The sequence below is a fragment of the Paroedura picta genome, chromosome 9, assembly GCF_049243985.1.
Source record: "Paroedura picta isolate Pp20150507F chromosome 9, Ppicta_v3.0, whole genome shotgun sequence".
NCBI classification, from domain to species: domain Eukaryota; kingdom Metazoa; phylum Chordata; class Lepidosauria; order Squamata; family Gekkonidae; genus Paroedura; species Paroedura picta.
The window spans coordinates 82,450,151-82,520,899 of record NC_135377.1 but is presented as its reverse complement, the minus strand read 5'-3'; the positions used below and the strand labels follow the sequence as shown (position 1 = coordinate 82,520,899).

Here is a 70,749-nt window from a genome sequence, read left to right as displayed (position 1 = left end):
TGTTGTCAGCATTCTGTACAATAGTCCAGATGTTTAATAGCTAAGAACTTGGTATGACTGTCCCTTTTGTTCTGGCATGAGCAAAATTATTTTAAATAGACTAGATATTTAATACATAGATCCTTTACCTGTGAAATTTATAACACTTTGTTAGACCTGCAGTATCTTAAAGCGAGAATTTAAAGGTATTATTCCCATGTAAGTCTCATTATAATAAATGGCAGTTCTTGCAAGAGGTCATTTTCTCTTGCCCTTCCTCAGAAAATGGCTCCAAATGCTATTTCTATTGTGGCAGGGATATCCCCCTAGGAGTCTGTGGATTCCCCAGGGCACCGTGGGAGCTCTAGAGGGGTCCCACAGCATCTCCCCTCCTGTCTTAATGGATTCAGCCACGTGCTAATGAACTGGCTGCTTCCATTGCTTCCCCCCCTTCCTCCCAAGTGTGAGTTCTCACTTGGTTTTTGTGCCTGGGAGGGGACAGAGCCTGCATGCCTACTCCCGCCTTAAACTGTGTCTTCTCTCTCCCCCTCCCCAGTCCTCCTCAAGACTCCCTGTTAACACAGGTGGTGATGTCACTTCCTTATGGAGGTGTGGCAGGGAGGCATGGCTAGCTGACATCACTTCCGAGGCTCCTCAAGTCCTGAAAAATCATTTCAGGGGCTCATCCATGGTCAAGAGGTTGCAAAAGGCTGTTCTAGAACGCGGGTTTGCAACATTTTTGAGCCTGCAGGCACCACTGGAATGCTGACACAGCACGGTGGGCACAGCCAGCCATCAAACAGCTGCAAGAACTGCCCTGCAGCCACACAATGCAAAGTCTTATCCTGTGGTGGCCAGAGCAGTATTCTAAAAATCAAATTTATTTATTTATTTATTTATTATATTTATATACCGCCCTCCCCAGAGGCTCAGGGCAGTTTACGTAAGAACAAGGAACAATACATAGAACGGTCTATAAAAACATGTGAAGAACCTTATAATAATAATAACTAATAGTTGTAACCATATAACAATGTAACAGTATAAACAATATAACAATACAACAGTGCAACAATACAAAGGTCCAGAGCATATTGGTGGAATTCTGAGGGGGGCGGGGGGGAGCAGGGGCCCTTCGGTCGCTGTTGATTACGTCTGGTCTTGGCCAAATGCCTGGCGGAAGAGCTCCCTTTTGCAGGCCCTGCAGAACTGTTTAAAGCTCCGTCAGGGCCCTGATCTCCTCCGGGAGCTCGTTCCGCCAGGTGGGGGCCAGAACAGAGAATTTCCGGCAGCCAATCAGGAGCCTGGCTGAGAGAAGCCCCACCCGGCCACAACACCCACTGGCACCTTGTTGGGCCCTCCTGCTCTAGATTAGTGGTAGTCAACCTGTGGTTGCTGGCAGGAGCTCATGGGAATTGTGGTCCATGAACATCTGGAGGACCACAGGTTGACTACCCCTGATCTAGATCATACCGGAAGATTTAAAAAACAGCAATGCTGTGTAGTACCCGGCCATTCCGAGTGTACCTCTTGACCCCCATGGGATCCATTCAGGAAATGCCCCCCTCACCAACCCAGCACTGAATTTACAAGCCCCTCTGCAGTACACAACAACATCCCCAGAACGGAGCGACCTTTTCCCCTTGACGAGTTCAAGTTACAACAGTGGTCTGCAGAAGGCGATTGAGTTTTGTCCTTCAGAGAGACCCCATGGCTTGTCCAGTCTGTGCCGCCTGCTTCAGCCACTTTGCGCTTTCCATCGTGCCCTCTGCATATATATTTATTATAAATGAAAGCACTGCCCCCCCCACCCCCACCCTCCAGTGCATAGTGGTATTTGCTTCTAATTTTGGTTTGCTTCTTGTGTTTTTCCTCCTCTTGGTTGTGCTCTTCCTTCTCATGACACTGTGCTCGCTCTTTCCGTGCGTCACCCGTGACTCCCCTCTGCTCTGCCCGCTCAGCTGTTGGTGAAGGGGGTCCATGAGACTCTGGTAGCTCAGAGAGTGGTTCCTGCTCTCATTACTCTCTCCAGTGACCCCGAAATGTAAGTTCCCTGACTGTCTTATACATCTGGTGTCCCTCTTACGACCTGGCAAGAAATGAACCACCAGGATAGTGGTTTATTTCTTTAGTATCCTAATAATGACAAACACGATAATATACATACCTTAAAGCAGGGGTAGTCAAACTGTGGCCCTCCAGATGTCCATGCACTACAATTCCCATGAGCCCCTGCCAGCATTCGCTGGCAGGGGCTCCTGGGAATTGTAGTCCATGGACATCTGGAGGGCCACAGTTTGACTACCCCTGCCTTAAAGGGATGGGGGGGGGGAGAAAACATGAGGAATAGCTAAATAAAATTTCAGTAACCACTGGGGAACGTAATTTTAAAAAGGGGGACTTTGCTGCTCTGTCCGAAGCGGATTGCCGCTACCTGTCGTGATTCCTGTGCCCGAGCGTGTGCTGGAAGCCGTCTTCCTGCTGTTTCATTTCTTCCACGTCAAAGAGGGATGCCGATCTTACTAACGTGTGATTGCCAGTAAATGCTGACGCATGTCAGGAGTCCTTAACGGTGTGTTTGCCCCGTGCGGGTGACCAAAGTCGGGCCAGTGAGCCTGCCTGCCCATCCTCAGTCACAGCTAACTGTAGTTCTCCTTCCCGTTTAAAACCATATTTATTGCATGTTGACTGGTTTACAGCTGACTCTTCGAGGCATGCGTGAAGCCTTAATTGACAAGCGGGTTGCTCCGGCCCTTGTTACCTTGTCCAGTGATCCTGAATTGTGAGTTTCTAACTGTGACTTTGAGTTCAGCCTGTCTGTCTGTCTCTTGCCCCTTTCCACCCCATTATTTTTTGGTTGGTTTGTTTGTTTGTTTTTTTAACCATTTACCCGGTCTTATCTTTTGTCATTGCTAGAAACTGTCTTAAAACACAAACTGTGAAATTGCATCCTTTTTCTGCTTGGAAGTTGTTCGACGTTAAAGGCTGAAGAGTTTTTATTTATTTCTGTTTTCCCCCCTAGCTCTGTAAGAATAGCAACGATCCCTGCTTTCGGAACCATCATGGAAACGGTCACCCAAAGAGAGGTAGGAGGGGTTGCCTGTCGTAGCAGGATCAAATCTGCTGTTCAGCTCCGTGCAATGGAATAAATCCCCGCCCCACTCCCAGTTATCAAGCTGTTAACATGATCTGTTTCATTATTTCTTCAGCACTCGCTGTTGGGAGCAAACTGTACTTTGAATTCAGTTGACTAATGAACCTGGGGTTGGGAAAAGACGCACACTTATACACCCCCTGTGCGCATGGCATGGCCTGATGGAACTATCTGCCTTGCCGGGGGGTGTGTGCAGGGGTAGCCTGCCCAGCACACTTTTGTGGCCTTGGCAGATGGGCTGTTGGAGGGTTGATGTTCTCCACTGGCCCAGTGATGTACTCCACTGGCCACTGGCCTGCTCACCAAGGTGGAGGCAGATCCCAAGCCACAACAGGCCTCTCAGCAACTACTCTAGGATTTCAGTTCAAAGTCAGTGTCCTGGGTTCAGTTGCACGGACCAGAATCCTAGTATAGAAATAGGCCAAGGTTGAGTGGTGAGGTTCCAGGCACTTCGTTGGGAATCCAAAGGTTGTGCTGCAAAAATAATTTTTTAAAATGTGCACATATTTATTACATAAAGTGCACTAAATCACATAGCTATCAAAACATCACAATTCTAACTACACATGGAATGGACCAACATGGAATGGACCCAACATGTTTTGACCCCGAGGAGGTTTTCCTAGGTGGTCAAATTGTTATGAGAGAAATGCACTCAAGCATAAAATCAAAGGGCTTGCTGGGTGGCAAAGAAAAATCTGTTAAGTGCTGCTCCAGCTAATCTTTCTGTTACAAAAATATCTGATTTGGAGCCCACCCTCTAAAATATGTACTACCAGAGGCCACCACTCTGCTTTTGCCCCGCTCCCAATCCCCAGTGCATTCCCACGTGGGTCAGAAAAAGCTTTGTCCAAGCTTATTGAACCAGGCACGCCACTGAGGAGCTGATGCCCTGCTAGCTGCAGCCTTATGGAGGGAGCTTCCTTGCAGGCTTTGCTGGCTTCCACATTAGGCTTCTCCTCTCCTGCAGAGTCAGCTCACTGACTCCTGAGGAGACCTGCAACCCAGGTCCTTTGACTTTTCTGTATCTCCTAGCATTTCTTTAGCAGAGTGGAAGCCGCGGACCACCAGGCACGTGATCCATGGTTCAGCTCTAGCCATTCTCCTCCTCTGCTTCTGAAATGCTTTGGAGGCCGTGATGGGCCTGGTCACAGGAGGGTTCCTGCTGGGACTCCCAGGCCTGAGGGCCCCTCTGGCTCCACTTTCCGGAGGCAGGGGAGGCACTGGAACGTCTGTCTCCCTGTGAAGGTGTGCCAGGGCATGACTTGGGGCAGGTTAGGCTCCTCTACCCATGTTCATCCAGGAATATATATACACATTCCCAAAGGAAATGGCACCTGAGCGCTTGCAGGGATAAATGCTTTGTCCCCAAGCAGTGTCCTGTTGAAATCGGGAGGCTGTGATATAATGTCCGGAGTGTTGGGATAGGGCAGGGGTAGTCAAACTGCAGCCCTCCAGATGTCGATGGACTACAATTCCCAGGAGCCCCTGCCAGCGGATGCTGGCAGGGGCTCCTGGGAATTGTAGTCCATGGACATCTGGAGGGCCGCAGTTTGACTTCCCCTGGGATAGGGTCTGGGAGAGCCAGGTTCAGAATCCCAGTTCCTGGGTGATCTGTGGCCAGTCTTACTCTCTGTTAGGCTTGTGTGCTTCGGCATGTGGCATGAGGGGCAGGAGTGGCGCTGGTGGCGGCACGCAACCCGGCCCCCACACAGAGCTCTGCGTCTGCGCGCATGCATTGACTGGCACGCCGTTGACACCCCTCCCCCCCCCCCCGTGCCACATTGCTGGGGCCCTCAGGCTTGAATGGTTGCCGAAGCACGCTGAAGCGCACAAGCCTACTCTCTGTTGTTGCGAAGGGGAAACGGAGAACAGCATCAGCCGTTTGGGATTCTCATTAGGGAGACAGGCAGGGTGTAGAAGTGAAGCAAAGAAATAACGGCTGGGGCGTTAACATTCGAACCAGGGAGGGCCCGGGTCTGGATCCCCACACAGACATTGGTAGAGCTTTGGGCCTGCTTACTCCTGTGCACCGGGGTTGGGGGGGGGGCTGTTCCACTCTCTCCCCCTCTTGCATAAATGGGCTTGTTGTGGGATACGCAAAGACTGCAAAAACTGGGCTGCAGTCTCCAGGGCTTTCAGTAGCAGTTGGCGTGGGAGATGTGAACTGACGGACTGCCGAGCAGCCTTTCACTCAACCTCCTTCAGAGGTCCCGTTGTAAATAAGGGTTCGCTATCTCTTAGGAATCTGGGCGTTCTAGAGAAGGGATTCTCCAAGCCCGTTATAGAAAGCATCTAGAAGGAGAGAAGAAGTAGAGTTGGCTCTTTTTTATGCCGCTTTTCTGTACCAGAGGGAGTCTCAAACCCTCCAAAGCATCTGAGAACACTGCTTGGGTCTCAGTGGGGGCTCAGGCAATGTAGCATCACTGCCCTAAAGCACCACGCAGAGAGGGGGGTAGGTAGAGAAGAGCGATGATCACCCAGTGAGCTTGCCTAGCAGAGCGTGGATTCAAACCATGGGCTTGCTGACCCTATTCTGACACTTTGGCCTTACAGTTTCGGGTGGGTAGCTATGTTGGTCTAAAGCAGGGGTGGGCAAACTGCGGCCCTCCAGATGTCCATGGACCACAATTCCCATGAGCCCCTGCCAGCATTCGCTGGCAGGGGCTCATGGGAATTGTAGTCCATGGACATCTGGAGGGCCACAGTTTGCCCACCCCTGGTCTAAAGCAGTAGAATAAAGTGTGAGCCTAGGGGCACCTTGAATACCAACAACATTTAATTCTGGGCATAAGTTTTTCTGTGGGCACACACTTCTTTGGATAATCGGCATGCACACGAAAGCTTTTTCCCAGGCTCACACGTTATTCTATTGCTTTAGACCAGGGGTGGGCAAACTGCGGCCCTCCAGATGTCCATGGACTGCAATTCCCATGAGCTTTTTCCCAGAATTAGAACTTGTAGGTCTTAACAGTGCCCCTTGACTCTAACCCCTAGCCCATGCTGACTGCAGCCGACCGAGTTTCTAATAGTGGTAGTCCTGCTGAGCTTGCAGTTTTGTAATTTCAGCCTGTTCCCGATTTCTAAAATAACATATTTGAGGAAACGGAACTAAGAACTTTGTTCTGACTCATGCCGAATCTGAATAAGTAATAGTAGGGTGGTTTAGAATTGCTGGTTATACAGTTGTATACATTTCAAGTTCCTCGTTTTCTTTAATGCGTAGATTTTATGCCGGAGAACAAGAAGCACCTTTTGACTGCAGAGGGTAGAAACGATCAGGAATTTTATTTAAATGCCCCAAACTTAAATGCCGAGGGGAGGAGGGGGTATCTGTTGAAAGGTGGTTTGCTTGTGAAAGTGTTTGCTTAATAATTGCTTAGTATTGCTAATTTCCTGGCAGTTTAAAAAGTTGCTACTCTCTAGGTTTTCCTGTCTGATAGAAGATGACATCTGTAAGGTTATTCTCCTGACATTTGCATCTGTTTCTCCTGCGTTTCTCCTTAAGCTATTAGAGAGAGTTAAAATGCAGCTGGCTTCTTTTCTGGAAGATCCCCAGTACCAAGACCAACATTCCTTACACACAGAAATCATTAAAACCTTTGGAAGAGTTGGGCCAAATGCCGAGCCAAGATTCCGAGACGAATGTAAGTTTTGGATGCAAAGCCAAGCCACCCATTTCTTTGCTGCTGCATGTCCTTGCATCCCCCCACCCCCCTCCGAATTATTGCTAGGTTTGCCAGCTCTGGGTTGGTAAATACCCGGAGATTTTGGGGGTGGAGAGGGCAGGATTTGAGGAGGGGAGGGGCTTCAGAGGGGCATAATGCCAGAGAGTCTCCCCTCCCAATCAGCCATCTCTCCAGAGGGAACTGATCTTGGTTTCTGGAGATCAATGGTAACCCTCATTCTTCCAGACTTCCATGAATTGCTGTGTGTTTAGTTTCAAATATTTTTTTATTTGCTATGCATTTTATTTCAACTATTTTATTTTTCCAGTTGTCATTCCACATTTGCATAAACTTGCATTGGTTAATAACCAACAGTCTACAGATTCAAAAAGACTGGACATCGCAATTCATCTCTTCGAAGCGTACAGCGCTCTCTCCTGTTGTTGTATCCTTCCTTCATTTCGAATTCTTTTTAAAAAATATCCCGAGGTCACGTGACAATAGCCATGCATCAGTGCTATGTCGTCGGGTGTGCAGCTCTGTAGGTTCCACGGCTAGAGAATCCCAGTTATACTGAAGCCTGTCTATATTACATTATTCATGATTCGTTCCAGAAGAAATTTCAGGGTGGTTTTTTTTCCGTTTGGATGACTTTGAGTTGGGTTCTAAGTGCCACCGCTTGAAATGCACCTCTTTGTTGTGTCCCCACCCTCCATCCCGCTGTCACACTCACCCAGTAGTCCTGACCCCCCTCCCCCATGCAGACTCTTGGGGCTACAAGTCCTTCATGGAAATTAATAGCAGTGCAGGTGAGGGAGGGGGCGGCAGAGGACAAGGTAAAGGGGACAAAACATTTTCTGGTTGCCTTTTGTTAGGATTCAGCCCTCCCCCCTCCCCCCCACACACACCTTTTGTTGCTGGTTGGGTGTATGGCTGAAATTATCATTGTTCAGTGGAAGTTAGAGGCTGTGGGGTATGGCACTTAAGGTATAAGACTAGCATCTGGGAGACCCAGGTTCGAATCCCAGTTCTGCCCTGGGTGGACCTTGGCCCAGTCAAATGCTGCCAAGTCTGATTTACCTCACAGGATTGTTGTTAAGTTAAAAGGGAAAAAGAAGAAAAACATGTAGGCAGCTTTGGGTCCCTGCTGGGGAGAGGTGGGGTATAAATCAGGGATGCAAGAAAACCAAAAGGGGAACAGTGTTACAAAAAACAGCAAACCTAACCAACCAGTAGTTAGGAACCAAATGGTTAGGTGTCCACAAAATATAAATATAGAAATTAAATTAATTGTGCACAATTTATAACGTTAAAAGGTTAAAAACTTGGACAGAACCCATAGGGTGCAACTTTCTCAACTTTTTTACTGTTGAGAAACCCCCTGAAACATTCTTCAGGCTTTGAGAAACCCCATAAGTGACACGATCATGCAGAATATAGTTGGGAAGCAGAGCTGTGTCTACATCCCCCCCCGGGCCTCCCCTTTATACCCCCTCCGGGCCCATCACTGACTATTGGGGAGGCAGGTCAATATGACCATATATGAATAAGAGTTGGTACTTATATGCTGCTTTTCTCTACCCGAAGGAGTCTCAAAGCAGCTGACAATCACCTTCCCTTTCCTCTCTCCACAACAGACACCCTGTGAGGTGGGTGAGGCTGAGAGAGCCCTGATATCACTGCTCAGTCAGAACAGCTTTATCAGTGCTGTGGTGAGCCCAAGGTCACTGAGCTGGTTGCATGTGGAGGAGGAGCAGTGAATCAAACCCGGCTTGCCAGATTGCTCCTGACCACTACACCAAGTTCTCTGTATGCTCATATCACCGATTAAATGTTTAACAAATATTTAAAACATAAAAAAACTAACTCTCACCCACTCAGGAAACACTTCCAGGGCCACCAAGAAACTCCAGGGTTTCACAAAAGCCTGATGTGAGAAAGCCTGCCATCAGCTAATCACTGAAATCACAATATATGCACCATACAATGCTAGACCTACAATGGTAGACCTAACACGTTTTGACCTCAAAATGGGTCTTCCCCAGAGGTCTAATCCTGAGATCAATACAAATTGAACTGATAGAAGATGTCCATTTATCAGATATAAATCTCCTTTGATCTCTTTGAAAGCCTTCAAGAATTCATTATTCTTGGTTCACAAATAAATGAGTGGCAATTGCAGTATGGGAATAAAACTTCGAATTGCTCTGGGTCACTCAGCAATGACGAGCTTGACTCAAACATGGAAAAGCAAAGACCATAAGCCTGACTACCAGGTGTAGATCAGTTAAATCTATCATATTTCCAGTAGCCAATTATGGGTGTGAAAGCTGGACAATGAAAAAATCAGACAAGGAAGAATTGATTCATTTGAATTAAGGTGTTGGACAGCAAAAGTCACAAACAAGGAAATACTACAGCGCATAAAGTCTGATCTATCACTAGTCGGCAAAATCACGAAACTCCAGCTCACTTACATTGGCCATATCATGTGATCCAACTCAATGGGGAAAGCAGTTATGCTAGGACTGGTCAGTGGAAAAAGGAAACCAGGCTGACAAAGAGCACGGTGGTTGGACACGAATGAGATGGACACCGGCCAGTACATTGCAGGGCTGAGGGAGGCAGTGCAGGATTGGGGACTGTAGCAACAGCTGCGCCACAGGATTGGACATGACTGACGACAACAAAAAAAATCACATTCTCTTCAGCTGCTCCAGTGTGGGCCTGTAGCTTCTGTGCTGCCCGCACTACAATGTTTTAGCAGCCATGGTGAAGAAACATTTGATAAATGGACATCTCCTATCCGTTCCATTTTTATTGTGCTCAGGATAGGCCTCTGAGGAAGACCCATTTTGGGGTAAAAACCCATTAGGTCTCGCATTGTAGGTCTAGTGTTGTATGGTGTGTATATTGTGATTTCAGTGATTAGCCTATGGGCTCTTGTCCAAGTTTTTAACCTTTTAACTTTATAAGCTGTGCACACTAAATATGTGTACAGCAGTGGCCAAACTATGGCTCTCCAGATGCCCATAGACTATGATTACCATGAGCCCCAGCCAGCATGGCCTGGCTGAGGCTTATGGTAGTTGTAGTCCACGGGCATCTGGAGAGCCACAGCTAGGCCACCCCTGGATAAATGAAGTAAGACATACCATGAAGAGGAGAAGGAGCTATACTTGGTCCAGAGGTTCTGTGTCCTTACCCACCCCCTTTTCCAGGCCACCACAACAAATTACCCACTGTTCCTCTATATCTGAGTAGATACCTAACATCTTTTATGCATGCGCACACAGGATTTCCCTTTCAGTAACTGTTGTAAAACCTAGTGCTTGAGCATCTTGATAAGCACTGGGTGGGGGGAGACCTGGACTAGGGATGTGTGCTTCAGCTCGGTTCGGCAATCACCGAAGCCCAAGGTGTCCAGCGGCACGGAGAGGAGGGGCAGCAGTGACACACCAGCCAGCGGCCGCACAAGGGCACGGAGCTCTGTGCCTGTGTGTTTGGCGCTGGCTGGTGTGCTACCACTGACCTCCTGCACGCCGCTTCAGGCTTCGGTGATTGCCGAGGCGTCCAAGCCAAAGCACACACCCCTAATCTGGACTGTTGCTCTTTGTTCTTTATGCCCACATTACAAATGCACCATGTTTATCCATTGCTTTCTTGTTTTGCACCAGGAAACAATGCTATTTCATTGAGGGCATTAGCTTTATTGACTTAAGGCCACGATTTGTATGTAGTGTCTTCTCTGGTGATGTAGAACCAGTGTGTTAACCCCAGACTATTGCTCTTTGTAAGACCTTAACTGCCCGCCCACCAGTCATTTCAGAGGATTTAATGGTCAGTCATTTTTTACCTGGACTCAGGTGTTTACGAAATGACATGGAAACTCTCTCACCAGAACATGAAGTAAGTAACTGAACCTGCTGTTTTCTCCTTGGATTTTAAATGTTCAATCAAGTTAGCTGTCTCCCTTGGAACTGTCGGCATTAGAACTAATATATTAATCTGTAAGAACACCAGTCCTGAACTGGAGCTGGAGGGCGTTCAACACCCTGTTTGCGGAACGAAAACAATCGCCGCTCCTCAGTTAACACGCATGCTGCATTTTAAGAAAGCCCAGGCCAGCCTCATCGCGTCTGATTGTGGAAGCTAAGCAGAGTCAGCCCTGGCCAGTATTTGGATGGGAGACCACTAAGACAGTGGTCCCCAACCTTTTTATCACCAGGGACTGGTCAACGCTTGACAATTTTACTGAGGGGGGGGGATAGTCTTTTGCCAAGGGACGTCACCGCCGCCTGAGCCCCTGCTCCACTTGCTTTTCCGCTGGCGCCCCTGACTTCCGGCCGCCCACTGGGGGGCGCTGCCAGCAGCAGCTGCACAGTGCCATGCCGAGGGGGAGCCCCAGCCATGGCGGTCGCTGGAGAGCACCAAAGGTGAGCCGGCAGCAGAGTGGCAGGGCAGCCCCCAAGGCAGCAGCTGGGGAGGAGGACGAGGAAAAGCCGCGGCCTGGTACCGACTGATCCACAGACCAGTCCCAGGACCGGGGGTTGGGGACCACTGCACTAAGGAATACTAATGTCGCTGTTCAGAGGCAGGCAATGGCAAACCACTTCTAAAGGTCTCCTGCCTTGAAAACCCTACGAGGGTGCAATTTGATAGCAAAAAAAAAAGAAAAATCAAGAAAAGTTGGTTTTTATACCCCACTTTCCACTGCCCAATGGAATCTCAAAGCGGCTTCCAGTCGCCTTCCCTTCCTCTCCCCACAAAAGGCACCCTGTGAGGGAGGTGGGGCTGAGAGAACTCTGAGAGAACTCCCCTATGAGAACAGCTCTAACAGGACTGTGGGAATTGTAGTCCACGGACATCTGGAGGGCTGCAGTTTAACTACCCCTGCTTTATGCCATTGAAATTGTAAGTTAGCATCTAGCCTGTCCGAGGAACTCACAAGGATAGATTCAAGTGGGTCACTGTGTTGGTCTGAAGTAACACAACAAAATCAGAGTCCAATGGCACCTTTAAGACCAAGAAAGATTTATTCAAGGCGTGAGCTTTCGAATGCATCGTTGTTGGGCTTAAAGGTGCCATTGGACTCTATTTTTGTTGAGGGACTCACATTTTGAATGGATGCGATGAAGTGGACCCATGACTCATTGATTCTACTCCTCCGTACTGAGTCACATGAGCCCCAGTCTCCAGCAGATCAATGGGTTCCACCTAACAGCAGAAAAAAAATCAGTAACACTTCCCATTTTCATGCGCTTTTGCTAGGAAGCAACTATGAATGAAGCATCTAGATTTTGTAACAGACGCTCTCAACTTCCGCATCTATTTCTAGCATTCGAATGGAGTACACAGAGCTGTGGTTGACTTTGCCTGTTCGAGGCATCGCGGAGAAGGGTCTCCTGGTCTGACAACCAGCAGGAGACTGGGGGTGGGGTATGGAAAATGGCTTTCAGCAACAGCGTGACATTACAACTTTTTAGGACTCAACAGAAACTCTGTGGTAAAACCATAGAGTCTCCAGCAGTTTCTAGATTGGGAATGGTTTTGTCAGTTCTGAATTTTTCCTGGAAGTGGTGCACTGTAGGCCTGGCAGACTTATTTTATTTTTCTCCTGCTTCTGCTCTGAGCTCTTCCAGGAAATGGTTTGCTCTAGGGGGCAGGGGATCTATTTCCCCTGTGAGGAGATTGGCAACCCTAATCATAGATCAGAAATCAAACACTCACTGTGGTAGCCACTTCCCCATAGGTAGAGGTAGCCAAACTGTGGCTCTCCAGATGTCCATGGACTACAATTCCCATGAGCCCTTGCTACCCTGATGCTTGAGCGGGACTCATGGGAATTGTAGACCATGGACCTCTGAAGAACCACATTTTGGCCACGCCTGCCATAGAGAATATTTCCTTCCTGTCCTCGTTTCAGTTTGCCACCTATTCCACTGGACCAAAATTCATGGCAGGAAATTAAAAAGAATATAAACTAAGTTTGAGGGGATACAATGTTGCCCTGAGGATAAACCCACCCAAGCCTGGACTGATCAGTTAGGTAAAAGCTTGACAGGCTTTTTAAATAGAACCAGGTTTATTTGGGAAGACGCATGACTTGAGGTAAATATTAACATTAACATGTTTGTTGAACTTACCCCCTGAACCTAACTTGGTTTTCCCCACTGCAGTGCTCACTGTGAGCTCCTGACTCCCCCCAATACATTTCCTGCTGGCGGATTCAGAGCACTGCTCAACTTGGTTGCTGCCTGGGCACATTATTGCGTTCTTTCCTGTTTCCAGGAAGTGGAGGGGGGAAGCCCTGTAGTTCTGAAGCGAAAGAACAACGTCTGAGTCCAGTGGTGCCTTGAAAACCAACCAAGTTTAATTCTGGGTAGAAATTTTTGGGTACATACGCACCTCTTCCATTTGTTTCGCTTTCAGCAGGGGTAGTCAACCTGTGGTCCTCCAGATGTCCATGGACTACCATTCCCATGAGCCCCTGCCAGCAAACGCTGGCAGGGGCTCATGGGAATGGTATTCCATGGACATCTGGAGGACCACAGGTTGACTACCCCTGGCTTACACTGTGTATTATATTTCCTCTATGTAGGCCACTAACAAAGCTCTGATCTCCTTAACTTCCACACAGCTGCTTTGAGATGCTGCCCTGGGCCTTTGGGTTGAGCTTTCACATTGCCTCCAGTATGGAGTGTTTCAATGGAATCAGTTCGGATTTTCACTTGGGAGTCCAGAGACCAAGTGTTGTGTCTGCAGGGGAACCAGTCTAGTTGGTTAATGTTCTGAAATCCTGCTTTCAGATTCCAGGGCAGCGCCGCCCCTCCTCTCCACGCTGTGGCGCTGGCCTCCTACACTCTGCCTCCGGCTTTGGTGATTGCTGAGCCGAAGCGCATATCCCTAAGTAACTCCCCCAGGGACTGACCCTTATTTATTTTATTTCTTAGATTTTAAGTCTGCCACTCTCCGGAAACTCATGGCGGGGTACAATATAACCCCCATTATAAAAAAAAATGATAAAACCCCACCCCATAACAGAACATAGCTTAAAAAAAAGAAGATAAAACAAGATCTCCCCCCCCCCATCCCTGCAGCCAGCTGTCCACCCCCCAGGGTGGGGTATGCTGGATGTTGCCACATAGCCTGAGGAGGGTCCCCCGTTGTTCCTTGCTCTGACCTCAACCAAAGACCTGGTGGAAGAGCTCTGTCTTGTAGGCCCTGCAGGACCCTGACAGAACTGTCAGGGCCCTCAGCTCTCCCAGGAGCTCATTCCACCAGGTCGAGGCCAGGATTGAAAAACCCTGGCCCAGGTCGATACCCAGTGTGCACTTTTAGGGACAGGGACCTCCAGTAGATTGGACCCACAGAGTGAAGTGCCCTGCGGGGGACACAAAAAGAAAAGCAGTCCCTCATAGGCAGGGCCCAAGCCACGGATGGCCTTAAAGGTCAACACCAAAACCTTGAAACTGATCCCGGCCAGAACTGGCAGCCAATGCAGCTGCCTCAGCACAGGCTGGATATCGGCCCTCCAGGATTTACCAGTGAGGACCCTAGCAACTGCATTCTGCACCACCTGGGTCAAGGACAAGGATTCATAGAGCGAGTTACAGAAATCCTGCCTAGAGATTACCATTGCATGGTCACTGTGGCTAGACAGTCTGGGGGAAGATAGGGTATTTGTAGCCTCACCTGGTGAAGGTGGTAAAACACCATGCAGGCTTCCCTTGTGACCTGGGCCTCCATAGAAAGGGAGGTATCCAGAATCACCCCCAGATTCCTGGCTGAGAGGCGAGATGTTAAGTGACACCCTGGCCAGGGTGGGTAGGTGCGCTTCCTGGTCTGCCTCTTTTCTGCCCAGCCACAGGCCCTTGGTCTGGGAGGGGTTGAGTTTCAGGCAGCTCTGCCCTAACCATCCAGCAATGGCTTCCAAACAACTGGCAAATATATCGAGGGGGACCTCTGAAGAGCCACATTTTGGCCACGCCTGCCATAGAGAATATTTCCTATGGGATGAGGGGGGGGCTTTGTCCATGAGGAAATAGAGTTGGGTGTCATCCGCATACTGGTGACATTCCAGCCCATAACTCCAGACCAGCTGTGCCAGAGGGCGCATAACGATGTCAAATAATATAGGGGAGAGTACTGTCCCCTGTGGGACCCCACAGGGGACTCGATAAGGGTGCCATAATTCCTCCCCCACTGCCACCCTCTGTGTCTGGTTCCAGAGAGAGCCCAGCTATTGAATGGCCTTCCTCCGAATCCCGACCCTGGCCAACAACTCATGGTCGACCACGTCAAACGTGGCCGACAGATCAAGCATCACAAGGATGGCCAAACCACCCTAATGCTGCTGTTGCCAGAGATCAACACCGTCTCCACCCCGTGGCCAGGACGGAAGCCCGACTGGTATGGGTCGGGCACCAAAGTTTCCTCCAAGTAGGCCAGGAGCTGGTCCACAGCAGCCTTTTCAACCACCTTGCCCAGAAAAGCAAGATGTGAAACTGGGCGGTAGTTGGCCAGGTCCTGCAGGACCAGCAATGGATTTTTCAGGAAGGGACAAACCACCGCCTCCTTCAGCACCTCTGGGAACTCCCCTGTAGACAGGGAGAGGTTGATAATCTCTCCCAGCGCAGAGCTAACCCTCGCTCAGATTGGCTGAGAACTGTTGGAAGGAATATTGCAAGAGTACGGTTTCTCCCCTTTAGCCCAGTTAGCAGCTTTCAGAAAGCCAAAGAAATACTTAAAGCAGTGGATTTGGAACCTAGCTCTTCAGTCCAGTAGGGCCTGGCTGCAGCAGCATTCCACTGTAACACACCGCTCTAAAAACCCTTTCTTGCCGGCAAGTTATTTAACAACACTTGAAGTCTTTAAATACTGGAAAATATTTACTTTGGCATGCCCTGCCCTCAGCCCTCCGGAAGGCAGACACCTTGGTATTACTTGTTTGCAGTGGGTGTGTCCCTGCCAAATGGGAAAGGTTAAGACCAGGGGTAGTCAAACTGTGGCCCTCCAGATGTCCATGGACTACAATTCCCAGGAGCCCCCTGCCAGCGTTCGCTGGCAGGGGGCTCCTGGGAATTGTAGTCCATGGACATCTGGAGGGCCGCAGTTTGACTACCCCTGTAGTGCATGCACTGCAATGACATCTGCCAGTGGTAGCAAACTCCCCAGCAAGATCAGAGCATTTCTACACCTTCCTGCTTCTGTCTGGTCTTTCTTCAGCAGTAACGTGCAACGTTGCAAAATTTTGTACAAGAGCATGGAATATACGTAAGCAGATGGATAAGTCCTTAAAGAAGTCTGGGTTATAATGACTCCTTCAAATCTGTTTGTTGTTCTTAGTATTCCCCCTGGCAAGGTTTTTAAGCTGATTTGATCGTGGCTCGACACAATCAAAGCCAATACAGGGATGACCATGAACTAACTAAAAGAAGCCGTCAGAGACAGGGGCGCGCGGTGAAGACTTTCCTATAGAATCACCCAGGGTCAGACACAACTGAACGGATAACATCATCATCGTTATATTTTAAAAACTGAACTTGAACTGAGCTTCTCTCTTTGCTTTTGGCATGTGAAACCTCCAAAGCTGTTGGAACTGTTTATGAAGGCTTGTCCTCCCTGTCCTCCCTGTTAATTCCACAACAAGCAGTCTTCTGCAACCAAAGCCCTGAGCCAGGAAAGGCTGTATCTAATGCAAAATAATTTAACAAATAGAGTGCTTTGGCTTGGTAGATGCTTGCTATAGAAGGGATTGCTTTTCATCTCTGTTACATCGTGCAGATAGTGACAAGAATCAGAGCCCTTAGCAGTGTTAATAATATCTTAGAAGCAGAGGGACAGAATGCCAGTCCGTTTTTGTGTGTTAATTGGATCATGATGGTTATTGGTGATTTTTGTAGCTGCTACCATTGCAAGCTTCAGTGGCCATGGAAGACGTGGTACAAATCTGATTTTGTTTCATGCATTCAAACATGTTTGATCCTTGAATTGAAACATAGTGTTGTCCTGTGTCCTAGGTTATTTTGAGCTCCATGATAAAAGAGTGTGAACAAAAAGTGGAAAATCGGGGTGTCCAAGAACCACAAGGGTAAGGCTTTTTGTTTTTCAGAAAGTTGTTGTTTGTCTCACAGTATTCACTGCCCGTGTCCACAGTCTGGAGTCAAAACATCGTCCAGGTTTTCATCCTATGAAAGTTCAGTCATATTATTTGCCTGTCAACTTCAAGTGTAAGGAAGATACTTTTAGTTGGGGAAGATCGTAGGAGCACATAGGTATTTCCAGGCTTTGGGGTAGTAGGCCCTTCAAGGAAGCGATAGTTCATATGTCAAAGTTAGTTCTGGGGCTTTGAAAATGGGAGAGTAGATGCTCTGATCATCAAAATGACATGGCAGTGTACCATAGCCACAAAGAGACCAAAAAGGGAGGCAATGTGGGATTGCATGCGATCCCCTTTCCCTAGCAATCCCCTTTTTCCTGGCCCAGCTCATCCGTGACTGGGGAAAAGGTGGAAGGGAAGTCCCTTCTGGGTTGGTCTGGGCCACTGCAAGCCACATCCAGGAGAGACGGGGGGAACCGAACTTGCTGGACCAGTTCAGTTGGGATGTGGCCTACCTGGGTTGGTTTGGAGTTCAGTACGTGGACTGCCCCAAACCAAGCTGCCCTTTTTAAGTTCGAGTCGACCCCTACAAATAAACATGCATGCGTAAGGCTATGTGGAATAAAGCCTTCAGTAACTGCAGCTCTTCTTCACTTGGCCTTCTCTGTTTTGGCTTCTCTTTGACGTGTTCCTGTTTCCACATGGATTTCTTTAGACTATTTTTTCTCCCAGTAAGGCCATACATTCAGGTATGATCATTCAGCACTGAAGTAAAATTGAAAATGTTGGGCATGCAGACCTCTCAAGGCAGGCATTCCAGTAGAGCTGGATTTTTCAACCAGGGTTCTTGAAACTCTGGGGTTTCCTGACAGCCCTGGAAGGGTTTCCTGATAGGGTGGGAGCGAATTAATTGTATATGCTCTTTTAAAATGTGTTAAATATTTATCAGGTGATACCTATGGTCATGTCAACCCCCCTGGCTGGGCATATACACAGTTATGCTTTCCCAACGATATTCTGCACGATTGCACCACCTCTGGGGCTTCTCAAAGCCTGAAGAACATTTCAGGGGTTTCTCAGTGGTCAAAAAGTTGAGAAAGGCTGCAGTAGAGCCTTTAGCTTCCTGTGCTCAAAAGAGGCCTTGGAGCACTAAGCCTCCCTGGGCTGGGATCTTGTTTTCTCTCCGTTCTTCTATCCTTCTGGCAACTTTTGGGGCATGACCTGAATCTGCCTTGAACAGCCTTGGCCCATCTGGCAGAGTCCCGTTAATTTTACCAGAAATTTTGGCGCAGTTGTCCATGTCAGATCTTTCCCAGACCCTCTTCCTGAGAATATTTCAGTAGAGATGCTGGGGCTAATTCGTTTCCTCTCCCTCCTAGCTCCATGTCAATTGCAGCAAGCCTGGTGAGCGAAGACACAAAGACCAAGTTTCTAAACAAAATGGGCCAGCTGACCACCTCGGGAGCCATGCTTGCGAACGTATTCCAGAGGAAGAAGTAAAGCAGAGCAGGAAGCCCTTGTCAAACACAGGAGAGACCTCACTCGGACTGGCTCCCTCGTACTTGAAGTACTTGCCTTTTTATTTCCCCGTCTTACGTTCTCGTAGTCTCATTTGACTTTTAACCTACAAAGATATTTGCACTGCTCTTGAATATCGCTGTGTTCCTGTCAACTTTTCGGTTCAATGTGGTTGATTATTATAAAACTAAATTAAGTCTGTATTAAGTCCCTGTCCTGTGTTCTTGTCTTTCCGGCCTAATTTTTTTTATATATATTTCCTGATGGGACCCTGGCTGATCTCTGTATTATAAATGAAGCTATTATGATGGTACTTAAAATAATGTAAATTTGAAGTTGCTGTCATGAAGTAATAAAAGTGGAGATGACTTATGTATTTAAGTTACGGGAGACTAATGCAGAATTTTTTAACATTTCTAAAATGCAAGGCAAGAATCACTTGCTCTCATCTGATTCCAAAATTTGTGTGTGGGGGGGGGGGGAAGAGCAATAAGTATATTGTATATATTTTAGTCTCCAGATTGGAGAAAGTGATGCAGAACGTTACTACTTGCAGTACACGTCTTCATGGGAGACAGATGATCCCCAAAGGGAGGGGCCTACTAGATGTTACAGGTGTGCCTCTCATGTCTACTGGAGGTAAGCAGCTGGGTCTTAAGCCTTCGTGATAGAAGGAGGAGGAGAAGAAGAAAAGAAGAAGAAGAAAGTTGGTTGGTTCTTATATGCCACTTTTCCCTACCCAAAGGAGGCTCAAAGTGGCTTCCAATCGCCTTCCCTTTCCTCTCCCCACAACAGACAGCCTGTGAGGGGGGTGAAGCTGAGAGAGCCCTGATATTACTGAAGAAGAAGAAGAAGAAGAAGAGCTGGTTCTTATATGCCGCTTTTCTCTACCTGAAGGAGTCTCAAAGCGGCTTACAGTTGCCTTCCCTTTCCTCTCCCCACAGCAGACACCCTGTGAGGTGGGTGAGGCTGAGAGAATCCTGATATTCCTGCTCAGTCAGAACAGTTTTATCAGTGCTGTGGCGAGCCCAAGGTCACCCAGCTGGCTGCATGTGGGGGAGTGTAGAATTGAACCCGGCTGGCCAGATTAGAAGTCCGCACTCCTAACCACTACACCAAACTGCATCCCTAACCAGGCTTTCTCGGGACAAAGTCACACCAGCTTCACTGGGACTTAACATCGAGGCAAGGATGCTTAATATTGCTGCCTTAGTCCCGCTTTTAAGATCCAGTGGAGCCACGCAGAAGCCACACAGATGTTGCACGATGCCACGGCCATGTTTGAAAGGTAAGGCTCTGAAGGACAATCCTGTTTGCAACACTTGGCCAGAGTTCCCAGCTGTGCAAACGTAGGTCAGTGTCTGGGCCACCCAGAGCTCCATCAGGATTGTGGCGCAGGATCTGAATGAGTGTGTTGCATTGTCCTCTCGCAACACAGCGCCACTGTGATCAAAAGCAACAATCTGTTTCCCTCTTCAGTTGCAGTGCAGCTTCAGTTGGAGTAATGAAGTTATTAATGCTACATCCGCTGCTCCTAAAAAAAAAAAAAATGTCTCCCCAGTGTGCTCATGTTGGTTTGGAAAACAAATGGCTCAGATGCTGCTATTGACTCAGAGCTGATTTCTGTCACATTTTCCCCCTCTACAAAACCCTTTGCCTGTCCTCGCCTGACCCAGATAGCCCAGGCAAGCCCGGTCCGGTCAGATCTCAGACATTTTGCAGGGCTGTCCCAGGCTAATATTGGGATGGGAGACCTCCAAGGACTTGGATGGAGTTCCTCCAAGGAAACCGCCAGACAATCTGGTCCCCTGGCCCACACTACAGTCATGCCATAAGGCAGGGGCAGTCAACCTGTGGCCCTCCAGATGTTCATGGACTACAATTCCCATGAGCCCCTGCCAGCGTTTGCTGGCAGGGGCTCATGGGAATTGTAGTCCATGAACATCTGGAGGACCACAGGTTGACTACCACTTCCATAAGGAATGCCTTTCCTCGCAGCTATTTAGGGAAGGACGTCAGGTCTTGCCTAGGGCTGGTGCAGTCATAGTGTTACTCCAAGCCTGTGGATTTCAGTGACCTTGAGACGGGTCGCTCTGCATACAAAAGCACTCTGGTTTCATCCCTAAGGGGTGGGGTCTACCTGGGCTCTGTTGCCCACATTAAGTTTGATCCTTAGGCCAAATTACTAACAAGAAGGCCTTTACAAACTTGTGCGGAAGTGCATTCACATGCTTTGTCCACACACACAGCTTCACCTCCCTCCCCCCCCCCCCCCAAAGAAAAACTACCATGGGCAGAGAAATTAGCCTTCCATTCAGGTTTTTACACACAATACCTTTATTGGCATAAAGCAGATTAACAAAATGAAAAGAGAGAGTCAGGATACATCAAGCAGTTTAAGTTAAAGTTTAAAACTGAAGACAAAAATTCAGCCGTAATAAAGGTGACATTGGCATACTTACCGCTCAACAAAAATTGGCAGATCAGGTCTTTTGAATGATTTGTCCACTAGGGGATATAAGCGGTATAACGTGCCTTCGCTGGACAATAAACAAGGGACAATCCAGTAAGATATGTTGCATGGTGTCAGGAGTGTTTAATTCACAGGGACATAGTCTATTTTCGAAAGGAATCTTGGCAAATCTTCCTTGTAATACTTTGGATGGAAAGGCGTTAAGCCACACAAGTGAAAACGCTCTGTGATAAAGGGGATTTGCCAAGTTATAGAAATAAGCCGGCATTATCCCGTGCTTCACTTGGAGACCAATTTGCACGGGGAGAGCAAATTGCCAGGACAGTAGGATGGACTTTTTGGAATTCCTGATCGAGGAGCCTTTGTTTAATTTGGCGCATAATGGAAGATTCAGAGATAAGATGTAATTGTAGTCAGTGCCAATTTGTTGGAGTGTAGTCAGGATGGTAGAGATCCATTTAAATTTCAGGTATCACAGTAGTTGGTCAACACCAGTGCAGGGAGAGTGGAAAGGTACGTAGGCCTGTGGCATTCTGGATGGCAGGGTTCTTTATCCCAGTTAATACAAAAAAAGGTCAATATTCGTCACGTGAGCCAAGTCAGGCAGAATACTGTTTCCATTTGAAGGGATAACTACTGGCCTCTTTAGGGAGCGTGGTTTCAAATCAAATGGGCACTAACCCCGACCTTGCCACGTTTTTGGAGGCCCTACAGCAGGGATAGTCAAACTGCGGCCCTCCAGATATCCATGGACTGCAATTCCCATGAGCCCCTGCCAGCATTTGCTGGCAGGGGCTCATGGGAATTGTAGTCCATGGACATCTGGAGGGCCGCAGTTTGCCTACCCCTGATCTAGATGATGGACGGGTATGGCGATCCACCAATGCCAAATGGTTGAGACCAACACTTAATTTAGATCCCAGAACGTACCACGGGCCATGGCAACAAACGGGGCCCCCTGCTTAGGCTTCCGTGAACAGGGCTGCACCAGGCGGTGGATTGTGCATTAGGACTGTGTTTTCCATGGCCTGCTGTAGGTTGGATTCTGCCAGCTGTTCTGTTGCAATAGAAATGCCAGCCTCCTGGTGAGACCTCGGGATCCCCCGGAATTACAGCTCAACTGCAGGCTACTGAGGTCTGGTCACCTGGAGAAAAAGGATGCTTTGGAGGGAGCATTCTATGTCGTCGTACCTCATTGAGGTCCCTGTCCTCCCCAGGCTCCAGGAGTTTCTCAGTCTGGATCTGGCAACCTTATCCCTCCATTCCTTGCTGGTGGGTGGGGGTGGGGGTAGGGACTTGAAACCTTGTTGTGTATGGAGGAAGAAAGGCAGTCTCATCAAATTCCCCTTCTCGCTATATCTCCGCCTACCATGACTTTTGGGCCGCATAGATCTATGTTTCCTAAAGCAGCCTTTGGTCAGAGTTTTCAAAAAGAGTTTCTCTCTACTGTGTATCAGTTGGGAAAGCTGGTAGAATCCGGCCTCATACCTATATTGTTCTACAAAAACCCATTTTTGTTCCAGGTGACAAAAGGGTCAGTCCATTGCTGTCTTCAGCCAATGGCTCTAATAGTGTTGCAAGTGTACTTCTGAGCAGACTGCTTGGTGATGAAATACTGGAAGCATTCCTCAGGAACTGGAGCAGCCAAGCCTCTTGTCCTTTCTTAAATAAAATGTTTTTCCATACCTGATTTGTATGTTTATTTTAAAGCTTCTAAGTGAGTCCTGTTTTATTTTTATTTTCTGGCTTATCGCTTGTGGTTTGACCTGATGCTTGACTCTTTTCATGTAGCCCAGCCCTTTGAATATGTGGTTATTTCGACACTTTTCCAACAACAAAAAATGCTCAATATGCCCTTGGAGCCCTTTGTGGGCAGACATGCTGGCCTAGTCCTATCAAGGGCACTGAGCCTCCCAGGCTACTGGAGTATCACTGTTTCCGAGAGCTGGTCTGCAGCAGAACAGGTAGCTTCGAACCCAGGAGCACCTTAGCGTCGTGAATTCCCAAAGACAGAGTGGACTTTAAATCCCTTCTGTGAGGCCAAGTTGACATCTTCAGACATGAGTAGAGCATCACTGCGTTTAACTTCTTTCTGGTGGTTCTTGGCATTGTCTTTAGAACTATCCTTGACGTACCTGAGACCAAGACATACCTGAATACCTTTCCCAGAGAGCTCTTTGGGCAGCCAAGGCCAACCGGTTGAGGATCCCTGGCCTTAAAGAAGCACGCATGGCCTCAACCAGAGCCAGGGCCACCGGGTGGAACGAGCTCCCTGGGGATATGAGGGCCTTGATGGAGCTTGCTAAGTTCTGCAGGGCCTGAAAGACGGAGCTCTTCCGCCAGGCTTATGATTGAGACCAATGCTTTAGGACAGGGGTAGTCAACCTGTGATCCTCCAGATGTCCATGGACCACAATTCCCATGAGCCCCTGCCAGCATTTGCTGGCAGGGGCTCATGGGAATTGAAGTCCATGAACATCTGGTGGACCACAGGTTGACTACCCCTGCTTTAGGATGCTTTGGACTGATCCTGTGTTGAGCAGGGGGTTGGACTAGATGGCCTGTATGGCCCCTTCCAACTCTATGATTCTATGATTAATCAGAAAACATACTAAACAATCAGCCTCACTCCGCCCCCTGCCCCTCCCCACTTCCACTACCTCCCCATTTCGTAACACCAATAGGCTGCAAACCACCTATTATTGTATCCTGGTTCTTGCCAGGACTTTACACCATTTTATTGTTTTATTATCTGTGGTAATGAATTGTTAGCCTTGTACTCTGTTGATTGCTGCCCCAAGATGCGAGTCCCCAAGGGGCCGTATGCAAATTAATAAAATAAATAAATAGGAAAATGTGAGTCCAGGGCTACCTTTAGGACCAAAAAGGTTTCATTCTATAGCAGAATTAGACTTCATGGCTCTTAGAGGTGCCACTGGACTCAGACTTCGTTCTGCTCCTGGTTAGTTAGTACAAAACCTTTTTTGGACATGTGAGCCCAGGACAGACTTGAAAGGAAGGTTACCTGCAAGTTAATGTTTAACAGAGAAGCTTTTTCCCCCCCAGGGGCAGGTTGCAGGTTGGGATGCCTGAGTGGCATGCCGTCTGCTATTCACAGGGAGGCCAGTCTCTCAGAGCAAATATTCTACCCACGGTTGGTATCTGATAGCAAGAATATTTCTTAAGCCTTCAAAGAGTACTTTACACTTAACTTTACTGGCAAGCTTTCTTCAGTTTTATCAGGAACTAAATAGCATTTAGAAGTGTCAGTGGGCAATTTCCAGCCAACTGTTCCTATCTGCTACTTTTATGCTAACCTTCCCTCCCACACACACACACACACACACACACACACACACACACACTGATTTTTAAAATTTTCAAGTAGAAACAACAGGAAGTTCAGAAAACTATTTCTAAATGGCTGGTTATGTTAGTATGGGAAAGAGAGAATATGTCCCCGGGTGTCTTTTTGGAAAGCATCCTGGAATAGTTTCCCCCCCTCCAATGCAAGCTTCTGGACCCAAAACTCTGCCTGAAAAAGATGCTAAGATGTGTTTCAAGGGTAGGGTATATTTTCTTCCCTCCCACTCAAAAAAACGCCTTAAGCAAGCAAAAGAATGGTCTGAATGTATTCTGATTGAAGGATTTAGTTTTTCTTGTTGCTGAATGGCTCAAAATTTTGACGAGCCCTCGTACCTGTTTACTGCACTTGCCTGTAAGCGAACCATTGTGGTTGGAGCAGCCTTTCTCAACTTTTTTTTTTACCTTCAAGGAACCCCTAAAACATTCTTCAGGTTTCGAGAAACCCCAGCACTGACACGATTATGCAGGATATCATTGGGAAGTGTAGCTGTGTACATGCGCACATGAGGACCCTCCCCTTCCCACCTCATTGGCTATTTTGGGAGGGGGAGTTGGGTTAACATGACCCATTTGGGAAACCCTTCCAGGGCCGTTTAGGAACCCCAGGGTTTCATGAACCTCTGGTTGAGAAAGCCTAGGTTAGAATGTCAGACTTGCAGTTGGTATTAATCCCCACTCTGCAAGGGACACTTGCTGGGTGACGGTCCTAATCTCCTTCACAGATACTCCTTGGAGGATAAAGCCCAGAAAGGGAGAATGTTATATTCTACTTTGGGTCACCACTGGGTAGAAAAGGTGTATGAATTAGGCAAATAAAGAGAGAGACACCTCCTCTTCCTCGAGGAACTAAGAATACCTTGCATAATGTTCTCAACCTTTCTGCTTTCTCATCATTGCTCATGGTAAAAAGAAGTCGCTAACTCTAAACTGGGAAATTCCAGTAGATCTGGGGCTGACACTTGGGATGGTAGAATTTTGGGAAGGCAAGGATATAATGCCATAGCCTCCCCGCACCAAAGCTACCATTTTCTCCAAGGGAAGTGACCTCCATTGTCTGAAAATCAGTTGTAATTCTGAGGCCCATTCCGCACAAGGACCAATGTTGCTAATTGGTTCCTGATAGCGGAAACGCTATTTTTAAAACTGCAATCTCGGCGTTACGCATACCTGCCTTTGTAGTGGAATCCAGTAACGATTCAATTGTTTCCCACAGGTTTCCGGTCTCGCAAAAATCGCTAGAAAGGAAGCGATTTTTTCTGTCCTTTGTCCCGCCCCTGGCCATCAATCAAACGAACAGCCAATGGGTGGCTGTTATCATGCTCTCGAAAAGCCCCTTTCCCTTTAAGAAGGTTTTTTAAAAAAAGAAAAACACACGTTGCAACAAATATTCTTTGATTCCTCCTAATGTAGAGACCCATCTAGCTGGCGTGTGAGCTGGCGATTCATCGTTACGACACTCCCCCAAGTGAAACCCCCCCCCCCCGCACGGGCACGATTTTTGGCCGAAAATAAAGGGAACTTGCAAACGGGGCTGTGTTGTGCTTGGGGACTTAGGGGAGCTTTAAAGCACTTCTGTGGAGGGACTGTAGCCGGAGAAGCTTCGCTGGGTGAATGAAGGCTTGCTGGTTCGTTGCTTTCTGCTCGCTCCGAGAAAAAAAAATGGCGATTGTTTCGCCGGAAGTTCGGAGGAGAGAGCCAGGGGGAGGGACTTGGCTGGAACTGCAACAATGGGAACGCACAGGTCTTTTTCGTTAGTGTTGCAGATTGTTTGCAAGAGTGTAGCGCTTTTCGGAGGGTGAATCCACTTTTCTGGATTTCCCTTTAAGCCCTACAACGAATCGCTTTTTGCGGGACTGTTTCAGGAGTGTGGCAGATTGTGTGCGACGTCTTGCAGAACTGCAAATTAGTAGCGTTTACAATTTGCAAGCCTTTGGCAACATTGAAGTCGTGCGGAATGGACCTGAGAGATCTCCAGGCCACACGTTGAGGCGGGCAAAAGAATGGGAGGTCGCCTTTTTGTCTACTGAGACAGCCCTGAAAATCTTCCAATTGCCAGTGGGATGGCTGTGTGGATCTCTCACACCTGGACATCTGGTAGCAGTGATACTTCAGCTCTCTCTGCTTTGCAGAATTTTGGTCAGAAGTGACATCCCATTTTAAAAATTGGCATGAATCAGGGTGAGTAACTAACAGATGCTTAGAATGGCAGAATTGTCTGCACAGATAAAAAGGGGAAGAAGGGAGTTAATGTTCCAGCTTCCAGCATGTGTATTTCTGGTAACTGCCTCAGAGGAACTCATCTGAGTAAGTATCCCTGCCCAGAACACGGAGTTTGGCTCAGGTCTCGCCACTGAAGGTCTGAATTTGCACAGATATTACAGCCTTCAGCATCAACCGTGGGTTAAGGAAGCATGGAGACTCTGAGTTAATTTGAGCTCTTTATTGACCCCAGCTCATAGGTACAAGAGAAGTAAAACTGAACTGTGTAAACCCCCAGAACACCAAAACACCTAGTTTCTTTAAATGTCTTCTGGGCCAGATTAACTGCATCCAAGTGTACTAAAAGAACATGCAGATGTCATCTCTGAACCTCTGCCCATTATTTTTGACACTTCTTGGACAACAGGTGAGGTGCCAGATGATTGGAGGCGAGCAAATGTTGTCCCCATCTTGAAGAAAGGGGAAAAGGAGCATTTGAGTGACTATCAACCCATCAGCTTGACATCTGTAGCTGGCGAAATTTTGGAACAAATCATCAAAAAGTCAGTCCTTGAGCAGGTGGAACAGAGGGCTGTGATTTCTAAGACTCTGCATGGGTTTCACAAGAACTAGTCATGTCAGACCAACCTTACCTCTTTTTTTGAGAAAGTGACTACCTTGTTGGATCAGGGGAATGCTGTGGACATAGTTTATCTGGATTTCAGTAAAGCTTTTAATAAGTTTCCACATGATATTCTTGTTTACAAGTTTGTTTGGAGAGGAGGTGACTGAGAGGGGATCTAATAGCCATCTTCAAGTATTTAAAAGGCTGCCATATAGAGGATGGATCAGAGTTGTTCTCTTTTGCCCCAGAGGGACAGACCAGAACCAATGAGATGAAATTAATTCAAAAGAAATTCTGTCTAAACAACTGGAAGAATTTCCTGACAGAGCGGTTTCTCAGTGGAACAGGCTTCCTCATGAGGTGGTGGGTTCTCCCTCTTTGGAGATTTTTAAACAGAGGCTGGAGAGCCATCTGACGGACAGGCTGTTTCTGTGAAGGGTCAAGGGGGTGGCAGGTTACAATAGATGAGCAATAGGGTTGTGAGTGTCCTGCAAATTGCAAGGGGGTGGACTAGATGACCCGGGAGGTCCCTTCCAACTCTCTGATTCTATATATACAGCAGAGAACAATGGCAGATTCTCACACGCTATTAGTCAGTTTCACTTTGAACTGATTGGCTCTGGCAGTTGGGGTGCAGCCACACATTGGCCAATCGCGACTGGGCAAGTGTTCTAACTAGAAAGATTAAAAGAAGCTATATTATTTGAATTGTGTGTAGCCTCACAATAGGTTTCTCCAGTTGATGGCTGGAGATCTCCTGCTATTACAACTGATCTCCAGACCACAGAGACCAATTCCCCCTAGAGAAAAGGGCCACTTTAGAAGGTGGGCCCTGGGGCATTATACCCCACTGAAATCCCTCCCTCCAACCACACCCTTCTCAGAAGCTCCAGGTGTTTCCTGATCCAGAGCTGTCAATTGTATACGACCACCTCAGGCCACAGGGATAAGGTCAGGGCGTCTCCTTGGAGAGCTCACTAGCCACATACAAGCCTGGGAAATCTCATGCTCCGTGGGTAGCGCCTGCAAGTGTGGGACTAAAATCTGGAAGACCCAGGTTCGAATCCTCACTTGTGCTATGGAAGCTTCCTAGGTGACCTTGGGCCAGGCTTTTAGACCTCACAGGAGTTGTGAGGATAAAAAGGCATTCCTGGACTCTTGCTCTTTACTACCACAATTTAGTTGTCAGCACAGAGGGAGCTAAGGGTTATCGGATGTCCTCTTTTTAGGGAACATGTCCTCTTTTCTGCTGTCCATCCTCTTGGGGGCTGTTTTTAAAAACTGGACGAAAATGCCCTCCTTTGGGGCTGAAATGTTAGAAATATTCCCAGCCTGGTGGTAAGAGCTCCCGGGAGAGCTGGGGGCCTGATGAAGCTATCAACATTCCACAGGGCCTGTAAGAGGGAGCTCTTCCGCCAGGCTTTTGGTTGAGGCTGGGGAGGAAGAGCTGTCCCAGGTTCTACGAACTAGAGGTCCCGCCTAGTGGAAGGCCTGTGTGAGATCACTGGTTGGGCCAGAGTATGGATGCAGTCGGGGTTGGTGATCTAGGGCAGGGGTAGTCAACCTGTGGTCCTCCAGATGTCCATGGACTACAATTCCCATGAGCCCCTGCCAGCATTTGCTGGCAGGGGCTCATGGGAATTGTAGTCCATGGACATCTGGAGGACCACAGGTTGACTACCCCTGATCTAGGGGAAGGATGTCGGTTCCGCCATCTGTTGGAATTTTAGATTGTATTTTTATTTATTGGGGAATAATTAATGTTTTTTTAATGGGGATTCTTGTATTTTACCTTTTATCTTTTGTAAGCCACCTCGGGCCAACTTTGTCGGGAAGGGTGGGATATAAATTAAATAATAAATAGATAGTAGCAATGATCACAGCTTCAATTATAGGGGCATTTAAAATGAGATTGATTGTAGTGATAACTTGTATGAAGCAGCAGAACAAAAATTAAGTCCAGTAGCACCTTTAACAAAGTTTTATTAAAAGTCTAAGCCAGCCCTTCTCAATTGTTTTACCATTGAGAATCCCCTGAAATATTCTCCGGGCTTCAAGAAACCCCAGAAGTAGCCTGACGGTGTAGAATGTGGCTGGGAAGCAGAGCTGAGTTTGGGCCCACCTGGGGCCCCTCCCCTTCCAACCCCCTCCAGGCCCATCGGCCATTTTGGGAGGGGTGAGCAACATGACCATATATGTTTAACAAATTAAAAAATATATAAACATTAATTAAATGCCACCCATTTGGGAAACCCTTCCTCCGCCAGGCATTTGGTTGAGGTTGACCCAAACCATCACTTCCAATTGGCTCCCAAACCCCCCCCCCACACACACACACACAGTACAACTGCTACGAACATGCACAACCCACTGGGTCTCAGTAAGAGCTGAGCTTCCTTTGCAATTGCATTATTCTCTCATGTTATTATCATGTCAATGTTGTTGTTATAATATTATTGTTATTATCACCTGTTGTTCCCATATGTTATCTGTATCTTCTTCCCTGTTCCTTGTAAACTGCCCTGAGCCTTCGGGGAGGGCAGCATATAAATATAATCAATCAATCAATCACTACGTTTTCCATATGCACGAGCACGTCTTCAGAGACATTCACATGAAAGTGATCAGTCCACAGGTGTCAGTAGGTGAGCAGCAAATTATTATAAGCATAACAAAAGGGGCAAAACAGAATAAGACACTTAATGCATATGCTTGACATTCGTCTGGGTTTAATTCCGAGGAGAAACAGAGCTCATTTTCACACACACACACACTAAATAATACACTATTTTATGATTTATCGTGCGCTTGTGCAGCCGAGAGCCCCGAGGACTGCGCGGCGGCCAAGCAAGAGACCTTGGCAGGCGGGTTGCCCTGGCCTCCCTCTGGCGTTCCCGGAAGGCACTGCCGCCCCAATCCCCGGGGCCTCCCATCCAAATCCTGGCCACGGCGGACCCCGCTTCCCTTCCCAGATCTGGGGAGATGAGGGCGCTGCACTGGGAGTTAGGGAGCGCGCTACTTAGAGAGCCGGCTTAATTTCCTACAGTCGCCTGTTGCACTGTGCATCTGAAGACCGCCGGATGCCTTTGTCTTTGGGCTGTATTGCAAGGCCATTCCGGGAGAGAATAGCAGCGGCAGCAGCAGTTGGCCGGCCGGGGCTTCAGTCCTTTGGGCGCCCTTTGCGCCTGGGAGGGCGAGGCGAGGCGGCGGCCTCCGCAGCAGCCAGGCCGGAGGGGCGGGCTCGGGAGGGCGGGCGGGCGGGGAGGCAGAGGCGCCGCCTGCGGGCTTCCCGGCGCTGGCGAGGGCTGCGCGGCGGACTCAGCGCTGGGCGCCCGCGGGGACCGTCCGCCGCCTCCATGCCTGCCGCCGCCCGCCGCCGCCGCCGCCTCCTGGTGCCGCTGCCGCTGCTGCTGCCGCTGCTGCTCTCTCGCCTGGGCGACGCGCAGGTAAGGCGCCGCGTTCCCCGTTCCCCCGTCTCCCGTCTCCCGCCGGGAGGTTCTCAGGACCTCAGCCCGGGGCCTCTCCCGAGCGCCTTGCTCCTGCACGCGCAGAGCGCGGCGGGTTGCCAGCCTCCAGGTGGGGCCTGGGGACCCTGCAGAGTGACAGCTCCTCACCACGCTGCAGAGATCCCTTTCTCCGAGAAGAAAAGATGCTTCCGAGGGTGGGCTGCATGGACCCCAGGCACTATCCCCAAATCTCCAGGGGTTTCCCGACCTGGAGCTGGCAACCTTATCCTTCCCCTCCCAGGCCAAAGGAGTCAGCAAGTGCCTGGTGGGTTGCAGAAAAAACACGGTTTGAATCCAGGGGCACCTTGAAGGCCAACCGAGTTTGATTCTGGGCATTGGCTTTCCTGGGCATGCCCGCTTGCTCAGATGAAGGGTCTCCGAAACAGCTGCTAGCCAGGATGAAACTTGTCTGGTCTTCAAGGCGCCCCTGGACTCCAGCCTGCCCTGGAGGGTTCAGGGGCACTCCCTGGACAGTCTGCCTGGCACCTTTCCCTGCATGGCCACTCCAGAGGAGAGACGGACTGAGAATGCCCGAGATCTGACCCTCCCCAGTTTGGGTCATGAATGAGACGGCTGCCCTTTGAGACCAGGACCCCCACTCTGTCCCCTTTTTCTGAACGAAAGGTTTTGGGGCTGCAGAAGGGAAAGAGTGCTTGAGCCCTCTCCTGGTTTCAGCCGTAGGCCCCTCAAGAGCCAGCTTGGCGTAGTGCAGGGGTAGTCAAACTGCGGCCCTCCAGATGTCCATGGACTATAATTCCCAGGAGCCCCTGGGAATTGTAGTCCATGGACATCTGGAGGGCCGCAGTTTGACTACCCCTGGCATAGTGGGTGAAAGTGGCCGACTAGGATCAGGGAGACCTGGGTTCGAGTCCCCACTCATGCTCAGCCTCACCTACCTAACATGGTTGTTTTGTGGGGATAAAACAGAGAAGAGGCGAGTGGTGTCAGCTGCTTTGGGTGAAAGGTGAACGAGAAATAAAGTGAAACAAAACGAATATTAAAAACGACTCAGTATTGCAGCAGCTCTCCAGGGTCTGGGGGTGAGGGCTTTGACTGCGGTTGGAGGGGGGCCGTTTTGCAGGCCAGGCAGGTGCTCTACAGCTGAGCCACGGTTCTTCCCAAAGGGCCTTCCCAGGTCCTCCAGATCCACCACCTTGAAGCCACCAGCAGCAAAGAGGTCAGTCTCGGCTGGCTGAGTCGGTGAGCCCAGCACGGCTTTGCAGCAAGGGAGTCTGTCGGTGGGGACTGGTGGAAAAACAGCGCTGGCAGACGGCACCCCAAAGTGGCCACTGTGCGGTGTGCTCTGCAGTCATTTGGGGCTGACCCCTCGGTTCCCCCGACGGCGGTTGGCGTTGCAGCCCTTCCTAGCCAGCGCTTTTCCAAGTGGAAAGCCCTTCCAGTGATGTGGCTTTGACCACTTCCCTTGGGAAGCTTCCTGCAAAGGAAACTTTCGGCTCGGAGATGTTAATGCTGTTTCCGAAGCAGCAGGGCGGGTAGTCAGAACCTTCCCTCGTGGTTGGCTCTCTCAAAGTGCACATTCCGCCCTGGGATGCTTTCTGGAAAGGCCCCTTTTAATTTTCAACGATCGTGCTGCGGATTGACAACAAATCCCGAATCCAATCTCGCCGTAAAGATCTGGCTTCGGTTACTGCCGCACAATGTACTGCTCAAGTAGCTTCTGTCGCGTTGCGTTTGACCGAGTTAGGAACTGGGAAGTCTGTCTCGGCCGAGGGTCTTGTAGGCAGCCTGGTAGCTACTGGAGATAGCTTCTTCCAGCCTCGACCTTCCCAGTTGCTGATCATTTTGGCATACCTTGCAGGAGTGTTGTGAAGGTTAATACAAAATCGTTTACATCAGTTATTTTAACCCCTCTGAAAGTCCTCAGGGGACTGCTCTCTCACCGCTGTGTGTAGGACATGATGTTATCAGTTTGCTGCATATGTTATCCTCTCCTTGGTGCATTGTTTCTATGGATCTAATACCATTTTATTCATTCATTCATTCATTCATTCATTTATTTATTTATTTGATTTCTATAACGCCCTTCCATATGGCTCAGGGTGGTTTACATGCAACATCATAGGGGATACATGGAACGAGTCAACATACAGCATAGTCAGTATAAAATAATAACAATCCAACCGTGGTTCTAAACAAAACAACTTTTTCTTCCTTATATCTGGCCTCTGTCATGCCTCATGCACTGTGCTTGTTCAGATTTCTGTAATCCTATTTCTAGTGTACTTAGATGTAGGGTCACCAAGTCCCGTTCTCTCCCCCCCCCCCCGGCCCAGCCTCTGGCCATCAGCAGGGAATAGGGCAGTCTTGTTGCTGGCTGCAGGAGATTTGGGGATGGTGCCTGGGGAGGCCAGGGAACTCAGTGGGGTATAAGGCCCCAGAGACAGTTTCTCCAGGGGAACTGACCTCTGCCATCTGGAGATGACCTGTAATTCTGGGAGGGGTGGTCATGGGGAGCAAGTCCCCCCTTGAGGCTGGCATCCGTACTTAGAGGTCTTTTCTTATGGATTGTATCCATTTGCATGATGCAAGAATCTCAATGAAGAAGAATTGGTTCTTATATGCTGCTTTTCTCTACCCGGAGGCTCAAAGCAGCTTCCAATCGCCTTCCCTTTCCTCTCCCCACAGCAGACACCCTGTGGGGTAGGTGAGTATGAGAGAGTGCTGATATCACTGCTTGCTCAGAACAGTTTTATCAGTGCCGTGGCGAGCCCAAGGTCACCCAGCTGGTTGCATGTGGGGGAAGGCAGAATCAAACCTGGCATGCCAGATTAGAAGTCCGCACTCCTAACCACTACACCAAACTGGTGAGAAAGCTGAACTATGACGATAATAAATAAATGAAACCCCAGTCCTGCCAGTTTATTCACGCCACCTCACCCAGTTGCCTTCCTTATTACAGCCCTCCCCTTTGACTTCTTTCTCTGCAGATCCCATGATCTCCCACCTAGCCTCTCTGACAATCCCTTTTCACCAGTGGAAAAGATGCCTCTTGCCTCCTGTTGCATTGCAACATTTCTATTTAAGGCCTCCGGGGCTGGGATTAGTCACACGGCGGGCAAAAGGGTCACTGGGACCGCTTTCCCTGCCAGATCCCTTCTATATGGGAGAAGCGCTGGCCCCTAAATTCTTTCCTCCGGTGTATGTTTACCTGGCTTTTGAGGCCTCCACAGAAAAACCCACTCCTTGAAAAAGCCTACCAAAATTAAAACTGAGATTCTCTATTCAGTTTTAAAATCTTCTGTAACTCACTGAGATCGGAAGGGTGTCCGTATGCCCCTTTCCTCCTGCTGGCTTTGCGGAGGGGAGTAGGGAGTCGGTGGGACCTGGGCATCCCCTGAAACTCCAACTCATCTCCAACTACAGAGATCAGTTTTCCCCAGAGAAAATAGCTGCTTTGGAGGGAGGACTCTCTGGCATTGGGCCCAACCACGGTCCCTGGCCTCCCCAGACTCCACCCCAGATCTCCAGGGGTTTCCCAACTAGAATCTGTCAACCCTGCTCCCCCAGAGGCAGGGGGGGACCTGGCAACCCTAGATGGAAGTAGGGGGGGTCGCAGCTGCGGCAGGCTCCCACTTTGGTGGAGTTCCCTTCCTTTCTTCTGCCAATGAGGCCCTCAGGAGGGGAGCCTAGCCTTGGAACCCTGTCCCAGCCCTAATGGTAATCGGGAAGAGGGGATGGAAGGGTGATTGATGAGGATTCAGGAGGCCTGTCGACAAAGGCTTTGCAGCCCTGAATAGAAACCCACCTGTAATAACAACACAAATCCCCGTTCTACAAGTTCCTGGTCGCTCCAGCCAACAGTGTGAGGTCTGCAGCTAAGAACACGCAATTAGTCGTTCAGAGTCGCCCCAGGTAGCCCAATTCTTCCCCGTCTACTGTGATTCACTTAGTGTGGATGCATTTGCCAGTGTCCTCCGGCGCATATTCTGGGAGGGTCTCAGCACACTGATACAAAGGTTAACCTAGGTGAAGGGGTGGGTCAGGGTTTTTTAACCAGAGTTTCATGAAACCCCGGGTTGGGTGGGAGTTAATTATTTTAATATATTTTTTAAATTTGTTAAACATTTATTGAGTGATATGACCTTATATCAGGGGTAGTCAAACTGCGGCCCTCCAGATGTCCATGGACTACAATTCCCAGGAGCCCCTGCCAGCATTTGGGTAGAGAAAAGTGGCATATAAGAACCAACTCTTCTTCTTCTTCAGTAATCTCAGTGCTCTCTCAGCCTCACCTCCCTCTCAGGATGTCTGTTGTGGGGAGAGGAAAGGGAAGGTCACTATAAGCCGCTTTGAGACTCCTTCGGGTAGAGAAAAGCAGCACATAAGAACCAACTCTTCTTCTTCTTCAAGGGTAAAAAGGTTGAGATAGGCTCATCTGGATAGTTCCACCGCCTGCCACAGGATCCTGTGCCGTGCTCTCTCAACCCCACCAGTCTCACGAGGTGCCTGTTGTGAGGAGAACCAGCGTCTCATTGAGAACAGCAGACTCTAATCCGGAGAATCAGGTTCAATTCCCTTCTCCTCTTCCATGTGGAGCCTGCAGGGTGACAGTTCTCTCAGAGCTCTCTCAGCCCCACCCACCCCTTAAGATGCCTGTTGTGAGAAGAACCAACAAATTTTTATTCAAGGTATGAGCTTTCCTCAGATACAATGTCATATTGTTGCCAGGAGAGGAAGGGAAAGCAAATTATAAGCCTCTTTTAGAGTCCTTAAGACTCCTTAAGGTAATACCTAATGCCTCTTATGATGGACCCTTACACTTTCTCAATTGGAGCTAAATTTTCCCCTCTAAAATAAAATATTGTTCCCTCACAGACTGAGCAGCCCTTGTAGCATAGTTTCTTTGTTACAAAATAAAGCGACTGTCCCATCCTGTCACTGACAGATCTTGTTGGCTTTACTCAGACAGGGAACTTTTTGGGAAGTGGTGCCCTCTTTTCTTTTGTCAAAAACGGCACTGAGGCTTAGTTAACAATTGAACGAATAAAATATTTTATGTTACAAAGAGGAATAAGGTTGTTGGAATGAGGAAATCGGGCTTTTTATTATAAATCGAGTGTTATTCAGTTAGAAGTTCTTAGTTACAGGTTTTTAAATAAGTCTTAGGTTTTTCTTGCAGATTTTATGTTTTATTTTAGTCTGAGAGGTTTTGTTAAAAAAACATGTCTTTTTTATCTTTTTGTGTTCTACTCAACTATCCTGGCTTCTAGAAAGTGGGCACTCTTATCTAGTACCACCATTTTCTCTCTTCCTATAACTAGTAGTATCCCACTGTCTATTGAGGAGCCTAAAGTGCTTTCTCATGCACAAGTTTGAGGAAATCCTTACACCTAATTTCCTCTTTTTTTTGACTGGGCAGGAATCCTCTTCCCCTTAGAAGAATTCTCCATATAATGTGTCCTGAATTAGGAGTATAATCTCACTGCCCAAATCCCCACTGCCATATATCTGCCCAAATCCCCACAGGAGGCAGGAGAGTGCTCTCCCTCCCTCCCCCTCCCTTCAGGCCTGCTGCGAAGTAGCCTTTAACAGCCCCTGACTGAGGGGAGGGAGGTATTCCAAGAGCAACGCAGAGGAGCCTGAGGGCATTCCTTTTGAGGGTAGGGAACTTTCCCCTTCTGCCAAACAGTTGCCTGACAGGGAGGCCACAGTAAAGCCCCTTAAAATACTGCTCTAGATGGGGGTTAGACACAGCCAAGCCATGTGTCTTTCTTCTTTGCAACTCTCTGCAGATTTGAGGCCACTGCACAGCGTTATTCTGCAGACGAAACTGGTTCTTTTGTCTCCTGTTTCATCTGCACCACAACCCTGTGCTGTAGGCCTCAAGTCTTTCAATTCAACAACAACCCGTGTGGGAGGCCTTAAATGTTTCTTCTCTACCATAGCCCTGTCCAAAGTAGCCCTTTCTGCCTGGGGAGCTGATCTTTATACACTGCAGGTGAGCTGTAATTCCAGGAGCTCTCCAGGCCCCACCTGGAGGTTGGCTACTCCTGGGTTGGAAATATTCCTGGAGGTTTGGAGGTGGGACTTCAAAATCGTACAATGCCTCAGAGTCCAGCCTTCAAAGGAGCCATTTTTGCCTGCAGTTGTGAGGGAGTGGTGCAGGTGTGTCCCTCCTGGGCTATGGGCTTATGGCCAGCCCTTACCAGCAACTGTTTGTATTCTGGGGCGCAGACAGGCAGACCAGCACCAGTCCTGTGAGTCTGGAAAGTGCAGGAAGATGTAAATAAATATTTACAGCCTGAAATAGTGAACAAGTAAATACCTGGAGACACATGGTAACTGAAATGATTTATTGGCCTGGCAAATAACCTTGGCCTGGCAAATAAAAAACCAGTATAAAAAACTGCAGTATAAAAAATTGCTGTGCACAGAGAGTCTTCCCTTAGGGTTGCCAGATTCCCTGTGAGGCTCGCTACCCCACCTCCCTCATGGGGAGTCTGCTATGGGGAGAGAAAGGGAAGGCGATTGGAAAATGCTTTGCCTCTAGTAAGGTTATAAAGTAAGCTATAGTTTGCAAGAATATGCATGCTGTGGTATACACAAAAAGTGAGGCATAAACAAATACTTTTTGGATATAAACTTTCCAGTGTCTGGACTGTTGTACTCTACCCTGAGCCTTCAGGGAAAGGGAGAGGGCTAAAAATACAATAATAAATCAAATGCACATGCTGTATATTTGCGATCAACTTATTAGCCAGCTTATGGAAACTGCATAGGGTTTTCAAGAGATGAAGTTGGTTCTTCTGTGCCACTTTTCTCTACCCAAAAGAGTCTCCGAGCGGCTTACAGACACCTTCCCTTTCCTCTCCCCACAACAGACACCCTGTGAGGTGGGTGAGGATGAGAGAGCCCTGAGATTACTGAAGAAGAAAAGTTGGTTCTTATATGCCTCTTTTCTCTACCTGAAGGAGTCTCAAAGTGGTTTACAGTCGCCTTCCCTTTCCTCTCCCCACAACAGACACCCTGTGAGGTGGGTGAGGATGAGAGAGCCCTGAGATTACTGAAGAAGAGTTGGTTCTCATATGCCGCTTCTCTCTACTCGAAGGAGTCTCAAAGTGACTTAAAGTCGCCTTCCCTTTCCTCTCCCCACAACAGACACCCTGTGAGGGAGGTGAGGCTGAGAGAGCCCTGAGATTACTGAAGAAGAAAAAGAGTTGGCTCTTATATGCCGCTTTTCTCTACCTGAAGGAGTCTCAGAGTGGCTTACAGTCGCCTTCCCTTTCCTCCCTATAACAGGCACAGATTCTTCTTGCTAGAAAGAATGTCCATATTGCTGAAAAAGTGGCCAAGTGGCCAAGGCTGAATCCTGGACGTTGAGAGAACTGTGTGAAAACAACCAAGTTTTTGTTTTAATGCCTGTATTACTGAATGGTCTGTTGACCAGATCATGAAGCCATCTGTGACAGGGATGCACCCTGGTGCAAAACAAGGTCCCTTCTTCACAGGACAAAAGGAACCCCTCGGGTGAGGGGAAAGAACCGTGTGTTTCCTAAGCTTCCCATCCTACTTACCTAGGACCCAGAGGCAAGAGAATACACAGCTCTGTCCTCTCCTAAAATCCAGGTTCAGATGGGGGAACACGTAGAACAGCCCCTTACCTTTCTCTGGCAAAGTTAAAGAGAGGAGCAGTAAAATGAGAGGGCATTTCCCCCTTTTAATTTCTCCAAGAACCTTTTCCCATGCTTTGAGGGCATCTCAACATGGGTGATTCTCGGCTGTCCGTCAAGGAGGGTGGTCTAAATTCTTCCAGGTTTCCCGTTTCCCAGACTGAGTCACTCACTTCCCATGTAAGGCTAGGCTACTCTGCAAGGGGGTAAGAACGGAACAGTTTGGAGGCTTGTGTGATCGGCAACTAAAAGTGAGACTGCGGCCAAGGAATCAGAAGGAGATAGAGATTGAGGAGGGCAGCCGTGAGGCCATGAGGAAAGATCCTTAAGTGCAAAGAATGTGCTCCTTGCAACTGGGATGAAGATGAATTCATATAAGCTTTCCAATTTTGGCATAATGCTCTAAGAGTTAGAAAGAAATTAGGCTCGATTAGGCAAGTGTTGTAGATATTCTGGAATCTCTCCAATTCCTACCCCCCCCCCCCATGGCTTCAAAAAAAATTCCCCTTTTTTTTATACCTACCACATAGGGTTGCTTTTGTGGCAATGGCCTTCGTCTGCTAGGTTGGAATGAAAACCAGAGTCCTGTTAGGTTTGCCAAATCCCAGGTGGCCACAACAAAGGAAAGAAGAGTGAATCCAGACCTCAATTTACCTGGGCTCTGTGAGTTTTGTAATTTCAAAGAAATTGACTCAAGAAGTATTTGAGTATTTAAAAAGATTTATTGTACAGCCATTTCATTGTTCCTTTTCTTTGTAAAGGTAAAGGTAAAGGTGTCTCCTGTGCAAGCACCGAGTCATGTCTGACCCTTGGGGTGACCTCGGAAGGATGGAAGGCTGAGTCAACCTTGAGCTGGCTGCTGGGATTGAACTCCCAGCCTCATGGGCAAAGCTTTTAGACGGCTGCCTTACCACTCTGCGCCACAAGAGGCTCTCCTTTTCTTTGTAGTGCTGGCTTTATGGGATCTTCGTTTTCTTTTTCAAAGTCCCTGGTGGGGGCAGGGGATGCCCCTCCTCCAGTTCCTATCTTCTCCCCCCCCCATACATACATACAGAGAGAGAGAGAGAGAGAGAGAGAGAGAGAGAGAGAGAGAGTTCCAAATATTGGTGAGAAAAACTGATTTTAATCCAATGTTGTAGTCTTACAAGAAATGCTTACTGAAAGGAACAAGGGGATAACTCTAGGAATAGAGTTTGTAATGATTCCTAGAACTACTTCCTGTCATTTCCATTTTTAAGAAGAAGTGACGTTAGTCAGCACACGATGTGCCCCCGCAACCTTCTTGCTGCCTGATCTGAGATGGGTAGATCCTGTGGGGATACTACCCCTTGGCCAGAGAGAGGGGCGGGGGTGCTGAGCGGGTGGGACATTTTCCCCAGATTCCTGGCAACCCTGGATGCAGGGGGAATCTCTCCCCATAATCACAGAGTTAATGAGAAAAGATGAGATGGGAGCAAACGCTGGCCTCCTTCTACCTTGGGGAAGCTGATGTGAGGAGCACGGCTGAATCCAGACTACAGTTTGTCAGGCACAACGGTGTGATTTTTATGAATGCTCTCTAAAACTGCTCTTTGAAATGCATTTTGCATTCCAAATTGGATTTGAGCACTGGATGAAATCGGTGTGCATGTGTACGCACGTCCATGTGTTAATTATTCATGAAAGGCCCAGAGTCTGTGCCTTCCCAAAACATCTCAGGATTACCCAGCTCAGTTGCCTCTTCTCAAATCTGCCCTATAAAACTGGCACTTCCTCTCTGATTCTTACTAGGTTTTTGGGCTTCAGCCAAGCCTACGGTAGCAAGTTCCTCATTCTAATTTGGTACCTAAGATAAAGAGTGCTTTAGTCTTCCAACACATGCTGTAACATGATGGGGGTGTGTGTGTGCGAGAGAGAGAGAGAGAGAGAGAGAGCACAGAGGCTGTTTTGTTTTTGTTTTTTACTTACTATATCTACAGGAAATTATATCTGTCCCAATTTCCTTATAACACTGACCTACAATTAAACATCTGTTGGCTGCTGCATTAGATCTAGACTGGTGGCCTGTACAATATGGGAGGATCTGTATTTGGTTTTGTTTATTTATTTTGAAGTTCATATTCCACCTTGGCTTCAAAACTCAGGGCGGATTACAGAATTATAAAATACCCAAATACAATGAGCTTTAAATTTCTCAAACTAAATCCAAAATCTAAACATTTCAGGGCAGCTGGAAATGGACAGCAAATTGATCTGAGGTGCTTTGGAATCCAGTCTCCAATTCTGGTCACCCTATCCTGAAAGGACATTGCAGAGGTGGCAAAAGTCCAGAGGGGGGCAAGCAAGATGATGTAGGGGTTGGAGCACCTTCCCTGGGAGGAAAGGTTGAAGAATTGGGGACTTTTCCTTTTAGAAAAGAGACAACCGGGGGTGGGACGGGAATGAAAGATGATAAAATCATGCATGGGGTGGAGAGAGCTGGCAAAGAGAACTTTTTCTACCTCCCCCAAAATACTAGAACTTGAGGACAGCCAAGGAAGCTGATGGGCAGTAGGTTTAGGATGGCCACTGCTTTACACAGAGAGGAATTGAAATGTAGAATTGGCTGCCTGAGGATCTTGTGCTAGCTGCAGGAATAAAGAGCTCTAAAAGCGGATTGGACTCATGGAGGATAAATCAGTGGCTACTAGCCATGGAGGTAGCTAAGGAGAACCTCCATGTTCAGAGACAGTAATCCTCTGAATTCCAGAGCCAGGAGGCAACATCAGGGAAATTCCTCAGCCTCTCTGTCCTTCCAATTCCAACAGCACGCTGGCTCTTTGAGAGCTTTTGTTACTGATGCGTTGAGATTAGCCAGGCTGTAAATGACACCTCACTCCACGCCTCTCTGATAAGTAGGTTTATTCCATGAAGAGTGCTTTTTTAAAAACAAAGTATTCAGAAATACAAGCTCTGCACCTGCTCTGGATCTGTCTAGCCCAGGGGTAGTCAAACTGCGGCCCTCCAGATGTCCATGGACCACAATTCCCAGAAGCCCCTGCCAGCAAATGCTGGCAGGGGCTTCTGGGAATTGTGGTCCATGGACATCTGGAGGGCCGCAGTTTGACTACCGATTCCTGCCACGCCCATCTCACGTAAGGAAAGAGTAGACTATTGTAAAATCATCTAAGCACAAACCATTGTCATCTTGTCTCAACAGGTAATGCTTGTATTTTGCACCTTCATTGAAAACTGGGGAGTTATGCATTCATGTGCACTGGAACTCCAAAATATGCATTTTGCCTTTTTCAGACAGCTTGGCGATATTGAGACGATGGTGCAGAGCTTGCTGTCTCAGTTTACACACAGAAGCAGAGCACCTGGGAAGGGTTTCTTAGTCTGTGTAATGTGGAGAAATGCTCTGGTTGGGACCAGGGATTTTCTAAGTGTATTCTGTGCATTCTGTGGCAAATTTCCTCATTTTGCCTGCACACACAGCACATTAGTGAGCCAACACATTCACCTTCCCTTTCCTCTCCCCACAACAGGCACCCTGTGAGGGAGGTGAGGCTGAGAAAGCCCTGATATTACTGAAGAAGGTTGGTTCTTATATGATGCTTTTCTCTACCCGAAGGAGTCTCAAAGCGGCTTACGTTCACCTTTCCTTTCCTCTCCTCACAACAGACACCCTGTGAGGTGGGTGAGGCTGAGAGAACCCTGAGATTACTGAAGAAGAAGAGTTGGTTCTTATATACCGCTTTTCTCTACCTGAAGGAGTCTCAAAACGGCTTACAGTCGCCTTCCCTTTCCTCTCCCCACAACAGACACCCTGTGAGGTGGGAGAGGCTGAGAGAGCCCTGATATTCCTGCTTGGTCAGAACAGCTTTATTAGGGCCGTGGCGAGCCCAAGGTGACCCTGCTGGCTGCATGTGGGGGAGTGCAGAATCGAACCCGGCATTCCAGATTAGAAGTCCGCACTCCTAACCACTACACCAAGCTGGCTCTCTGGTGAAAAAAGCTGTTTTATTGACTCAGCCCTTCCTCCAAGTGAGGTCTGTTCCATAGGGTGGAAAACCAACTGGTACCAAATATAGATTCAAGTGGGTAGCCATGTTGGTCTGATTTATCACAATGAAATCAGAGTCCAGTAGCACCTTTAAGACCAACAAAGATTTATTCAAGGTGTGAGCTTCAAGTGCAGGCAATCTTCCTCAGACAGTGGAACATGGATCATAAGAGTATAGCTATAAGGAAAAAGTTAATTAGTTACAAATTAGTAAATTGTGACATTTTCATTTCTCCAATGTTTTTGTGAACTACAACTGAACCCAAAGGACTGATTAGCTTTTTAAACAAAGAATTATCATCATATTGTATAATTTAGATGTTATGACAGAGTTTCCCAAATTTTGTTGTGCTACCAACGATGTGATGGATGGCAAAGCTAACATGCTTTTTGTTGAATATTCAACTGGAGTGGAAGCAAAAGAGGCCTCATCAGGCTGAGGGACACAGCCAGGGATTCCCAACCGCCGCAAGGCTACAGCGAGCGACAATATAGAAATCTAATAATAAATAAAAATAGTGTTGCAGTACCATACAATACAGAGAAAAGCAGAACCTTTCCAAGGCAATTGGTGCAATAAATTTTATATATTGATAATTTTTTAAGGACCAACCTTGGTCCTTAAATTATCAAATTATCAAAATTATCAAATTATCAAAAAAAATTATCAAAAAAATTATCAATTGCCTTGGAAAGGTTCTGCTTTTCTCTGTTTATGTTTTGAACCTTTCTTCCCTTTTTCCGTATCGTAGTACCATACAATACTGCAAAGGGCCCTCAATGGTACCGCAATGTGAGGTTGTTTTCAAAATGGCAGCTGGGGAGAGCTCAAGCGTTGTGTGAGAGAAGATGCTGGACTAGATGGACTATTGGTCTAATCCAGCTGGGCTCTTCTGGTGTTCGTATGAAGGCCTCAGCCTCTGTGCTCTGTTGTTGGCTATTCAGGTTGGCCACTGTATGAGACAAGAGGCTGGACTAGATAGACATTGGTTTAATCCAGCAGCTGTCTTCTTAGGTTCTTATCAGGGGAGGTCCTTGGCCTCTATGCCCTCTTGTTGGCCTTCCAGAGGGATTGCTGAGACAGGATGCTGGACTAGGTGGACTATTGGTCTGATTCAGCAGGGCTCTTCTTGTTTTCTTACGCAGTGGTCCCCAACCTTTTTATCACCTGGGACCACTCAACGCCGGGGACCACTTACCAGGGACCACTCAACGCCTTTTACTGAGGCCCGGGGGGGGGGGGGTAGTTTACTCCTCTACTCTCAACCACTGCCCTGATGCTCTCTGATCGCTATGGTAATGTTTAAACATCCTTTCAAAATAAGATACAGTCACGCCACAACAATGAAGTGTGTTGTAAAGGGCCGGGGGAGATGAAGTAAAGGGCCGGGGGGGGGGGGGGAAGGCGTCCTTCGGGGCCCACCTCCAATTAGTTGAAGGACCACATGTGGTCCGCGGCCCTCAGGTTGGGTATCACTATTCTTACGAGTACCAGACTCTGATTGGTGCACTTTCCCTACCTCACATCCTTAAAGCAACACACAGTGCTAGGAGTTTGGAAATTGTGTCAACTGGGGGCCAAAACAGTCAAATTGTTTCCTCAGGCAGTTGACATACCATTGCATAGCAACTGTCAAAAACGGCCCTTCTAAAGTGTTTTTCCTTCTTGCCTCCATCTGGGCTACCGTTTGTACGGTTTGTACATTCTTAGGACTGCTTTATTGGTTGGGACGCTTATAATGCATTCGTTGTCATCAGGAGGAATTAGGATCCGGGAGCCCTGAGAAAAAGAGTCCTCTCCTCTGGGTTGGTGGTAGCTCTTTGCGTTTCCAGAGTTCTTCATGGGATGGAAACTTTATGATGTGGTTTGTAGGAGCCACATTGGAAAGCTGGTGTCATGGAAACCATTTCCGTCATGGTTTAGGGCTTGTTTTGGATTAAAGTCCTGGAAGTAAATGTCTGGGCCCACAGGAACTCTTCTGGGCCCTGGTTGACAGTGCATAGGGCTCTCAAGATGACTTTTGAATTTTTTTTTCTGCTGTTGGCTGAAATGTACAAAAAGACTGTTCGTAATGTGGCATAGATTTTCAAAACAGAATCCTGGGTTCTGTTGCCCATTTTTGCTGAACATTTGTAACTTTAAAGATGCATTTTTCCTCTTTTCATTTGGTAATTTTTACATTTATACCCCACTTTTCACTACCCAAAGGAGTCCCAGAGCAGCTTACAAATACCTTTTCCTTCCTCTACCCACAACGGATAAGTGGGTGGTGTGCTCAAGCGACTGTGAAGTGGGTGGTGTTGTGCATGTAGACCCGTTGGAGACCTGAGCTTGAGGTCCAAAGCAAGATTGCAATCCTGCAGTTGTGATTGGCCAACGCACAGCTGGATCCCGACTGCCGTCCAATCAATTCATAGTGAATCTGACCACTGGTGGGAACCTCACTTGTATATATGTTGGCATTTTCAGGGGTTTCTCAGTTCAGTTCTGATCTTCTGTACCTTAGAGCTGGGGTCAATAAAGAGCTGAAATGAACATGCCATGTCTGCGCCTCCTTAACCTACGGATTTAGCAGGTGGGACTGAGAGAGCTCTGAGAGAACTTCTATGTGAGAACAGCTCTAAAAGATATGTGACTGGCCCAAAGTCACCTGTCCCTTTATCTTGTGTTTCCAGCAGTATAACAATCAACAATAAGGTGATCTGATAAAATCCTTTGGTTTTATTAGCTTTCTGCATATTTGCCACAGTTCCTTAGTAATCGGCAGAAGTTGGAAAAGGGAAAGGCCAGGTTTCTGATGCACTTGGCTAAAAGTACAGGGTCACCCTGGCAGGCTGTGTGTGTGTGAGAGAAAGAGAGAGAGAGAGAGGGGTGCTTGCTTATGTTTCTCAGGAGACCACACCTGTGAATCTTGGAGGCTCTTTCTCCTTGTCCCAGATGGTTACGGTTACATGCACGCACTTTAAACTAATGTTACCTTTCAAAACAATGAAATTATCTCCCCAGCCTAATAACTCAAGAGCCTTCTGGTTATTGGTCAGAATGGATATGCCTACAGGCCTATGGAAACCCCCTATGGAAAGCTCTCTCAGCTTTTATGTTCCTTCCAAAAAGAAAGGGACCTCTGCAACTCTATCCTCAGTCAGTGATGTGTATCTGTCTCTGAATAGTCGCTTGAGTGCAAAGTAATCTTAGCAGTCCATGACACACCATTTCTGGTGCATGAGAATCGCCCAGGAGCACCATAAATCAATGTTTCTGGAAAAACCACTCTCAGTGAGAACTTATTTTGGTTCTGTTGCTCCTTCCAACATGCCCCTTTGCCTGAACTTGATTGTCTGTATCCTAAAGGGAGGGAGATGCATAACTAATATGCTTCATCTGTTCTGGCTGCGACTGGTGCCGGCAAAGATTCTGACTGCCAGATGGTGCGTGTCCATGTGAACTGAAGAGGTTACTCTTTGCAAGAGTGCAAAGTGACAATAAAAGTGCCTTTGAGTGTCTAGTGAGCCTTATTGTGTACACGTGTGGGTACAATTCATGCAGGTCTGAATGTAGAAGGTAATAATGTTAACACACACACCCCCACCAGAGGTGGCAACCTGAAACTTGTTGAGTTAAATGTTTTTGCAAATATTTGACGTGGACGCACAGAAGCTTTATGGGGTCTCCCCAGTCCTCCATGTGTTCCAGTTAGGGGGGAAATGCTGTTCAATCAAATGACAAAGATGACCCAACTCCAATGATAACAAGAGAAAGAAATTTACTTACAAAAGCAGAAGCACATATTCCTGTAGGGACAATTTAACTGACTGTGAATGGATTAACTTCAAGAAGGCTAAACCATTATGTCTCCAAGCTCAGGTTAGAGAAAGGAGAAGAGAAGGCAAATATTGGCCAAAGATGGCTCAGTATCTAACCAATCAGAGAGCTTGGCCAACTGCTAAGTGTCCTCCAATGGGAGAATCCTTTTAACCCCTTCCATCCCAGATTCTCTTGCATACAGAGTTCCCATATCCAACAAAATCCAAGAAAACCATTCTGGCTTTAGCAAGTATGAGAGAGAGAGGCCAGGGCACCAGGCAAAAGAGAAGAAGAAGATCTGGGAAGTCTAAGATGCATTGAAACATTTCACTAACATTGCTACAGTTTTTAAACCAGCCTTTTGTCTAGAGCAGGGGGAGTCAAACTGCGGCCCTCCAGATGTCCATGGACTACAATTCCCAGGAGCCCCCTGCCAGCATTTGCTGGCAGGGGTTCCTGGGAATTGTAGTCCATGGACATCTGGAGGGCCGCAGTTTGACTCCCCCTGCTCTAGAGAGAATATGTGGCCCATCCCTGCTCTTTTCATCCACACAACGGTCTTGTAAGCCAGGCTAGGCTGACAGAGTGCCAAGATCGGGGTCACCCAGAGAGCTCCCTTCCTGGCTCAGGGGAGATTTGGTGGCCTCCCCATTTGGTGTTCCAAGCACCACCCCTCACTCCCCACCTTGTCCTCGTGTCAACATTTGCTTTCCCAAGCGTAATGCTGACAGTAAATGAGCCTGCAGCCGTAAGAGCACAAGTCAAGGTCAACAACTGCCAATAGCTGACTTTTATTTCATTCTTTGCCTCATTGTTAGAAAGAAGAAAGTGGAGTTTTATGGCTTTACCGCTAGATCCTTATCCAGAAGGTGGAATAATACGGTGATACAAAGAGCTTCCATTGTGGTTGACATGGTGTCGCAATCGAGTTTCCTCCTGCTGAAAACTCTGCCAGATTTATAAATATGTACATTATGAGTTATAATTCTCAAAAGATAAGAGGAAGTATCAGTGGCGCTTAGAGGTATAGATTTCCTGGTATTCTTTTCATTTTGGCACTGTGTCCTGATGCCGTTTTGCATACTATTCCTTAAAAGCTAGGACTTCGCCCCTTTTTTAACTTTTGACATTTCCAATCTAAAGAGGAACTAAGAAGCTGGAGCCAAGAAGGAAGAGGATAACTTTTTAGCTAATGTATATGTGCCTTGCAAGCATACCAAGAAACATTGGCTAGCTTGGTGTCGTGTTAGGAGTGCAGACTTCTAAACTGGCGAGCCGGGTGTGATTCCCCACTCCCCCACATGCAGCCAGCTGGGTGGCCTTGGGCTGGCCACAGCACTGATTAAGCTGTGATATCAGGGCTCTCAAAGCTTCACCTCCCTCACAGGGTGTCTGTTGTGGTCTGAGGATAGGGAAGCTGAATGTAACCTGCTTTGAGACTCCTTCAGTTAAAGAAATGCAACATATAAAAACCAACTCTTCTTCTTCTTCAGCTGCTAACTTAACTTGGAATGCATATACCTGCTTGATCCTGTCAAGCACCATGCCTCATGTTACCATGTGTTTGCAGCTGATCTGCACATCTTGAGAGAATGTTCCTTAGAATTATGGAATGCTAGAGTGGGAAGGGGCCATCCAGGCCATCCTAGTCTCACCCCCTGCTCAGTTCAGGATCAGCCTAAAACATCCAGGATAAGGATCTGTCCAGCTGCTGCTTGAAGACTACCAGTGAGAGTGAGCTCCCAACCTTCTTAGGCAACCCCCTCCACTGCTGAACTAGGCTCCTAGAATCCTAGAATGGAAGCTTTCATATTTCAGTAACACGAAGCAGTCAATTTATTTCGGTGGAAGGTGGCAGTCTTTTTGCAGAATTTAGTGAACAATTTATTTCTGCAGGCTCCAAAATCTTGGAGAACTCTGCTAGAAACAAAGCAAAGAAACCAGCCAATGTACCCAGAGCTCCACAGTAACAAAGAGTTTCTAATAGGCAAGCTTCTGTACCATCCCAACAGCACTGTAATATCCCGTAATGGCAGGGTAATGACAGGTTTTGCATCAACATAAATTTGCATTGTGGTTTTCAGGGCCTGTTAATATGTACCAAGAAGGCCAGTGACTTGGGCCAGCCAAAAGCTTCTTATTATCTAGGAGAGCTGGAACAAATAACTGGGAATGGACTTCCACGTATTTTTGCCAAGCTGTCTCTCCTTACTCACTCTTAGTCAGTGGCGGTTCAAGGTGTTTCTCCACCTGAGGTTCATGCAGTTGCTGTACCTGTCGTCTCTCCCGGCAACTAGCAGAGGGTAGGAGGGGCTTTCAAGGAGCAGGTGGGGAGCCAGGTAACTTACCTAGCCACAGGGTGACATCGCTTCCAGTGAGTACTAGAATAATAGAGTTGGAAGGGACCTCCTGGGTCATCTAGTCCAACCCCCTGCACTATGCAGGACACTCACAACCCTTTTGCTCATCCACTGTAACCTGCCACCCCCTTGAGCCTTCACAGAATCAGCCTCTCCGTCAGATGGCTGTCCAGCCTCTCTTTAAAAATCTCCAAAGATGGAGAACCCACCACCTCCCGTGGAAGCCTGTTCCACTGAGAAACCGCTCTGTCAGGAACTTCTTCTGGAGGTTTAGATGGAATTTCTTTTGCATTAATTTCATCCTGGAAGGATTTCCTGAATGGGTGGGAGTTAATTCATTTTTTATATTTATTTTAAATTCATTAAATATTTAGTGGGTGATACGACTATAAATGGTCATGACGACCTGCCCCCCCCCCAATGGCCAATGATACCCTGCAGGTGGTGGGAAGGGGAGGGTCCCAGGTGAGCATGTACACAGCTATGGTTTCTATCCATATTCTGCATGAATATGGATATTTCTCGAAGCCTAAAGAATGTTTCTCAATGGAAAAAAAGTTGAGAAAGGCTGCTCTAGCCTATACTTCCAAGTACAAGGCAGAAATTCATTCATTCATTCATTCATTCATTCATTCATTCATTCATTCATTCATTCATTCATTCATTCATTCATTCTTTTTCTTAAATTTTTATACTGCCCTCTCATATGGCTCAGGGCAATTTACATGGAACGGTTTACATCGTCCTGGCCCCTACTTGGTGGAATGAATTCCCGGAAGAGCTACGGGCCCTGCGGGAACTTTCGGCGTTCCGCAGGGTCTGTAAGGCGGAGCTCTTCCGCCAGGCCTATGGTTGAAGCTGACGCGTGGAAGAAGATCTGGACCCTCCCCCCCCCCCCCCCGCCACTCTCGCCATCCCAGGAGCAGATTAAAAGCCCCTCCGTCCACCCTGAGTTTTTTAGGATGTTTTTTGCTGCCGATTGGAGGATTTTAAAGGGATGGTTGAGTTGTGCTTTATAATGTTATAGGTTTTATGGGTTTTGTATTGGGGTTTTTATCATTGTTACCCACCACGAGCCCTTGTGGGAGTGGTGGGATAGAAATGCAATGATAAATTAATAAAAATAAAATAACGTCAGGGGGTACATAGAACGTCAGAGATATCAATTACAGTTTTTACATAACACATCATGAACCATTTCAACCGGGGGTGTAAGCCAGGGGTAGTCAAACTGCGGCCCTCCAGATGTCCATGCATTCGCTGGCAGGGGGCTCCTGGGAATTGTAGTCCATGGACATCTGGAGGGCCGCAGTTTGACTACCCCTGGTGTAAGCTAACAATACTGCAACTGGTCCAATTGAACAAATATCAGTAGGAACAACTTTAACATAACCGCCTAGGGACGTAAGAATCCTTCAGGTCATGGTGGGTGTGTCTTGAGGGGGGACCCATGGAAGTTGTTGGGGTCGGATTAGCCTGTGTCAAACGCTTGGTGGAGGAGCCCCCTTTTGCAGGGCCTGTGGAATTGTGGGAGTTCGGGCAATTCTGTGAAAGAGGAGGAATGAAAACTGGGGGAATGTAGCAGATCAGGGGTCTGCAACCCATGGCTCCGGAATCAATGGCGGCTCAGGAAAGAGCCCAATATGGCTCTTTTAAAAGGAAAATGAAATCCTTAAGGCAGGGGTAGTCAACCTGTGGCCCTCCGGATGTTCATGGACTACAATTCCCAGCAAACATTAGCAGGGGCTCATGGGAATTTTAGTCCATGAACATCTGGAGGGCCACAGGCTGACTACCCCTGCTTTAAGGCATATTGAAGGGGTCAGTGGGATGCTAGAACAAGCAGTATGCAAAAAGAATGACAGGTAAAGATTTTTACGGGGCTAAAGGGCTTCTTAGGGATGCTTTTTGAAAAAGGAATTTATACAGGTAATCCAAAGGCAAGCCACGTGCAAATTTATACTAGTCCACTAAAACAAGCATCCAGGGTGCTCCTGAGTGGATATGTTGCTTCCTGCGGTACCCTGTATGTGCTCCTGCTACAAAAAAACAGTGTATGGCAGAGATAGTCAAACTGCGGCCCTCCAGATGCCCGTGGACTACAATTCCCATGAGCCCCTGCCAGCGAATGGGAAATGTAGTCCATGGACATCTGGAGGGCCGCAGTTTGACTACCCCCAGTGTATGGGCTGAAGAAACCATGAATCTGTAGATCTTTCTTATGCTGGCTTTCCGCTGAACTGTTGTTCTTAGCGTGACTTTAGTTTGACAGTATAAAAAGGAGGCTGACCCAAGGAACAGAATTTTATACCTATCTTTTATGTCCGTTTTGCCTGCAATGACAGGAAACTTTGTCCTTGGCCAGTTGTCGAGTGTCTATTAAAACCGTATCTTTATAGCCACCGGACAGCCACAGTTAAAGAGACCTGAAGCTGCCGTCTGAAATACTCTCTTTTTTCTGTCCTGCAGGTATCCCTCCAAATCACCCCTCCTTGTAACAACGAGCAATATTATGAGCATCTGGACCGGTGCTGCACAAAATGTGAGCCAGGTAAATGCTCTTGAATATTCTTCTTATTCCCTAGTTCAAATTGTATTGTGAATAATAATTTATATAGGCATTTATATACCACCCCTCTCGAAAGCCTTCTCGGGGCAGATTACGCATTTTAAAACACAATAAAGCCAAATAAATGAGTCACAGTACAAACAAGTTACAATTATAATGACAAAATAATAAAATTAACCACGGTAGTTGATTTTCCTAATGATGATTCAACCCACCTGGTGTTAAAATAAGGAGGAATTGGGGGGAGGGGGACAGACAGCTGTGGGAGGCAGGAGAGAGGCCTGACATTTTGTGGGAAGAAGAAGAAGAAGAAGAAGAAGAAGAAGAAGAAGAAGAAGAAGAAGAAGAAGAAGAAGAAGAAGAAGAAGAAGAAGAGTGGGTTCTTATATGCCACTTTTCCCTACCCGAAGGAGGCTCAAAGCGGCTTACAGTCGCCTTCCCTTTCCTCTCCCCACAACAGACACCCTGTGGGGTGGGTGAGGCTGAGAGAGCCCTGATATCACTGCTCGGTCAGAACAGTTTTATCAGTGCCGTGGTGGGCCCAAGGTCACCCAGCTGGCTGCATGTGGGGGAGCGCAGAATCGAACCTGGCATACCAGATTAGAAGTCCACACTCCTAACCACTACACCAAAATGACTGTAGCTGGGAAGGTACAAGAGATGGTGGCAGCGACAGGTGTCAGTAATTAGATTAGATAAATATATGGAGCAGAAGTCCACCAGGAGCTATTAGCCACAATGGAACACTCTGTCTGAGGCAATGATGCTCTGTATTCTTGATGCTTGGGGGGGCACAGCAGGAGGGCTTCTGGTGGGCCTCTTGATGGCCCCTGGGATTTGGTCACTGTGTGACACAAAGTATTGGACTGGATGGGCCATTGGCCTGATACAACATGCCTTTTCTTATGTTCTTATGTCTGGGGCGGTGATTCTCTGTATTCTTGGTGCTTGGGGGCAACAGTGGGGGGGGGCTTATGGAGTTGTGGCCCCTCTAGTGTAGGGATAGTCAACCTGTGGTCCTCCAGATGTCCATGGACTACAATTCCCATGAGCGCCTGCCAGCAAACGCTGGCAGGGGCTCATGGGAATTGTAGTCCATGGACATCTGGAGGACCACAGGTTGACTACCCCTGACCTAGTGGATTTCTTTGCAGCTTCAGAGGTCTGGGAGGGAGAAAGCTCCTCAGAATCAACTGTTTGGCAGTCTTTCTCAATCAGTTGAATCAAGCTTGAATTGTGTTGGCATTCTCTGATTTGATTCATTTCAACTGTTGGGATATGCAAGGTAGCTTGGATAAGCCCCAAAACTACTAGCATCAACATGGATAAGTATTCTCGAGCTTATCCGATCCAAATTGCCCATCCCTAGTGAAGACCACCTGGCTTTTGTCTCCAGGAGGGGACTGTATGCAGTCCTCATTACCCAGTCAACATGCACTTTGGGTCTCTGTTACTTTGCAGAACTCCAGGTGTAGCCTATCTCTTCTCCTCTTCTTCTCAGGGATGTACATGTCCGCAAAATGCACTTCCAGTTCAGAGACTGTATGCCAGCCCTGCGGCCCCAACGAATACATGGACATCTGGAACGAAGAAGAAAAATGCTTGCTGCACAAAATATGTGACCATGGTAAGGCTAGTACACAAAGGCGCTTTGTAGGTTCTAGCCTGAATTTTTTACGTGCATGCCCCCACTGATGAACTTCCTAATGGCACCTGGGTTTTGGCCACCATGTGACATAGCGTTGGATTGGATGGGCCATTGGCCTGTTCCAACACGACTTCTCTATATTTGGGGCAATGATTATCTCTATTCTAGGTGAATCGGGGGCAAGAATGGGAGAGCTTCTGGAGTTCTGGCCCCACTGGTGGATCTCTTGATGGCCCCTGGGTTTTGGCCACTGTGTGACACAGAGTGTTGGACTGGATGGGCCATTGGCTTGATTCAACATGGCTTCTCTCATGTTTTTATGGCTCCACTGGTTGATCTCCTGATGGCGCCTGGGTTTTGGCCACTGTTAGCCTGGATGGGCCATTGGAGAGCCACAGTTTGGCCACCCTTGCTCTAAAGTCACTCTGTGACCCTGCTGGTGAAATGTCTTGGACAACGACTGCAGTCTTCCCAAGCAAGATGTGCAGTGGCCTACCCAGATGTGATCTGGACCCTGCGGAATTGTTTCTCATGCAAACTTTCAAGGGCATATTGTGTTCTGCAGAGCATCTGTCACCATCCTTCCACTTAGGTTTGCCAGCTCTGGTTTAGGAAATTTGGGGGGGGGGAGGTAGAGCCTGGCGATTTGGGGGGGGGGGAGGTAGAGCCTGAGGAGTGCAGGGTTTGGAGAGGGGAGGGACTTCAATGGAGTATAATGCTGCAGAGTCTACATTTGAAAGCAAACTGATCTTTTATTATTTGGAGATTAGTTGTCATCCCAGGAGATCTCCCTCCGCCTCCTGGAGGTTGGCAACCCTACTTCTACTTTTTCACAGCCCATGGCATGGTGTGGTTAGAGTGCTGCGCTAGAACCTCTGAGGTTTGAATCCCGACTATGCCCTTGAACCTAGCAGGGAGGGGTGGGTGAAGTAGCAGTCACAACACGCCTAATAGTGCCAAAACAAAAGCTTCCAAGGACTCCAGAGGCAGTGTGGTGCAGTGGCTAGAGCATCAGACACTAGAATCACAGCGACCCAGGTTTGAATCCCCTCTCAGGCCATGGAAGCTTACTGGGTGACTCTGGGCTGGTCACACTGCTTCAGCCTCACCTACTGCCCAGGGTTGTTGTTCTGAGAGGGGAAATTGAGGCAGGGAGTAGAGTGTGAGTCACTTTGGGTCCTTATTGGGGAGCTAATTGGAGTTATAGTTAAATACATAAATCTATTTAGAAGAAGAAGAAGAGTTGGTTCTTATATGCCGCTTTTCCCTACCCGAAGGAGGCTCAAAGCGGCTTACAGTCGCCTTCACATTCCTCTCCCCACAACAGACACCCTGTGGGGTGGGTGAGGCTGAGAGAGCCCTGGTATCGCTGCTCGGTCAGAACAATTTTATCAGTGCCGTGGCGATCCCAAGGTCACCCAGCTGGATGCATGTGGGGGAGTGCAGAATCGAACCCGGCATGCCATATTAGAAGTCCACACTCCTAACCACTACACCAAACTGGCTCTCTTGTTCCTCTGTATCATGTTCCTCTGTATCATGATTTCTCAACCAGGGTTTCTTGATGGCCCTGGAAAGTTTTCCTGAATGGGTAGGAGTTAATTATTTTTTAATATATACATTAAATTTGTTAAACATTTATCGGGTGATATGACCATACGTGGTCATGTTGACCTCCCCCACCAATGGCCAATGATGGCCCGGAGGGGTGTGAAGGGGAGGTGCCTGGAGTGGGTGCGTCCACAGCTCTGCTTCCCAACCATCTTCTGCACCATCACGCCACTTCTGGGGTTCCTTGAAGCCTGCAGAATGTTTCAGGGGTTTCTCAGTGATAAAAAAGTTCAGAAAGACTGCCCTATATTATCCCCTAGACTAGGGCATAATCGATGGACAGCCATAGTGGGGTACTGCATCATTCCTCCCTCACAGAGACAGCTCTCCTTGTCTTGTGTCAGCAAGAATCACAATGTGAGCCACCACAAACAGGGAACTCTACACTAGGGTTGTGTGCAGCCGATTCGGACACCGCCACACACAACCCTACACTGCGTGAACTGCAACCAACATGGATTTTCAGGCTAGTGTATCTGTAGAGTGAACCAGTTTTATGTCAGGCTGTGTCTTCTGAAGGACAGAGCCACGACTTCCAGGGCTAACTTCTCCTGTTTGTTGCTGTCCTTTTTCTTTAAAGGGAAGGCTTTAATAGAAGTGCACCCGGGCAATAGCACGTCCCCTCGACTCTGTGCCTGCATGGCTGGCTACCACTGGAACGAAGACTGCGATTGCTGTCGGCGGAACACACGATGCCCTCTGGGTTTTGGAGTGAAGCATCCACGTAAGACTTCGATGCTATTGTTGACGGCCAAGGTGAAGACAGACCCAGGGAGAAGCATTTTAAAGCATGGGAGGGACTGAGCAGGCCATCGCTGCCCCTCTGTTACCTTTGTTCGGACTGGCAGATGCGTGTTCAGATCTCCTGCATCACACTTCAGAATGTTTGTCTTCAGCTGAGAATTCAGCCCCCCAAAAGTTCACTATCTTTAACCTGCTCCTGCGGAGTGGTATAAATAAAAGAGTAAGGGGTAATGGGGAGGAGAAAGGGGTGGGCCGAGTCCATGATAAAAACTTGTAGGGGCCAATCAGGAGCTTCCGAGTGTCACACCAGGGCCAAGTGGCCTAGTGGGAACACGCGACAGCGCAGGGGGGCCCCGCGAGGAATACCCGCCGCAAGGGGGGGAGCGGGAGGCCCCGGGAAGCCTTCGCCCTGTGAAGGCTTTGCCGGGGGAGAGGCCCTAGCGCCCATTTTATTTTAAAATAAAATGGGCTTTGCCCCTAGTTACAGATAACTTGTAAAACTCACTGGCCAGGTTCATCCAATGACTGGGCCTTCAAACCACCTTGGACAAATGCTTTTTGAGGGCCTGGGAAACCTGCTCATGATCTCTGGACCTCATCAGACATAGCAAATGGGGAGAGGAGGAAATCTGGCACAAAACAATGCCAGCTGCAATATGGTTAATTCCTTGCCAGTATGTGGAGGGTGGGAAGCATCTATCTGCTTGGCATACATAATGTCCCAGTTCAGTCCCCGGTATCTCCAGTTAAATCCATCAGGCAGTAGGTCACGTGAAAGACCTCCACCCAAGGCCCCAGGGAGACATTGCCATTCTGAACACCCAGTTGTGATCTTGATGGCCAACTCTCTGATTCGGTATTGGGTCGCTTCAAATGTTCATATGTGCAAAAAAAAAAAAAGAAGAAGACAAAAAGCTCAATAACGATTCATGTATTTGAGATATTTCTCTGCCACAATTCCTTGTGGTTCAAAACATTTTGTCTTACTTGTTCTTCTCATCACTGTGGTTTATCATTTTTCTCACAGTACAAGGGGACAAGGATGCCGTATGCCAGCCATGTCCCACGGGGTATTTTTCGAATGTCTCTTCCTCAACTGATGAATGTAAATCCTGGACAAAGTAAGTGTTGTTATCTGGATCCCCACTGCTGAACGGCTGTACTGGACTGCTGTGCTGAGTAAACTTCATGACGTTGGGTTTCTTTCCTCCCATGTTACGACATGTTGAGGCCGGTTGTGTAACAATTAATAATTTGTGATGGACAGCAGTTCATATTTGAAATACATATTTTAAAACGTAGGGGTTTAGGCAAATTTTAAATTGCCCTGTTTGTGCTGCAGGATCTTGAAATAGCATGCAGCGTAACAACAGCACATCACAAACTGCATTTGCGAGGGGGAGGGGTTTGGGTCACTGTGCGGCCTGGGTGGGCTATCAAGGTCACAGACAGAGAGTAGCAATAGGAGAGAACCAATCTCAGTGCCGGCAACTCCCATGAGGGGGGCCACAAGGAGTGGTTCTCTCTGTCCACTTCTATCCAACATTTGGCGGCTGCTTGCCACAGAATGTTGGACTGGATGGTTCATTGGCCTGATCCAATATGGCTTCTCTTGTGTTCTCAAGTACTTGTGTCTGCATAGAGAGCTATTGGGTCTCAGCCGACTTATGGTGACCCCCTAGGGCAGGGGTAGTCAAACTGCGGTCCTCCAGATGTCCATGGACTACAATTCCCATGAGCGCCCTGCCAGCGAATGCTGGCAGGGGGCTCCAGGGAATTGTAGTCCATGGACATCTGGAGGGCTGCAGTTTGACTACCCCTGCCCTAGGATTTCTAGGCAAGAGACACACCGAAGTGGTTCTGTTGCCCACTATCTGTGTAGCAACCTGAATCCAAAGCTAAACTTGCCTAGCTTCAGAGATCTGATGAGATGAGGAGATCTTGGACCATCCAGGCCAGGGCAAGAAGATACATGACGTTCAGTTTAAGGCCACAGATCCGAGAAGCGCCATCTGTTCTCATATTTCACTATACCATATGATTCATCACTGTATTTCTTCTTCTTTTTTCCATTTCTTTCAAAGCTGTACAGCACTTGGGGCCGAGGAGAAAATTCCTGGCACTGACCGGTCCAATGTGGTTTGTGAAAAGGTTCTGAAGATCACAGACTCACGAGATGGTAAATTTAATAATATTAAATTATTAGCTGGTCAGTTAGTTGGTCAGTAGTCTTAAGTGATGGGTAAAAAAGCAAAGCTCCAGGAGTCATAAGATCGGTGCTAATCTGTCTTTAACAGGAGCAGAAATCTGTCCGATATGTAGACTTAAAGAAATGAGACACATGCTTCTTTTTTTATCAACTGGAAGTCGGTGGGCCACACATTAGTTTTGGCTCAGAGTCTGCACTTTAAAAGAATCTATTTTGATTTTTCTTCCAGTGTTGCAGAAAGATCATGATTTTAGCTATCCAAAAATTTGTGTAGTATTGATATTCTTGGAATCCATTCCAGGTAATTTTATTCCCATTCAGGCATATTGAGTGATGGTTGATCTAGCCCAGGGGTAGTCAAACTGCGGCCCTCCAGATGTCCATGGACTACAATTCCCATGAGCCCCTGACAGCATTTGCTGGCAGGGGCTCATGGGAATTGTAGTCCATGGGCATCTTGAGCACCACAGTTTGGCGCTCAGAGCTACCCCTGAGATGGAGCCCGGGTGAGTGTGCTGTTTGCAGTCCAGGCTGTGGGTGGCAGGTCTACAGCAGCTTGGGATGCTGGGTCTGTGTCCCACTGAAAACACTGGCGGAAGCCTTCGTTTCCTGACTGACCCCAAAATATACCCCCCTGTGGTGCACGCGGATCTGGCAAGGACCAGAGCTTGAGGTCTGAGGCAGGATTGTAATCCTGGCTGGTCTCCCTGAGGGAGCTAGTGGATTCTAAAGGTGTCTGCTGTGCCCAGATTGGACAGCATGTGGCCAGATCCACTAGGGATCCAGTTGGTTTAAATCAATCTGTAACCAATTGCCTGCAACTGCAGGAAGTTCTTTTGTTTCGGCATGTATATATTGGGAGGGGGGAATGTTCAGGGGGGTTTCAGTACAGTTTGTACCGTGAGCTGAATGATTCCAGTGCCTCTGTATTCTTGACCCACAGATCTAACGCCCCCTCCCCAATTAGAATGCAAGCTGAAATAACCCCCCCCCCCAAAATATAAAATTCAGGGGTACTTTTTGCTATTTCAAACAGAGCTCAATTATTTTTTTCCATATTTGTTTGTTTTAAAGCCTGAGATATTAAACTGTTTGGCAGCTCTGTTAGTATCAAGCTTATTTCCCTACAGGCTGCTCTAATATTTTGTTGTTGTTGTTGTTGTTGTTCGTTCTCCAGAAACAAACACATTCTTTTACGTGTTGGTTGCTCCACTCCTCCTCCTCGTTGCCCTGGTGGGAATCGCTGCCCTTGCTGTGTGCTATCGCAACAAGGGGAAAGTGTGGACAGGTAGGCAGAACCTGCTGGAGCTTTCTCGTGTGGCGGTTGCATTTTAGCTGTGCATTTTCTCGGTTAGCCACCATATTTTCCTTCCTTTAAGCCAGGGGATCATCTTTTCTTAACTTTTTTACCATTGAGAAGCCCCTGAACCATTCTTCAGCCTTCAAGTAACTACCGGAGTAGCCCAAAATATGGCTGGGACACATAGCTGTGGACACGCCCACCCAGAGCCCCTCTCCTTCCTACCTTCTCCAGGCCCATCATTGGCCATTTGGGTGGGTCGACAAGACCATATGTAGTCATATCACCCAATACATGTTTAATATATTTAAAAATATATTAAAAATTAATTAACTCCCCCCCATTTAGGAAACCCTTTCAGGGCTGTCGAGAAACCCCAGGGTTTCACAAAACCCTGGTTGAGAAAGCCTGCATTAGTGAGTCAAGTTCCCCCTCCAGAATGAGTCTGTGGTGTGTTTTCAAGGTCTGCATTTTCACAATTCACAAATACATTCTCTTGTTAACCTGAAGCTAAAGCCCATCTACGGACTGTTACATGGACTAGTCCCCCCCCCCCCCATCAAACTCCAAATACAAAAAAAAGCCTTTACACACAGTGGGGACAATTCATCAGGAAGTTCCTCCTGTAAGAGCCCATTAAAATGGAGGGATTACTCCCTTTGAAAAAGCTGTCCAGTTTATTGCTCCCCGATAACTTTTCTCCTTAGCTGAGTGGCTCCTTCTTCTAGGTTTATCTAGCTGTCCCCACCAGATGTTTAAAACATATACTGACCAAAAAGCCTTCATGGGTATATGCTTGATTATGCTGATATTAATTCACAACTCACATTTACGTTTGATTTCATTATTATGGGGCAGTGGTCAAGACAGACTGTCAGGGACGTTTCAGGTTTAAATTGGCCAGGTGAAAAGGCAACAGGAATGAAGGAAATTTCGTATTATGCATAATAAATAGTTTGTCCCTGAACTGTAGCTGTTTGTCCTGCCAAGAGGTGTTTGTAACTACTGAGAGATAAATTGGCTGTAATTCCTTAGATAAATAGGAATGAACTTTTGCCACAAAACTTCTAAAGTCTGTGGAGACAGGAATATGCACATAGGTTCTGATGTTCCTTCTTTAATACTTAATAGGGATCACCCCCTTTTCCTAGGCATTACTGCCCTCAGGGAAGGATAACTGGTCTCACTTCCCCCTTTCAGAATCCTCCTCAATCCTTCCCTCTCTTCCTTCTCCCTCTACTTCCCCTGGCCTTCCTTCCTAACTGACACTCTCAATTGCCTCAATTCAACAGTAGGATTCCATTTGAACCTATGGTCCATCAAGGTTCCCAGACCTGTGTAATGCATCTGCAGCTAGTTGTTGATCACAGTATGCTCTACCCCTGAGCTCTCCCAGAGTCCCCATGTTGGATTGGAGCTCTTGGCTTCTGTGACAACCACAGACTGACATATATGCTGCAACTGGTTTATGGTCACCCCAGCAAGGGGCTTTCGAGGCAAGTAAGAAGCAGAGATGGTTTGCCATTGCCTTCCTCAGCAGAGTTTTCCTTAGTGGCCTCCCATCCAAGTACTGCTTAACTTCCATAATCTGACGAGACTGAGCTATACCGTACAGCCTTCCCTCCCGCAGTTTGACAGACATCTCCTTTCAGTTAAGATACTGGAAGCAGAGCTGGTTTGGTGCTTTTTCAGTTGCTTGGAAGAGTCTTGCTTCCAAGTTTTTTAAATTTTTGCAGGATTGTGGGTGAGGCAGTGAGTCAGTTTACATACATGCAGGGATGGTTTCAAGTGGTTTTGTGGGCAGCAATAATACTTTGGATGGCAAGGAAACCAACAAGAGGCCCTACTCCAAGCTTTTGGTCACATCAGAGACAAATTTCTAGTCTGGATTATATCTGTCTACACCTGTCATCATGGGTCATGACTCTGATTTAAGAGTTTTTAATTAAGGTTCTATTTTTATTTGCATATCTGCAGACTGAGAGAGATGTAATGTATTATATTGATAGATATACTCAACAGATCGCTGTAGACAGATGTTCCTCACAGTTAGTAGCTACTAAGTGATGTTTTTTCCAATGAGAAAACTCTTCAAAGCAGCGATTTTCTCCAGGAAAAACAGATTTTTGTTACCTGAGGATTTGTTGTAATAATGGGAGATATTCAGTCAGCTATTTTCAAGGAGTCTTTTATGTATTTATTTGTTTGTTTTTGCATTAATTTTATTTATAATTACATTTATGTTCTGCCCATTCCCTGAAGGCTCAGGGCAGATCACCTAAGGGAGTTTATTTAATGGAGAAGGATTATTTTGTTCCTTTCAAATCTTCCCAATGCTATATAACTGTTCCTTCGGAGGTTCATGTGACAGGTCTGAAAATGGAATAACCAGCCAATCATTAGCTCACAGCACCGTCATGAACAGGTCAGTCATTACTGGATGGTCCGTGCATGACATGGAACAAAGACCCAGCTGGTGGGGAATGTTCCATTTCAGGCATGGGTAGGCCAGACAGAAATCTCTTCCTTCCCTCTTTCCTCCCCCCTCCTTTTTTTGTGGGGGGAGGGCAAGAATTTTTAAAGAAGAGTCTTTCTTGGCACAAAATCTAGGCTTTTGAGAAAAGTAGTCTTAAATAGTTTCTCCCCAAACTGAATTTAAGGATTGAAATTACTGTAGTCTTGATCCCATGAATTGCGAACAGTTTATATCATATATTCCTCCCCCTCCTCTTTACAGGCTCCTGAGACACTCCCCCCCCCCCAATGTTCTAGAGAGCCTGAACATCCTTAGGGATAGAGTTACCAACTTGGTATCGTGGTTAAGAGAGACACCTTCTAATCTGGAGAGCCGGGTTTGAGTCCCTATTTCTCCTCCTCCACAGAGCAGTTCTGTCAGCCCCACCCACCTCACAGGGAGGGAAGGCAAGTGTAAGCTGCTTTGAGACTCCTCCAGGTAGTGAAAAACAAGGTTTAAAAACAGCTCTTTTTCTTCTTGATTGGGAAATACCTGGACATTTGCGGAAGCTGGAAGGTATCATTACCTCTGCTCTTCCACAAGCTTTCCTGCAGCTTAGCAATAAAGGAGATTCCACCTCTCCCCAAGGCAGCATATGCATAGCCCTCCTCGTCAGAAAATGCTTTCTAATATATAAGTGGAACCTCCTTTCCCGTAATTTGAACTCATTGCCCCTAGTCCTCATCTCTAAAGCTGCAGCAAAGAAGCTGGCCCCCTCTTCAGCATGCCCACCTTTTATGCCCTCCTCTTCTTCAAGATACACGTACCCAACCTCTCTTCACTTCTCCCCCTAAGTATGGGTTCCACACACACACACAACCAACCATTCTAGTCTCCCTTCTCTGAACACACTCCAACTTGTCGATATCCTTCTTGACTTGTGACACCTGGAACTGGGCACAGTATTCCAAATGGGGGTGTAACCAATGTGGATTAGAGCGTTATTATAACTTCCCTTGCTCGGGATTCTACACTCCTAGCATAGTTTAGTTTATTGAGGAAATCATATACATCATACAAACCCCATCAAGACACACCAAAAATGCACAATACAAATACATAAATACACAAAGACAAAAAAGGCAACTTCCCACTTACTATACAAAGAGGTAACATCCAATATCAAATAACCCATTAAATCAAACAACTATTCCAAATCAAAATATATCTCATAAACGTACAAGAACAATTAAACAAGAAAAGAGAACCACTGTTTAGTTAATTACAAACCCTGAAATCATTTTCTTATCCTTAAATTTCTGTTCCACATATCTTACCCATGATTCCCAATTAAGTTTAAAGTCAGAAATCCCCTTATCATCTACATGGTAGTCCCCAACCCCCAGGACCGGTACCGGGCCGTGGCTCCTCCTCGTCCTCCTCCCCAGCTGCTGCCTCGGGGTCTGCCCTGCCACTCTGCCGCCAGCTCACCTTTGGTGCTCTCCAGTGGCTGCCATGGCTGGGGCTCCCCCTCGGCATGGCACTGCGCGGCATTGCGCAGCTGCTACTGGCAGCGCCCCCCAGCGGGCGGCAGGAAGTCATGGCGCCGGCGGGAAAGCAAGTGGAACAGGGGCTCAGGTGGTGGGAACGTCCCTCAGCAAAAGACTCCCCCCCCCCCCCCGCAACCCGGGCCTCAGTAAAATTGTCAAGCATTGACCGGTCCCTGGTGATAAAAAGGTTGGGGACCACTGATCTATATAACCAGCTAATTTTGCTGTTTTGGCCAACTCCACTTTACACCACCATTCATACATTGAAGGTGAATCAGAGGACTTCCATCTCTTTGCCCATGCACTTCTTGCAGCAGTTGACAGGCATCTGAGTAAAATTCTATCTTACTGTCAGGTTCAGATCTAATGTGTCCCTCTCTTTGTCTCTCCCTCCAGAGGATCTGCAGTACTGGGCACACGAAATCTGCACGCAAATAAAAAGGACAAAGGTAAAAAAGCAAAGGCTGTCCAGATTCCCTCACACTCTCGGATGCTTCCGGTAGCCTCTGCTTTTCTTGGCAGCAGGGACACGGCCAGTGGTGGCTTAAGAGAGGGCAGAACTGTCTCCTGCTACTCTGTAGTTGGCTGAATCTGCACTTACTTTGTTTATTCCAATTTCAATCCTGTTGAATCCAGATCAAGTTGAACCCGGGTCTTCCTCTCCCCCCCTCCCTATTTATACAAAAATGTGTTCTGCAAATGCTTAGGGAGGTTCAGAAGGGGAGGGGGGAGCCAAGCACAGCAGGAGCCTCTTTCTTTTCTTGAAGGGGGGGGAGAATACCTGGGCAGCAGGACCTTGTAATTATGGGTGCTGGGAAACAACCTCTGCCAAGTGTCCAGAGTTGTGCAACTTTCTGACCTGCTTGGCTAACAATTTCATTTATCAAATGATGGAAGAACCTATTAGAGGCTCTTCGGTATTCAACTTAATACTGACCAACAGGCAAGAGCTGATGGATGGGGTGAAGGAGGTGGGGACTCTGGGTGGTGGTGGGGAGTGACTATGCCCACCTAGAATGGTGGGGAGCTCCTCCTCACTGGCCGTCTTCAAGCAGTGGCTGGACAGATCCTCATCCTGGATGCTTGAGACTGATCCTGCACTGAGCAGGGGGTGGGACTAGATGGCCTGGATGGCCCCTTCCCACTCTAGGATTCTAGGAGTCTAGTTCAGCCAAGGAATGGGCTGCCTAAGAAGGTGGGGAGCTCCCCCTCACTTGTGGTCTTCAAGCAGTGGCTGGACAGATCCTTCTCCTGGATGCTTTAGTTTGATCCTGCATTGAGTGGAGGGTTGGACTAGATGGCCTGGATGGCCCCTTCGAACTCTATGATTCTGTGAAATGAATAATGCAAGATGCTTATCTGAACATTTTGTGTCAGAATGCTCCTTCTGCCAGGCGACAGAGCCTCTGATAGTGGATCCAACCCAAGGGATTTCATAACTGCGCAATGTCTGTGTACAGGGTTTCCTAGGACACAGTTTACATTCTTAGCCCCAGTGCTGAAGCAGCCAAAGAGTATATATGAGATTTGAGTACAGTTAAGTATTCGGATAGCCACTGTTCCATTTTCAAAATGATTTTCTACTTGCTATTTTTAAAAAATGTCTTTGGATTCCATTTAGGATCCCCCCACGGAAACATTTGTAAACACAAATATGGTGAGTCTTTCTGGCCTCCCGCTGCTGCAAGGAACTTACCTGTTGCACCATGATGAATATTCGTTTCCTGGCGACCTGTGTATCCCAACGGGCCACCTGGAGTGCGAAAAAGCCAGCTCGGAGACAATCCACTATGAATCGGAAGAGGATTCCCCGATGCTGTCTCTCAACAGCGAGACAGGAAACAACCACCTCCATCAGATTCCCATGGAAGACGAGTATTTGGGCAGGATTCCCCGTGGCCACAGTTACCTGCCTTTACTGAGTCAACCTGACAGCTCACCTGCTTTGCTGTTCTCGGAGCCCTTGGAAGTGGGGGAGAACGATAGTTTGAGCCAGTGCTTTGTAGGGACGGAAAACCTGGTGGAATTATCAAACTGCTGCTGCTCCGACCTTTCGTGTGGAGCAAACCCTTCTCAAGCTTCCCTTGAAAAAGACCCGCTGCCACCTGGCCACCAGTGCGGCTGGAACAACACAGAGAATATCGAGAGCCGAGACACGGGGTGCCCCCTGCCCTTGTCCACAGCGACAAACAGCTGCCCTGCCTGTGGCGGATCTTCTAGAACATCTCCCAGAAAACCTGGCAGCACTGCAGGTTCCTTGAAAGACAGTGGACCTTCCCCACAGTGCACCTGTGCCTCGGACTCTTCCCCTGTGGACCAGGATGCTCCGGCAAGCAATCCTAAAACCACAGGAGAGCCTTCTGATGGAACTGAGGCAAAGCACCAGAACGGAACAAGAAACAACGGCGGAACAAATGATCCTCCGGCAGCATCTGGTGAGTCTCCAAAGCAGGGTCTTTTGCTTGTTTGCATGTTGTTTGACATGCCTGGTTTTTTTTGAGTTCTGCTTCTTAATGTCTCTCAGGCTGCAGTTGGGCTTCATTTGTTCCTGTAGATGTCAAAGAGACATCTTCCCCCTCTCTCTTAGTTTCATGTCAAAACCATGTGGGTCAAGGAGATTTGACCTTGTGATGACGCCTGAAGCTCTCATTCTTGCCTTGGCTTTTGAAAAGATAGAGGGGAAAGACAGTGCCCGGCGGAATGGGCGAGCAGAGAAAAGTTTTCATGAACTTTTCCCCAACCCACCCCCCAAAAGGTCCTGCATTTCAAGCTCTGTAACTACTGCTGAGAACTTTGTCCTCAGCCTGAATTCTTACTGGTGATGGGCCCCAGTTAATTTTGGTGAGACCAGCCCTGGTTTAAGGATTTGTGGGGCTCATAGCACCAGGGCCAGTTTAAGCATTCGCGGGGCCTTAGCAGAGCACAACTGGTGCTGTTAGTTGTGCCGCAAGAGTAACACCGGGCCTCCTGCCCAGGAGAGCTGGAACTCTGGAAGCCATCTTTTTTGTCTTTGCAATCTACAAGTTGCATAAATTTTGAAGACCCCCTAAGAATCACAGTGTGAAGGCCCCCTACCCATACAGCCTTGTGGGGTCTCTGGGGTGGACTTTTCAGCATAGTGAGAATTGCGTGTTCTGCTGGAATCTTTCAATTCCATCCCTAGGTTTGGCACAGACCTTGGGGTGGGCAACAGGAATGTGGAGCATATCACCCAGCCCATACAAGCCCCTTTTTCTATTACAGTGCAGTCATATTCAGAGTTACTCCAGTTTAAACCAGTGGGATTAGACTGGGGTGACTCTGCGTGGGATTGGTTTTGAGAAGCTCAACTCTGAGTCCCCCAGACTGTGGATTGTCGTCATCTGCCTTTCATAAAAGAAGAGTAAGGTTTTAGCTTTTATGAAGACACAGGAAACAGTTCTGAGACACCGCCAAAGAAGGTCCACAGCTTTGGCTGTAGCCCTGCATGGGTCGCATTATCTTCGCGGTTTACCAACCCAGAGCTGGAGGAGAGACGAGTCAAAACAAAGGTGGTTGAAGCTGGAAGGAAAAGTTGGAGGGCATTCGATCCATTTGAAATAAAAACTGTTAAAATGCGATCTCTCTCTCTCTCTCACGCACAAACGCACTCACACAAAAAATGCTGCACATGAGTATGGATTGGAAATGTGGGAATGGAATGCCTCTGAAGGGTGCCATACTGAGCACAGACTGCTCTGATTTTGCCCGGTTTGTTCATCTAATCTGCAAGATTACGTGACCAAGCATGAAGGAACGAGCCAGGGACGTTTGTTTTCCTTATGGTTCTGGAAATGGGCTAGACCCTGTGTGGCTACATGCTGGTGCCAGTGGTTTCTCCCCACCCAGGGAAGAAACCTCCATCTTCTGGCTCTCTCCAGCACAGTTAACTGGCTGCCTGGCCAAATATTTATTGAGTTAAATGTAAAAAAAAATAATAACTTGCCTTGAAAGCACGGAAGCTTTATCCCAGGATCTCTGATTCGCCATGTTTGGGGAAATGTTTTTCAAACAAATGACAAAGATTACCAGATTTCAGTGGTAACAAGAGAAAGAAATTGTACTTACAAAAATAGAAGCACGTATTACATAACATATCTATATAAGGTCATATAACTTATTGTGAATGGCTTAACTTCAAAAAAGGTTAACTTGCTACAGGTCCAAGCCCAGGTAAGAGAACAAAGAAGGGAGGTTATGTATAAGATTAAGAAACAGAAGGCAAGCAATGCCCAGAGAGAGGCTCAGCACCTAACAGATGCCAACTGTCAAGTGTGCTCAAGTGAGAGAATTCTCTTAACCTTTCCTTTCCAGATGCTCTTGAAGGGACACACCACAAATTCCTTCAAATGCCCACTGCAGATTTAGATTTTCAGCTGAGCTGAGGAAAACCTTGGTTGCAGATTCTTTCTTAGTATCATCTTTGTTACCTGTCTGCGCTTGGGGAAAATAACTATAATGAAGCTTGACACGTTGGTATTTTACTTCCCTTAGTGGTGACCCCAGTTGTTGTTTTTTTTAATGATAAGGTTTATTCAGTTTAATAGTTGAAAATAGAAAAGTTATGTACCTGTAGAAGAGTTACATATCAGAACCAAAACGTACATTGTTTGTTCTATGCAATTTGAATTATATTTCCAAACTAGTAAAGCATTTTTCTGATACATAGATCATTTCATATGTTTATAATTCTCCTTGATCTTATCTGAGGATTTTCTAAATGGAATTTTTTTTTTGCTTGATTTAAACATTAACCAAACAGCCACAACAATACACGAGGAGAAAAGACAGGATTTTGCAAAACCTGTTAAATACACAGAGGAGGTATCAGGGGTTGGGGGGGACGGCTATCCAATAGAGCCCCCCAGCCGAACCATCAAACCCCCTTACCCTTCATTTCATGCCTGGCCGTGGTTTCATTGCCGGGTTAGGGGCACTGGAGGTGGATGTTTGAAATGTTTTTAATGTGTTTTAAATTCGTATGGGTCTTAGATCCTATTGATGTGAGTCTCCCTGAGATCTCTGGAGAGGGGTGGCATACAAGTCATAATAGAAACAAGCAAATAAATATGAAGCCGCAGGTGACTTATGATGACCTTATGGGGTTGTCAAGGAAAGAGATATCCAGTGGTGGTTTGCGGTTTCCTGCCTCTGCTTCGTGACTCTGGTATTCCCAACTAGTATTCCTTGGAGGACTCCCATCCTGAGTCTAGCCAGGGCCAAACTTGCTTAGCTTTTGAGGTTCTTCCAAAATATCTATTGCTATGCAAGAGTTGATGCACCACCATAGCATGACACAGGAGTAAGGGGCCCTCCCTGCCTCTTGGCAATGTCTTCAGCAAATCTGTGCTAAAACATGGCTTCTTCTTCTTCTCCTCCTCCTCCACAGACTTGCTCCTTTTTAAGTGTACCGAAGGTTTAACCCTTCTAGACTGAGAAAGGTGAACTCATTCAGGATTACACTGTTCATATTCCCAAGTGAAGACCAAACACATGTTGGGGTGGGATGAGGCACTCTGATTTTGTGCCAATTATTTCCCTTGCCTCCGATGGATGGGGCACATACCCTCTTGCTTTTCTTCTTACAAGCACACTTTTTTTTGTCTTTTGTTTGTTTCGTTTTTGTTCTTTAAATGGCACAGAGATTTATTCCGCATCTTTTTCTCCTTCTCCGCCTCTAGGCAATGTGACTGGAAACAGTAACTCTACCTTCATCTCAAGCGGCCAAGTCATGAACTTTAAAGGCGACATCATTGTTGTCTACGTTAGTCAGAACTCTCAAGAGGGTTCGGCACCTCCTGGGGCTACCGAGGGCAACCTGGGCAGCCCCGTGCAAGAGGAAAACCTGGACCGCTGTGAGACGTTTGCGGGCAATGTTCACCAGTATAAGGAGAAATGTGCAGAGATGGGTTCGTATTGTAGCCCTGAAAGCGGAGCAGGACCCTGGCCCGCGGGAGAGGAGGAGAGACCTCCAGGGCTGCTAGTTCAGGAAGAGAATCAAGACTGTCCAAACAGAAAACACTTTGGTAATGAAGCTTCCCAACCCGTACAAGAGGAGGGGGAACCAGAACAGTTTCTAGAAAAGGTATTGCACTGATGGAAATGTCCACTTGCTGATATCTAGCAATGGAGTACAGAGCCCTGTCCTTGGATGCGCCCTGGAAACATTAGTCGGATTGCACTAAATAACCCCGGACATGTGTTCTCTCGTAAGGAATCAGATGGCGGCACGTGGAACGGCCTCCGGCTGAGTCAGCCTCCTGGAACATCAAACTCAGTATCATCAGATCTCAGAGAAAAATCTTTTCCCAAAGACTAAAACCAGAGATCTTTTATCTGCGGGCATTGAGCTTTGTTCCTCTTGCAGATTTCTGTAACTGACTGGGCAGAACTGGGATCTTTGCTCTCCCTGGAGTTCTGCTGAAGCCCTGAATGAAAGGCCAGCGCATCATTGGATGGTGCATCTCCTCACAACCGTTAGGGAACAAACCGAAATACTGGGACACTGGGGCATAATACATTGCCAGCCTTTTGCATGCATAGAAATCAGAATGCTGAGCTGTTGCGCGTTTTGTACAAGCTGCTAAAGACTCAGTCGACAAGCTTGCCTTTTGTTATAATGGCGGAATTTGGGCTAGGTACACATGTCACATGAAACCACAGTTCTCACAGTGCCGGATGTTTAACGGAGCGACCCAAATTAGTCACCCAAGTCAGCCAGTTCCGCCCTGCCTGCCTGCTCCCTGCCCCAAGGGAGGGAGGAGGTTGTACTCCCCCGGGCTTCTCTCCAAGAGGTACAGCAAGCCACTCACACTAGTTCCCAAACTCCACTCTGTGCTCAGGCAGCTGCATTGGCTCCTAGGCAAGAACTGGATCAGGTTCAAGGTGCTGGTTTTGAGCCTTAAAGCAGTCTTGGCCCAGCGTACCTGAGGAGCTGCCTCTCCGAATATACCCTCAAAGAACACTGCTCTGCTGGTTCCAACAGGCTGGTAGTCCCTGGCCTAAGAGAGGTCTGCCTGGCCTCATCCAAGGCCATGCCTTCTCAGACCTGGCCCCTCACATGATTTAATGCAAGGGTAGTCAAGCTGTGGCCCTCCAGATGTCCATGGACTACAATTCCCATGAGCCCCTGCCAGCGTTCGCTGGCAGGGGCTCATGAGAATTGTAGGACATCTGGAGGGCCGCAGTTTGACTACCCCTGGTTTAATGAGCAGCCAGAAGAGATGCAGGCCCTGTTCAATTCTGTAGGGCCTGCAAGACAGAGCTCTTCCGCTGTGAAGTTGGTTGAGGCCAAGCTACAACTTTCTAGCTCCCCCCTCCCCCCAACATCCTAGGTCAGGCTTTCTCAACCAGGGTTTCATGAATGGGTGGGATTTATTTCTTTTTTATATATTTTTTAAATTGTTAAACGTCGGATGATATGAACATATATGGTCATGTTGATCTACTGCCCCCCTTCCAAATCACCAGTGATGGGCCTGGAGGGGTGGGAAGGGGAAGGGCCCCAGGTGGGTGTGTACCCAGCTCTGCTTCCCAACCATATTCTGCACAATCACTCCACTTCTGGGGGATCTCGAAGCCTGACGAATGTTTCAGGGGTTTCCCAGTGGTAAAAAAGCTGAGAAAGGCTGCCCTTGATAAATGATCATTGGATCAGGCTGGGAATTATTAGGATGCCGACTGCTGTTCTGGGGTGGTTTTAAGTAAGCATATCATTGTTTTGTTGTATTACTGTTTTTTAAATTGTTATACGCCTCCCCGAGACGGCTGTGCCGAGACGGTCGGTTTTATAAATCCAATAAATCCAATCCAAATCAAACTCTCCGAAGAGTTTTTTCCCCTCACAAGTCTTCAGCCCCCATTTCTGTGGCCAGGCCAGCCAAAATGGTAGCTCAGCTCCTGTGAGAGAAAGCTCATCAGAGTACTGGAAGCTCCAGACTAGAGCAGGGCCCCTCAACCTTTGTCGAGCCTGTGGGCACATCTGGAATTCTGACATGGCCTGGTGGGTTAGGTGGAGCCCGCCACAAGATGAGCATCACTGCTTAGCTTCAGCATCACAGCTGGATAAAAAGCCCCACCCAAACACTTGGCAGGCACCCAGAGAGGTGTCGGCAGGTCCCACACTGGACACCACACTGGGACCCCTGCTTCAAAGGCAGGGATGGTGTGCTGTGCTATTCTGAAGAGAGAAAGGACAGGGAAGGAGGTACCAAGGATGATCTTGTCTAACTCCTG

The 70,749-nt window shown here is 47.6% G+C and overlaps 2 protein-coding genes across 5 annotated transcripts in view; both read left to right on the top strand.

The window, feature by feature from the left end:
- The window catches only part of RELCH (RAB11 binding and LisH domain, coiled-coil and HEAT repeat containing), a 72,598-nt gene extending 53,792 nt beyond the window's left edge, over nucleotides 1-18,806 (top strand). For 3 of the 4 annotated variants that reach the window (XM_077353426.1, XM_077353424.1, XM_077353427.1), the window contains 7 exons: nucleotides 1,941-2,023; nucleotides 3,002-3,065; nucleotides 6,642-6,780; nucleotides 7,130-7,246; nucleotides 10,622-10,710; nucleotides 16,824-16,894; nucleotides 18,283-18,806. In XM_077353426.1, the coding sequence (XP_077209541.1) occupies nucleotides 1,941-2,023; nucleotides 3,002-3,065; nucleotides 6,642-6,780; nucleotides 7,130-7,246; nucleotides 10,622-10,710; nucleotides 16,824-16,894; nucleotides 18,283-18,403 (684 nt within the window). In that variant the 3' untranslated portion in view covers nucleotides 18,404-18,806. Of the gene's footprint in view, nucleotides 1-1,940; nucleotides 2,024-2,678; nucleotides 2,762-3,001; nucleotides 3,066-6,641; nucleotides 6,781-7,129; nucleotides 7,247-10,621; nucleotides 10,711-16,823; nucleotides 16,895-18,282 lie in introns of all 4 variants that reach the window. The other variant, XM_077353425.1, reaches the window with a different exon arrangement.
- An 11,573-nt stretch (nucleotides 18,807-30,379) lies between these two features.
- Nucleotides 30,380-70,333, top strand: TNFRSF11A (TNF receptor superfamily member 11a). Its single transcript, XM_077353423.1, has 10 exons — nucleotides 30,380-30,530; nucleotides 50,880-50,961; nucleotides 52,481-52,606; nucleotides 54,819-54,962; nucleotides 56,010-56,103; nucleotides 57,067-57,161; nucleotides 58,369-58,479; nucleotides 62,893-62,945; nucleotides 64,118-64,931; nucleotides 68,196-70,333. The coding sequence occupies exons 1-10, from the start codon at nucleotides 30,441-30,443 to the stop codon at nucleotides 68,609-68,611; spliced, it is 2,025 nt and encodes a 674-aa protein (XP_077209538.1). The 5' UTR covers nucleotides 30,380-30,440; the 3' UTR covers nucleotides 68,612-70,333.
- Nucleotides 70,334-70,749: the final 416 nt, after the last annotated feature.

Coding starts and splice junctions, on each gene's coding strand:
- TNFRSF11A (XM_077353423.1), top strand. CDS start 30,441: ATGCCTGCCGCCGCCCGCCGCCGCCGCCGCCTCCTGGTGCCGCTGCCG. Junction 50,962..52,480: donor CTGCACAAAATGTGAGCCAG/GTAAATGCTCTT, acceptor TCTTCTTCTCAG/GGATGTACATGTCCGCAAAA. Junction 58,480..62,892: donor CAAGGGGAAAGTGTGGACAG/GTAGGCAGAACC, acceptor CTCTCCCTCCAG/AGGATCTGCAGTACTGGGCA.